The following is a 72,089-nucleotide window of genomic DNA, read 5'->3' on the forward strand; positions in this document are numbered from 1 at the left end:
TCCGCGCAGAGACCACGCGAAGTAGCTCTGATATCACCTGTGACAGCTCCACCTTCCCCTAAAGCGAACCAAAGAGGTTAGCGGACTGCCTGCCCAGCTCTCGCCGGGACTAACGGTGCAGTTAAACACGATCTAAAACGTTCTGGGAGAACAAAAGCGCGCTCAAACAAGTCAAAATCGCAAAAATAGCCAAACGAAAATCAAAACCGTCGATGAATAGTGGGTGCCATGTCATATAACTCGGAAGGACACATAAACAGGGTTAAACAGTGTTATACACATACGTTTGTAATTTACAAAACAAAAGGAAGATAATTGGATCAAAATACATTTAGGATTTTCTAACCATCAAGGAGCTATACAAACGTATAATAAACTAGCTCAACTCGGCTTCAAAATCACAGTTCCAAAAGGTGTTCACATCCCTGTAAGGAAAACAAAGGCAACAGAAACGGGTGAGTTTACGCTCAATGAGGTACCAAACATATAGGGGAAAATCATGGCCTTTCACGTTTAATCAACCAGATACATATACCAGATATAAAGGAAAGCAGTTAGACACAGTGATTCAAAGGGAAAGGATACTGGTGGCTCTCAGGAGCCAGATTTCCATTTGCAGTACTTGATCCGAACCCGTTGACTCTCCGTCAACGTACATAGAACCAACATATCCGTAGACCCCACTTTACACCAATTTTCGTCCACCAAACATACCCCTACCGGGCCCGAACGCCGAACAGAACAGAAGTGGCAATACTCGAGTATACCGGAATTAAGGATCTCAATACCCAAAGATTCCTGAAACAGACTACCGTGGTTCGTTATCTAATCGACCAGGCCCTTGCCGGTCCGACTTGAGTAACTAGCCACAGGTGTTGAGTTCAGAGGTCACAGGAAGGTCGTTGGATACCAGCCTCCAAACGACGTCCGAACAGATTCAGATACAGTTAACAGATTAACAGTAAATAGGCATATGGACAGACAAGAGAACGAGCGTGATAAAGTACACCCTCGTCTCAAACAGAATAAACAGATAGTGCAGTCATTTAAATCACAGATTGCAGGGCAGAAATCAAGTTAAGCAGCAAATGAGGGGAGTGGTACACTCACCGGTTCAAGTACAGATACTTCAAAAGTTTTCACTTCAGATTGGCTTTAATCGCCAAGAAACCCTAAAATCATCAAAGTAAACCAATTGAAGGTTTCACATCCAAAATCGAGTAAACGGAATGCACAAGTGAGACTCGACTACATGTCGTACGCCTTTCCATGTTAAGTACTAGTACATGTACAAGTACAAAAGAATAAAATATGACTTTTGAGCAAAAAGGATAACAGTTGGTCCTAGGGTTACAAACAACTCCTAAAACCCATCATTTTTACCAAGATCAACTCAACTTGAAAGAATCGCGTAGCGCTAAAATTTTGGGCAGCATGTCCTCTGTATTTACCTATTTTCCAGCCACTTATGGCTTCATTATTTTCCTCAATCAACCCCAAAGTCATACGCACGTGATAAAGTACACCCTCGTCTCAAACAGAATAAACAGATAGTGCAGTCATTTAAATCACAGATTGCAGGGCAGAAATCAAGTTAAGCAGCAAATGAGGGGAGTGGTACACTCACCGGTTCAAGTACAGATACTTCAAAAGTTTTCACTTCAGATTGGCTTTAATCGCCAAGAAACCCTAAAATAATCAAAGTAAACCAATTGAAGGTTTCACATCCAAAATCGAGTAAACGGAATGCACAAGCGAGGCTCGACTACATGTCGTACGCCTTTCCATGTTAAGTACTAGTACAAAAGAATAAAATATGACTTTTGAGCAAAAAAAATAACAGTTGGTCCTAGGGTTACAAACAACTCCTAAAACCCATCGTTTTTACAAGATCAACTCAACTTGAAAGAATTGCGTAGCGCTAAAATTTTGGGCAGCATGCCCTCTGTATTTATCTATTTTCCCAGCCACTTATGGCTTCATTATTTTCCTCAATCAACCCCAAAGACATACAAAATATAAATTCATCACAACAGCCGTTCAATAGGCTCAAAGTCATTCAAGTACAAAATTTAGCTAGGAAAATGACCGGAAATGAAAGTTAAGCCCTAAAACCAAAAAACAGTTTTGACGTCATTTAGCGTATTGGACACAACCGGCGTTACGATTATTGGATGGAGGTGAAATATACATCGTTTCGAACCTAACAGAAAGGGCTACAATATTTAAGAAGGCAACTCAGTCCAGTTTGTAGTACAACTAAGTCAAAATTGCAACGTACCAAACCAGAACCGCATAAACAGGTTAGCAAACCGCGTTCTGGTTAAACAACCATAATTCAGGCTACCAAAGTCCAATTCAAGTGATTCCAAAGCCATCCGAAAGCTAAGATACCAGGATATATTTCTTAAGAAGACATCGACAACCAAAGCAGTAGTATTCCTGGTCAAAATAACTAATTACAGAAGCTGATTAGCATGTTCGGGTAGAAACAGGGCAGCAGAGGTATTTCGGTCTTTTCACAGACTACGTTGCTCCGATTGGGTTGAAATTTTGCAGGAAACTATAAAACATCATTCTTTACAACTTTCATGTTTTAACCTAAAGCTAATTCGGTCTCTAACTAGGACCAACAGTGCCGGGCAGAATAGTGAGAAATTGGAACCCTAACCTGGAAATTTCGGTTCAAGGCAGAAATTTTCCGCAAATAGCTACAATTTACACACTAAGGCTTCATTCTAAACCATTCCCAACCTTCATCCATGGCCACACAATATTAATCATATGAAAATAGAAAAATCACAAATAAATATAAAACTTCACCAATTTCTACCAAAAATCATGAAACAACACCTACTATCATCACTTCATCTCACATAAGTCACTAATTAAGCATTATTGAGAAGAAAGAGAGGTCCCTTAGCTGCTCACCTTAACAACCCAAGAAAGGGAGCAATTTAGCACCTTAATCTTCCAACCAACTTCACAAATCACCTCACAACTACTAAGAGAAGGATTTTTATGGAGAACTTTCAAGATTAAACGGTTGGTTTGTTGGATTGAGCAAGTTTGGAGCAAGAAATTTGTGAGAGTTTTTCTTCTTTTCCTCTTGAAGAGAACCGGCCAAGAAGCTTGAAAATAAAGAGGATTTTTGGTCAATTTTTGATAAATTGATAAAGTAGTGAATAGTGGTCAAATGCAAGAATTAATCTCCAAATGACACTTGTCACTCCAATTAATGCAAGGCTATCCTTTTGTCCCTCTCACAGCAATTCACTTAGTATCCTCTAGTTATCTCTTAACACCTGCTAAAATAAACCCGATATCCAACACTTAATCTAATTGGCCGAATTTTACCGAACTTTCCGAACTAGCGGGTCCCACGTCCGGTATACACTCTTAATTTCTCCAAAACTAATCGATACTAGAAAAATCATCTAAAAACTATATTTACACATAAAAATTATTTTTAAAATTTTTTGAAAAAAGAAAATGTGGAAAAACGTGCAATTAAAAGAAAATAAAACCTAAAAATTAAGAAAATTACGGGTCCTCACAGTTAAAGTGTTTATAATCCAAATACAATCTACCCTAGTCGGATGCTAGCGCGAGTACCATTTCAAAATCCAAAAACTAGACTACGCTAATCTGTACAAGTCTCACGCCTCGCTCGTATCCCCTGTAAGGAAAACAAATGGTGTGGAATGAGCTAAAAATCCAGTGAGGTTCCAAATAGCAAGTTGATCATTAATCAAAAGTACAAGTATCAACGTGACAAAATAGCGAGCCTAACAAGTTCGTAAAAGTGAGCAATAACACTTCAAGTAGCAAATCTCAAAATGAGCGAGTGTAAAATTCTTTTTCTAAAAGAAACAATAACACTACGAATAACAATCAAAGTATAAGAATACAGATGGTTCTCAGGAGCCAAATTCCCGTTACTTCACCAGAGCTTGATCAAGTATTAGTTGACACTCCGTCAACTTTCAAGTAAAGTAATCAATCCAGTAGTACTTCGCTTAACACCAATCCGTCCACCATTCAACCCCCTTACCGGGCCCGAATACCAACTAAACATTAGTGGTAATACTCGAGTATACCGATTAGTCGAGGAGATAACACTCCACTCGATAACACTAGATACCCATGGTTCGTTATCTAATCGACCAAGCCCTTGCCGGCTCGACTCGATTAACTAGCCAGTGAGGTTTGGGTTCCCAAGTAGTCACTGTAGTCGATGACCAATCGACTTAGTCAAGAGAAAAGTACGGTGACGGGAATGAGAGGTACTTCCCACTCGCATCGAGTGTGGTACATACTGCCGCTCAGCACTTACAAGTCAAGCACAAGTACAAATACAAGTACAGGTCAATGCAAATCAAGTCACTTGTACAAGCATGAATGAGATACCAAATATTTAGTTGAGTTAGGTCAAGTGCGATAAAGCACACACTTGCCCGACCAAACCAAGCAAATGTTATCCGATCACGTTGGTAAATCAAATATCAAATTCAATCATGTATTTGGAAGCACTCATCAAAGATTCAGTGCTTGTCAAAATCACGCTCAAGTGTAACTCCTTCGTTGGAGTCCAAATCTGCGATAAAACATCATTTAAGAGTTTTGAAAATTAATTAAGGTTCGAAACTTAAATGTTTCGTTTAACGAGAATCAAGTAATTGAAACTCATTTAGAGAATATTCGTAAAACATTTGCTCGCTCTTCAAATTGTGAAACTTTGAAGCAATTATACTTTGAAATACCATTTGAGTCGAAGAAACGAGGAAAATGTATTTCTATTTGAATCGAAGCACGCCCTTTGGGTTTACCTATTTTCCAACCATTTATGGCTTCATTGTTTTTATCAATTCAGGCCCACAATCACACACAAGTAATGTTACTAACATAACCCTTCAATTAGGCTCCAAAATCATCCAATTACAACACAAGTGTAATAATACAATCGGAAATCAGTTTTGAAGACAAAAAGCTAAACAGCAGATTTGACACCTTATAGAATTTTGGTCACAACTGGAGCTATGTTTATCGGATTTGGGTGCACTTGATACCATTTCGAAGCTAAGACAAAGGGTTACAACTTTCATGTTTTAACCTAAGCTTAATTCGGCCTCTAACATAGACGAATGATACTGGTCAGAACAGGGCAGTTTCAATCCTTAAAACTGGAATTTGATGAAATCAAAGTAGAAAATACTGATTCATGTCTTACACCACTATCTCAAGTCCCTATCTCAAGTCCTCAAAATTCTAACCTTTACTCGCACAAAACTTGATGCTACAGGATTTTTTTCCAATTTTCAAGTGGCTTTTTCTCACTTATAGTTCTATCACAAACTTACCTCAAGTGCAAACAAGATACAGACCCTTATTCCAGTGCTCTTGACTATTTGGTACTCAAGTACAAGAATCCATAATAAGATAATTCACATCTCGAGCCGGCCGGTCCAAGAGTAAATCACCCCTACTAGAGATTTCTACCTGACGTACATATCTATCCATGATAAGGGAGTTCCACTTATAACAGGCACGATTCATAGCTTACGTCCAGGAAGAGCACTTTGTCCATTGCACTTATTCACATAATCGGGACCATATGCCACTTTGCCCAAGCTCACTCCGCGCAGAGACCACGCGAAACAGCTCTGATACCATCTGTGACGACCTCACTTCCCCCTAGGGCGTACCCCAGGGTTTAGCGGACCGCCCGCACAACTCTTTCCAGAACTCACTCACGCTTATCTCGAGAAAAGATATCACGACCATAGAAAAGAAATGAAACAACAATTTCAAACTTAACATATACATTGATGCTCAAATCCAGCTACAAGGCTTATGCACGCCGAAATACGTTAAAGTGTTTACAACCCAAATACAATCTACCCTAGTCGGATGCTAGCGCGAATACAATTTTAAAATCCAAAAACTAGACTACGCTAGCCTGTACAAGTCTCACGTCTCGCTCGTATACCTGTAAGGAAAACAAATGGTGTAGAATGAGCTAAAAATCCAGTGAGGTTCCAAATTGCAAGTTGATCATTAATCAAAAGTACAAGTATCAACGGGACAAAACAGCGAGCATAACAAGTTCATAAAAGTGAGCAATAACACTTCAAGTAGCAAATCTCAAAATGAGCGAGTGTAAAATTCTTTTTCTAAAAGAAACAATAACACTACGAATAACAATCAAAGTATAAGAATACAGATGGTTCTCAGGAGCCAAATTCTCGTTACTTCACCAGAGCTTGATCAAGTACTAGTTGACACTCCGTCAACTTTCAAGTAAAATAACCAATCCAGTAGTACTTCGCTTAACACCAATCCGTCCACCATTCAACCCCCTTACCGGGCCCGAATACCAACTAAACACTAGTGGTAATACTCGAGTATTCCGATTAGTCGAGGAGATAACACTCCATTCGACAACGCTAGATACCCATGGTTCGTTATCTAATCGACCAAGCCCCTGTCGGCTCGACTCGATTAACTAGCCAGTGAGGTTTGGGTTCCCAAATAGTCACTATAGTCGATGACCAATCGACTTAGTCAATAGAAAAGTACGGAGACGGGAATGAGAGGTTCCTCTCACTCGTATCGAGTGTGGTACATACTGCCGCTCCGCACTTACAAGTCAAGCACAAGTACAAATACAAGTACAGGTCAATGCAAATCAAGTCACTTGTACAAGCATGAATGAGATACCAAATATTTAGTTGAGTTAGGTCAAGTGCGATAAAACACACACTTGCCCGACCAAACCAAGCAAATGTTATCCGATCACATTAGTAAATCAAATATCAAGTTCAATCATGTATTTGGAAGCACTCATCAAAGATTCAGTGCTTGTCAAAATCACGCTCAAGTGTAACTCCTTCGTTGGAGTCCAAATCTGCGATAAAACATCGTTTAAGAGTTTTGAAAATTAATTAATGTTCGAAACTTAAACGTTTCGTTTGACGAGAATCAAGTAATTGAAACTCATTTAGAGAATATTCGTAAAACACTTGCTCGCTCTTCAAACTGTGAAACTTTGAAGCAATTATACTTTGAAATACCATTTGAGTCGAAGAAACGAGGGTAATGTATTTCTATTAGTCGTAAATTTCATTTTTCCAAGGGTACAAGTTTCGGCCGAATTCTAACTTATATACCTCCGCAAAAGAGGACTCGAATAATCTAGACAGTTCGAGTTAGATTCATCCTCAAATCCTTGCTCAAGTCGCGAGTATATCTACCTAGTTTTCAAGTGAAAATTTGGGCAGCACGCCCATTCGGTTTACCTATTTTTCAGCCATTTATGGCTTCATTATATTTTTCAATTCAGCCCCACAACCACACACAAGTAATGTTACCAACATAACCCTTCAATTAGGCTTCAACATCATCCAATTACAACACAAGTGTAATAATACAATCGGAAATCAGTTTTGAAGACAAAAAGCTAAACAGCAGATTTGACACCTTATAGAATTTTGGTCACAACTGGAGCTATGTTTATCGGATTGGGGTGCACTTAATACCATTTCGAAGCTAAGACAAAGGGTTACAACTTTCATGTTTTAACCTAAGCCTAATTCGGCTTCTAACATAGACGAATGATGCTGGTCAGAATAGGGCAGTTTCAATCCTTAAAACTGGAATTTGATGAAATCAAAGTAGAAAATACTCATTCATGTCTTACACCACTATCTCAACTCCCTATCCAAGATTATAGACATCATATGCTCTGTAAACAATAAGGAATACAGCTGAACAACTCAAACACTAACTCAAAATCTACCATATCCATCAAAACTACCAAAAGAACTATCATTTGCCACAAGTATGAGTTGTTATGCAAATGTAAGCAAGAGTAAGGAAGAGATGAAGAAAGACAGCCATAATACCTCTCTAAGATGCTTGCAAGAGAAATCCTTCACCTTTCCTTTCAAAAACTTTAGCACACCAAGCTTCCTAAACTCCCAATTTAGAGGCTAATCGGTTTAGATTTTCGGTTTTCACCCACCTAAGCTAGAAATCAAGATGGAATGAAATGGTTTTCACTCATTTCTTTTTCCTCTCATAAGTCACGACCAAGATGAAGGAAAATGAAGAAAAATGATCCAAGAAGAAAGATAAGAAGAATGGAAAATGTCTTAGTCAAAGGTCTTGGTCAAGACCTTGGTTGGATTCTTGACAAATGGCTTAATCACAAATATTTCCACCAAAATATCTCTCTTTTCCTTAATCAATATTGGTGGCTGAATTAAGGGTTAATTAAGAGCTAATTAGCTCAACTAAACAAGGAGATTAAGGTAATAAAGTGGTGGTCAAGTGGTGTATTCCATCGGTAGCGACCAGTACCCGTCGGTTCAAACCGATTTTCCTTAAATCGCGTGTACTAGGGTTTTATCTTATGATTCACTAACTTATTCTTCTCACTTCTAATCACACACTTTCTCTTATCTAAAACTCACTCTTAACTGTCAAATTTAGTACACACTCTGTACCGAGTAATCATACTGCCAAAAGACATAAAAAAATCCTAGTTTACCTTAACGATGAAAGAAAAGGGAAAACCCTTGGTTATATGATTAATTTTAATTATTGAGGAAGTGAATGAGTAGTAAAGTTATTGTAAAATAATGGATTCCAAATAAAAGGGAATTTTGAAGAAAATATGAGGGGTTTTACAAGTCCTCACAATCACACTTCCAAAATGCACACAAAAACACACGCCAAAACCCTAGTATGCACAAAAATCCTAACTTATGTCCTTCCTTTAGAAAAATCATAACTTGAGTTATAAATATCAAAAATTCACACAACTTAGCTTGTTAAAAACTAGACTTCAAATACTAATAATCTTTAGAAGACACCTCAAAGAGATTTAGTTCATAAGTTGGTCCAAATTGAGTCATAAACTACTACAACATTCCTATGTTTACTTGTGCAGGGCAGAAATTTCAGTCAAATTTGCCAATTTCCTAGAATTTATAGACATTGAATCAAACTCTGAATTTTACACCGTAGGAAGCCCTCTGAGTCTAGTTTCAAACGCAACAAACGGAACACAATTCCGACTTTTCTATACGAAGTTATAGCCAATTTCCCAAAACTGCGCAGAGCCTCCTGCGAAAATTTCTAGATTTTCTAACAACTTGAGATTATGAAACTTTTCTTAACAAAATTCACTCCCTTGGCTCAAATTCAACCATTAAAACAACCAAGAATCTAAGGCAAGTAAGTTCAAATAAGTGCTATAAAGATAAGTAAAATTTTGGGGTCTCACACTCTCTCCCCCTTAAAAGATTTCGTCCTCGAAATTCTAACCTTTACTCGCACAAAACTTGATGCTACAGGATTTTTCTCCAATTTTCAAGTGGCTTTTTCTCACTTATAGTGCTACCACAAACTTACCTCAAGTGCAATCAAGATACAGACCCTTATTCCAGTGCTCTTGACTATTTGGTACTCAAGTACAAGAATCCATAATAAGATAATTCACATCTCGAGCCGGCCGGTCCCAAGAGTAAATCACCCCTACTAGAGATTTCTACCTGACGTACATATCTATCCATGGTAAGGGAGTTCCACCTATAACAGGCACGATTCATAGCTTACGTCCAAGAAGAGCACTTAGTCCTTTACACTTATTCACATAATCGAGACCATATACTACTTTTGTGGCGACCCCACTTTCCCCTAAGGCGAACCAGAGGGTTGGCGGGCCGTCTGCCTAGCTCTCGCCAGGACTCACGCAAGAAATCTAGCCCAAATCCTTCCGAAGTATAGCCTAAGCTATTACAATATTGATCCACCAAAATAGACCAATAACCAAGACCACATTAACTTCAGAGATAACAGCACTTTAAGATAGCGACTCGTCGATTCTTAAATAGCTTACGCATTACAAACCACGGAATAAAGTCAAACAATACCATTTAACAAATTCATACAAGCCAATACATTCTTACAAGCCAAGAACAAAACCAGGGTTTGCACTTTTCCAGCTTCAAGTGGCAACCCAAAACAAAGCTACACTGTTTAATTCGAATTACATTCATAACAAGTAAAGTAGATTTCAGATTTTTCTCACATGCCAAGACCTGTCAAGGAAAACAAAATAACATGGGGTGAGCTAAAGCTCAGTGGTGCCCCAAAACATGCAATCACATAAAACAAATAGCGAGTATTAACTTCAATTAAGTAAACAATTAGGAAAGCGTTTAACAGCACAAGATAGGATACAGGGCTCTCAGGAGCCATTTCCCCACGAGCTTGATCAAAATTCTCCGTAGTCGACCCTCCGTCAACTTTCGCTACCTAAGGTCCGTGTAGATCTTTTTATTTTTCTTAACTCCGATCACCAATCTTACCCTTGTACCAGGCCCGCACGCCAAGCATGAAAGTGGTAATACTCGAGTATACCTCAGACTGGTCGAGGGATTCACCCAACGACTTTACGTCTAACACTTATAGTGTGTGGAATGAATCACCCAACGACTTTACGTCCAACACTTATAGCAAGCGCAAGCAACATATTCACGAAAAACACTTCAAACAAGTCACCACTCGAAAGGCTAGTGCGATAAAGTACACACTGCTCACTTCGATGGATCAGCAATCATTTTCCAATTATCGCATATCGAGTCACGAAAGCATTTTAACCAAATAAGAATAGAACAAGCAGGGACACTCACCAAGAGTGAAACTCAAAAGTCAAGCTGGGAATCGAAGTCCACGCCCCCGCTAAACCCTAGAAAACCAAGTTTTTTTAAAAAAAACTATAAGTTTTACTATACAAACTCTTGGCTTATATATAAAATATTATCTGGTATATAACTAGTTTATTTTCTCAGAATAAATCATTACATCTCTTAGAATTAAAGCTAATAAAGCGATAAAATATTTCGTATGATTTCTTTAAAGATACTTTTCTTTCTAGAGGGTAACTAAAATCAATTTAATTCAAACAAGTTTTCTTACCGAACAAGTTTTCTAAGCCTTTCTTTTTATAATAATTAAAATCTCATGTTTTTAACAATTTTCCTCAAAACAACTAGCCAGGAATAATTTTACGAAAAATTTAAAGTTTAGAAGTTAATACGATTATTTCCTAAAAGTAATAAAACTAGTTTAAGCAAAGAAAAGAATTAACTAGTTAGCAAGGTTTTAAAAGCCCTGTCATTTAAATTTTAATATTAACGTGCTATTCTCAATTTCTATAACTTGATAGTAAGATAAAATAATTCCACAAAGCTTGATTTAAAAGTACTCAAATTCAACAGACCAAAACGGATTTCACGATTTCAAATCATTTGCACATTGTATTCCCGGTTGCCAAAAATAGCCAAAACACAATTCAGACATCAATTTCACTAGGGCTTCATCAATCATTAGCCCTAGGTCTCAACAGATTCAATTCCAAATAACATTCAACAAAGGAAGTCCAAGGTATCAAAACAATTCCAAATCACAAACCATGGACCTTCCAAATACGTTTCAGCCAACCACTTGAACAAATTCACCAAAAATTAAACTCTTGCAAAAATTACTCAAATGGCCAAGAGCTTCAATAGTCAATAAAATTCCAGCAAATGTCAATTCAAGATGTCCATTAAATCTCCATCTTTTACTTGCTAGAAACACTAAACATAAAGCTTATAATCTGTCCAACATGAAATGAATCAAATAACAAGTAATTTCAGCAAATTCTTCCACCAAGACGTCCCCATAAATCTGACATCATCTAAGATATAATCTTCCAACAATTTGACAGTTTAAATGTGAAACTTTCTCCACAAATTCTTCATTTTTCCACTCCAGCTCAACATGCAGAGTGGAGTTATCATGCTACGGTGTATCTTGTGCAACAATATGAAATTTACAGCCAAAGATTCAAAAGGAAAGCTGGATAAAATTCTGTTTCCTTCTCTCAGCCATGCTGAAAATTTTCAGCAGCAATCCATCTTTAAAGCAAGGAATTCCTCCAATAAACTCTTCATTTATGTTAAAATCTTTCATGCATAATGAAGTTAAAGTTCTATACGATGTATTACAGATTATAACTTAATTTTAGGACCCAAAATTCGCAAAAGAAATCTGGAAAATTCTTTCCTTCTTCTCTCGGCTAAACTTGAAAAATTCCAGCAGCTAATTGGTCATAAATCCGAATTTTCTTCGGCTTAAACCTTGTATTAAGTACTCAAAACCAACATGCATGACTAATTAATGGAATTACTATCAGTTCTAGTTTAAATCAAGTTCGGACAGCAACTATTATCATCCACAATTCCAGAATTTTGTTCAACCATTCTCGGATGATCTTGCATGCAGCAAATTCTCTTGTTTCATCTTTATTTCTTGCTTAGCCGACTGATTATCCTCATGCAAGACTTAGTCATCTAATTTTTACTTAGCTAATTACATTTATGAGCTCAGATTGTCACAAATAAGCAGATTAAGGACTGCATTTCCTGAACAGGCTCTTGGCAAAACCATCTCCGTCAAAATCAGATTTCTTATCCTTTGATTTCATCGTCCAAGTGCTTAACCATCGCATGCAAGCTCTTAAATAATCTCATCTATCTCTAATTAGCTAGTATAGGACCAGAGTTTACCTCAATTTGAAGCTTAGCTCACGCAACAAGAAACTGCAATTTTTTTTTTCTTTCTCGGCTCACACTCGGTCAGCACAAGATTGCAGCCTGCCAACTCCCTCTCTTGCTCAAACTTGCAAGCGGAATGGAGGAAATGGTAACTCTCGGCCTTTTCACCAGCTCACGGATGGAATGAAGAAGGCTGCGAGTCATTCTCTCTTTTCTTTCTAGTCTACGGTCAGAAGGTGAAGGAAGCTCAACTCTCACTCTCTTGGTTTTGTGCAGAATGCAGCTCCCTCTCCCTCTCTGGTTTCCTCTCTTCGATGGTTCCAAGGCAGAGGGTATTGTTGTGGTTGAGGTGAGTTAGTGGAGAGGATTCGTGGTTTAAGGGTGGTGGAGTGTTTGACAGGAAATGGTGAGTGGAGAAAAAGAGGTGCACTTCGGCAGAGATGGAAATGTTGTGGCTTTAAGGTTGGCCGAGAGAGTTTTAATGGTTGCATGGAAATTTTTTTGAGATAGTGGAGGGATATTTTAGTCTTTTCACATTTCCTCCAAATTTCCACTTAAGTCCTCAATTCTCGTCAAATTCCAAAATCTATCCCAAATGTAATTTGTATGCCTAATAATGTGCTAATCTCGCAAAGATTCGATTATCAAGATTTTAACGTCCTAAGTATACTAAGTGTACTTATAACAATTTTTGCCTAAAATTTATTGATTCATCTTAATGCTAAGGTTCCCGTTAACACTCAACATTATTAATGCTTAAAACTAGCTATCGAAAATTCAAGGAATTAATCTTAAAACAATAAAATAGTTTACATCAAGAAATATTATTCTAACTTGGCGAGAATTAAATAACTCAATATTTTACACAATTAAATTATTTGTAACATAAAACTATTTTTACGTACTTATTTAAGAACAAGTAGAATTAAAGTTAGAATTTATTTAAGAATCAAAAGTACAAAATGAAATATGCATAAATGAATATATATATATAGGTATTTTTTGAGGTTCTCACATTCCTCCCCTCTTAAATGAATTTTGTTCTCAAAATTCTCACATTCTAATGAAATAACTCAGGGTATTTCTTCTGCATAGCTTCTTCCAGTTCCCAAGTTGCTTCCTCTATTTCATGATTTTTCCATAGAATCTTCACCAAAGGAATTTTCTTATTTCGCAATTCCTTCACTTCTCTTTCCAAAATCTTAACTGGTCCTTCCTCATAAGTTAATGACTCATCCACTTCAATACCTTCTAATTGCAACACGTGGCTTGGATCGGGGTGATATTTCTTGAGCATAGAAACATGAAATACATTGTGAATCTTGGCCATGCTCGAAGGCAATTGCAGTTGATACGCCACTTTTCCGATTCGTTTCAAAATTTCAAAAGGTCCGATATACCTCGATTTTAGCTTCTTACCCTTCTTGGATACTACTCCGCTCTTCAAGGGTTTAACTTTTAGGAAAACTTTGTCTCCTACTTCAAATTCCAGATCTTTCCCCCTTGTGTCGGCGTAGCTCTTTTGTCGACTCTGGGCAGTTTGAAGCCTTTCTCTAATTACTTTCACTTTCTCATGAGCTTCCTCCATCCAAGGTATAACCGTTGGATCCAAAATTCTCTTCTCTCCTACTTCATTCCAATGAATCGGAGATCGACACCTTCTTCCATACAATGCCTCATAAGGTGCCATTTGAATTGACGCATGATAGCTATTATTATAGGCAAATTCTACTAAGGCCATTTACTGGCTCCATTTACCTCCAAAATCCAATATACACGACCTCAGCATATCCTCCAAAGTCTGAATTGTTCTTTCCGACTGCCCGTCGGTTTGGGGATGGTACGCAATACTAAATTTCAACTTGGTCCCCAATGACTCTTGAAATTTCTGCCAGAAACGCGAGACAAACCTTGGATCTCGATCAGACTCAATACTTATAGGGATACCATGCAATCTCATGATCTCTTCTGTGTACAACTTGGCCAATTTCTCCAAAGGAAAGCTCATACTCACAGGTAGAAAATGTGCGGACTTGGTAAGTCTGTCAACTATTACCCAAATCGCATCAAATCCTTTTTGACTTCGAGGCAACCCCGTTACAAAATCCATGGTTATGTGGTCCCACTTCCATTCAGGGATTTCTAGTGGCTGCAATAAACCAGAAGGTTTCTGATGTTCAGCTTTTACTTGCTGGCATATCAGACATTTTTGTACAAACTTTGCCACGTCCTTTTTCAAACCGTCCCACCAGTATGATTCCTTCACGTCATGATACATTTTGTTCACTCCAGGGTGTATAGCATACCCTAGTCGGATGCTAGCGCTAGTACAATTTCAAAATCCAAAAACTAGACTATGCTAGTCTGTACAAGTCTCACGCCTCGCTCGTATCCCCTGTAAGGAAAACAAATGGTGTGGAATGAGCTAAAAATCCAGTGAGGTTCCAAATAGCAAGTTGATCATTAATCAAAAGTACAAGTATCAACGTGATAAAACAGCGAGCATAACAAGTTCATAAAAGTGAGCAATAACACTTCAAGTAGCAAATCTCAAAATGGGCGAGTGTAAAATTCTTTTTCTAAAAGAAACAACAATACTACGAATAACAATCAAAGTATAAGAATACAGATGGTTCTCAGGAGCCAAATTCCCGTTACTTCACCAGAGCTTGATCAAGTATTAGTTGACACTCCGTCAACTTTCAAGTAAAGTAACCAATCCAGTAGTACTTCGTTTAACACCAATCCGTCCACCATTCAACCCCCCTACCGGGCCCGAATACTAACTAAACATTAATGGTAATACTCGAGTATACTGATTAGTCGAGGAGATAACACTCCACTCGACAACACTAGATACCCATGGTTCGTTATCTAATCGACCAAGCCCTTGCCGACTCGACTCGATTAACTAGCCAGTGAGGTTTGGGTTCCCAAGTAGTCACTATTGTCGATGACCAATCGACTTAGTCAAGAGAAAAGTACGGAGACGGGAATGAGATGTACCTCTCACTCGTATCGAGTGTGGTACATACTGCCGCTCAGCACTTACAAGTCAAGCACAAGTACAAATACAAGTACAGGTCAATGCAAATCAAGTCACTTGTACAAGCATGAATGAGATATCAAGTATTTAGTTGAGTTTGCTCAAGTGCGATAAAGCACACACTTGCCCGACCAAACCAAGCAAATGTTATCCGATCACGTTGGTAAATCAAATATCAAGTTTAATCATGTATTTGGAAGCACTCACCAAAGATTCAGTGCTTGTCAAAATCACGCTCAAGTGTAACACCTTCGTTGGAGTCCAAATCTGCGATAAAACATCGTTTAAGAGTTTTGAAAATTAATTAAGGTTCGAAATTTAAACGTTTCGTTTAACGAGAATCAAGCAATTGAAACTCATTTAGAGAATATTCATAAAACACTTGCCCGCTCTTCAAACTGTGAAACTTTGAAGCAATTATACTTTGAAATACCATTTGACTCGAAGAAACGAGGAAAATGTATTTCTATTAGTCGTAAATTTCATTTTTCCAGGGGTACAAGTTTCGGACGAATTCTAACTTATATACCTCCGCAAAAGGGGACTCGAATAACCTAGACAGTTCGAGTTAGATTCGTCCTCAAATCCTTACTCAAGTCGCGAGTATATCTACCTAGTCTTCAAGTGAAAATTTGGGCAGCACGCCCTTTGGGTTTACCTATTTTCCAGCCATTTATGGCTTCTTTGTTTTCTCAATTCAGCCCCACAATCACACACAAGTAATGTTACTAACATAACCCTTCAATTAGGCTCCAAAATCATCCAATTACAACACAAGTGTAATAATACAATCGGAAATCAGTTTTGAAGACAAAAAGCTAAACAGCAGATTTGACACCTTATAGCATTTTGGTCACAACTGGAGCTATGTTTATTGGATTGGGGTGCACTTGATACCGTTTCGAATCTAAGACAAAGGGTTACAACTTTCATGTTTTAACCTAAGCCTAATTCGGCCTCTAACATAGACGAATGATACTGGTCAGAACAGGGCGGTTTCAATCCTTAAAACTGGAATTTGATGAAATCAAAGTAGAAAATACTCATTCATGTCTTACACCACTATTCCAACTCCCTATCCAAGATTATAGACATCATATGCTCTGTAAACAACAAGTAATACAACTGAACAACTCAAACACTAACTCAAAATCCACCATATCCATCAAAACTACCAAAAGAACTATCATTTGCCACAAGTATGAGTTGTTATGCAAACGTAAGCAAGCGTAAGGAAGAGATAAAGGAAGACAGCCATAATACCACTCTAAGATTCTTGCAAGAGAAATCCTTCACCTTTCCTTTCAAAAATTTTTGCACACCAAGCTTCCTAAACTCCCAATTTAGAGGCTAATCGGTTTAGATTTTCGGTTTTCACTCACCTAAGCTAGAAATCAAGACGGAATGAAATGGTTTTCACTCTTTTCTTTTTCCTCTCATAAGTCATGAACAAGATGAAGGAAAATGAAGAAAAATGATCCAAGAAGAAAGATAAGAAGAAAGGAAAATGTCTTAGTCAAAGGTCTTGGTCAAGACCTTGGTTGGATTCTTAACAAATGGCTTAATCACAAATATTTCCACCAAAATATCTCTCTTTTCCTTAGTCAATAATGGTGGCAGAATTAAGGGTTAATTAAGAGCTAATTAGCACAACTAAACAAGGAGATTAAGGTAATAAAATGGTGGTCAAGTGGTGTATTCCATCGGTAGCGAACGGTACCCGTCGGTTCAAACCGATTTTCCTTAAATCGCGTGTACTTGGGTTTTATCTTATGATTCACTAACTTATTATTCTCACTTCTAATCACACACTTTCTCTTATCTAACACTCACTCTTAACTGTCAAATTTAGTACACACTCTGTACCGAATAATCATACTACCAAAAGACGTAAAAAAAACCCTAGTTTACCATAACGATGAAAGAAAAGGGAAAACCCTTGGTTATATGATTAATTGTAACTATTGAGGAAGTGAATGAGTAGTAAAGTTATTGTAAAATAATGGATTCCAAATAAAAGGAAATTTTGAAGAAAATATGAGGGATTTTACAAGTCCTCACAATCACACTACCAAAATGCACGCAAAAACAAACACCAAAACCCTAGTATGCACAAAAATCCTAACTTATGCCCTTCCTTTAGAAAAATCATAACTTGAGTTATAAATATCAAAAATTCACACTACTCAGCTTGTTAAAAACTAGACTTCAAATACTAATAATCTTTAGAAGACACCTCAAAGAGATTTTGTTCATAAGTTGGTCCAAATTGAGTCATAAACTACTACAACATTCCTATGTTTACTTGTGCAGGGCAGAAATTTCAGTCAAATTTGCCAATTTCCTAGAATTTATAGACATTGAATCAAACTCTGAATTTTACAGTGTAGGTAGCCCTTTGAGTCTAGTTTCAAACGCAACAAACGGAACTCAATTCCGACTTTCCTATACGAAGTTATAGCCAATTTCCCAAAACTGCGCAGAGCCTCCTGTGAAAATTTCAAGATTTTCTAACAACTTGAGATTATGAAACTTTTCTTAACAAAATTCGCTCCCTTGGCTCAGATTCAACCATTGAAACAACCAAGAATCTAAGGCAAATAAGTTCAAATAAGTGCTATAAAGACAAGTAAAATTTGGGGTCTCACACTCTCTCCCCCTTAAAAGAATTTCGTCCTCGAAATTCTAACCTTTACTCGCACAAAACTTGATGCTACAGGATTTTTCTCCAATTTTCAAGTGGCTTTTTCTCACTTATAGTGCTACCACAAACTTACCTCAAGTACAATCAAGATATAGACCCTTATTCCTGTGCTCTTGACTATTTGGTACTCAAGTACAAGAATCCATAATAAGATAATTCACTTCTCGAGCCGGCCGGTCCCAAGAGTAAATCACCCCTACTAGAGATTTCTACCTGACGTACATATCTATCCATGGTAAAGGAGTTCCACCTATAACAGGCACGATTCATAGCTTACGTCCAAGAAGAGCACTTAGTCCTTTACACTTATTCACATAATCAGGACCATATACCACTTTGCCCAAGCTCACTCCGCGCAGAGACCACGCGATGCAGCTCTGATACCATCTGTGACGACCTCACTTCCCCCTAGGGCGTACCCCAGGGTTTAGCGGACCGCCCACCCAACTCTTGCCAAAACTAACTCACGCTTATCTCGAGAAAAGGTATCACGACCATAGAAAAGAAATGAAACAACAATTTCAAACTTAACATATACATTGATGCTCAAATCCAGCTACAAGGCTTATACACGACCAAAAACGTTAAAGTGTTTACAACCCAAATACAATCTATCCTAGTCGGATGCTAGCGTGAGTACAATTTCAAAATCCAAAAACTAGACTACGCTATCCTGTACAAGTCTCACGCCTCGCTCGTATCCCCTGTAAGGAAAACAAATGGTGTGGAATGAGCTAAAAATCCAGTGAGGTTCCAAATAGCAAGTTGATCATTAATCAAAAGTACAAGTATAAACGTGACAAAACAGCGAGCGTAACAAGTTTATAAAAGTGAGCAATAACACTTCAAGTAGCAAATCTCAAAATGAGCGAGCGTAAAATTCTTTTTCTGAAAGAAACAATAACACTACGAATAACAATCAAAGTATAAGAATACAGATGGTTCTCAGGAGCCAAATTCCCGTTACTTCACCAGAGCTTGATCAAGTATTAGTTGACACTCCGTCAACTTTCAAGTAAAGTAACCAATCCAGTAGTACTTCGTTTAACACCAATCCGTCCACCATTCAACCCCCTTACCGGGCCCGAATACCAACTAAACATTAATGGTAATACTCGAGTATACCGATTAGTCAAGGAGATAACACTCCACTCGACAACACTAGATACCCATGGTTCGTTATCTAATCGACCAAGCCCTTGCCGACTCAACTCGATTAATTAGCCAGTGAGGTTTGGGTTCCCAAGTAGTCACTATTGTTGATGACCAATCGACTTAGTCAAGAGAAAAGTACAGAGACGGGAATGAGAGGTACCTCTCACTCGTATCGAGTGTGGTACATACTGCCGCTCAGCACTTACAAGTCAAGCACAAGTACAAATACAAGTACAGGTCAATGCAAATCAAGTCACTTGTACAAGCATGAATGAGATATCAAGTATTTAGTTGAGTTTGCTCAAGTGCGATAAAGCACACACTTGCCCGACCAAACCAAGCAAATGTTATCCGATCACGTTGGTAAATCAAATATCAAGTTTAATCATGTATTTGGAAGCACTCACCAAAGATTCAGTGCTTGTCAAAATCACGCTCAAGTGTAACACCTTCGTTGGAGTCCAAATCTGCGATAAAACATCGTTTAAGAGTTTTGAAAATTAATTAAGGTTCGAAATTTAAACGTTTCGTTTAACGAGAATCAAGAAATGAAACTCATTTAGAGAATATTCATAAAACACTTGCTCGCTCTTCAAACTGTGAAACTTTGAAGCAATTATACTTTGAAATTCCATTTGACTCGAAGAAACGAGGAAAATGTATTTCTATTAGTCGTAAATTTCATTTTTCCAGAGGTACAAGTTTCGGTCGAATTCTAACTTATATACCTCCGCAAAAGGGGACTCGAATAACCTAGACAGTTCGAGTTAGATTTGTCCTCAAAACCTTACTCAAGTCGCGAGTATATCTACCTAGTCTTCAAGTGAAAATTTGGGCAGCACGCCCTTCGCGTGTACTAGGGTTTTATCTTATGATTCACTAACTTATTATTCTCACTTCTAATCACACACTTTCTCTAATCTAAAACTCACTCTTAACTGTCAAATTTAGTACACACTCTGTACCGAGTAATCATACTACCAAAAGATGTAAAAATACCCTAGTTAAAAACCCTTTAGAAAATCATAACTTGAGTTATAAATTTCAAAAATTCACACAACTTAGCTTGTTAAAAACTAGACTTCAAATACTAATAATCTTTAGAAGACACCTCAAAGAGATTTAGTTCATAAGTTGGTCAAAATTGAGCCATAAACTACTACAACATTCCTGTGTTTACTTGTGCAGGGCAGAAATTTTAGTCAAATTTGTCAATTTCCTATAATTTATAGACATTGAATCAAACTCTGAATTTTACACCGTAGGAAACTATCTGAGTCTAGTTTCAAACGCAACAAACGGAACTCAATTCCTACTTTCTTATACGAAGTTATAGCCAATTTCCCAAAGCTGCGCAGAGCCTCCTGCGAAAATTTCTAAATTTTCTAACAACTTGAGATTATGAAACTTTTCTTAACAAAATTCACTCCCTTGGCTCAAATTCAACCATTAAAACAACCAGGAATCTAAGGCAAGTAAGTTAAAATAAGAGCTATAAAAACAAGTAAAATTTCGGGGTCTCACACTTCTTGAATATAACTCAAGGATTCTCTCTATATCTTAAAATGTGCCATATTAGAAATAAAGAGAGAATGCGGATCTAAATTGTTTTAATTATATGTGTGCGTGTGTGTAATGTACAAGAAGATAGAGATAACCCCAATTTTACTATGGTAGACATACAAAGGCAAGCAAGCATGTAAATGTTTATTGTCCTTTAGTTTGACCATCTAGTTTCCTTTTTTATTCAAAGAAACTAGTCAGGATTAAACTTCATAGCCATCCATGTTTAGTTACAATATGTTTATTTATTTATATTGATGATTGATTTTGCATGCTATATATTATAAGTTTAGCTTATATTATTTGAAATCTCTCAAAGTAAATATGAAGTCAAGATAAAATTGCTTTCCATAATTATAGTTAAGAAGAAAATTCTTGTCCAATGTCAACTTATTAAGTACACTCAAGATTGCTCTATAAAGATATATTTCAACTATAAGATATAATCTCAGAAAAATAAGGTTTGACTTTGCTGAATTGTATAACTTGTTAGGTATATTCAAAGTTATACTATTTTAGAGGCGAAGGTTGAAAAAAACATCTGATATGTTTTATCAAAAGTTAATAACTCAACTATCTAAGAGTTCTAATAGCTTTCATTAAAATAAGTATTCATCTAATTTATATTCAAGATCAAAATAACTAAATAGAATCTTAGCCTACTAGGATTGTAAAACCGTAATTTTAAATTCCTAAATATATACGAGAGAATTCTAGATTTGTTAAAAAAGCAAGAGCAAAACCAAATCTTTTTTCTATCATTTTTCTTGGTTTTGTTTTACATGTATAGCAATTCTTATTTTAACTTTACTTCATATTGTATAATAACTAATTCATTGAATATTTATACCATACTTGCATGATGCAAGTTAGATAGCCCCAATTTTTTGGACTGGCAATACAACTTGAGAATTATTCTCAAATATGAAAAGTTTGCTTGTCTTAACTAACACACCTCCTTAAAACCCTCTAGCCAATAGAGCATCACAAGCTGAGGTTGATACTTACATTAAGCATCATGTAGACAATAACATTGCTATTTGTGTCATGCTTGCATCCATGACTCTTGAACTCCAAAAGCAACATGAGTTCATCAATACAAGTTATTGCACTTACAAGATAAAGAACTGACAGGTTTGAGACCACAAAGAGGTTTAACTGATGATAGGTAAGCTCTTGAGTGCATATGTCATAAAGACGATTGACTATATTAAAATATTAGGCCATTTAGGTTTTGTGATTGACCATGAGTTAAGTATTTGATCTCACGATCAATTCCTGTGAGATTTTTAGTTTTTGCAGTGAACTCCAATATGAATAAGTTGCAAACTATTTTATGCAAATTATTGAGTATGTTTAAAGATGTTGAGGCCAACCATAAGAAGGAAAAATACAAAATGTTAATAGTTGCTTCTAATATTTTCAAGTCTAAGAAAAGAAAGAAAATAAGGATTTAAACCATTAGAAGAGGAGGTTTTCAAGTTTAAATCCAAGACTAGGAGGAGAAAATAAGGATTTAAACCATTAGAAGGTGTGGACTAGAAAGAAAAAAGCAAGGCAAATGGCACTTGCTGCCATTGTGACAATCGAGGATATTGGAAGAGGAATTCTAGGATTCATCTTGATAGCTCAAAGGAGAAGAAGTTCAATAAAACTTCTACTTCAGGTGTTTATATGACTATCTAAATTTAATTCTAGGGTATTATATCCCAGAAATAGTTCTTATATTTGCTTAAATGATAGGTGGCTTTAAGAAAGGTAAAGGGGCCCTATGTATTGGCAATGAAGCAAAAGTTATAGCATTAACAGCGAGTACATATTATCTCTCTTTACCTTATAGACTTGTTTTAGAATTAAACAATTTTTATTGTCTTTCAACTTTAACTGCAAATATTATTTTAGTTTCATATTTAGGCATGGAAGATTTTTGTCATTAATGTTAAGAATAAATATCGTGACAAGTGAGAAACAAAAGATAGAAACTGTGAAACCATCATTTGTTTAGCATTGTAGACCAAATCATATGAATGAGAAATGCATCTCCAAATTATATAAGGTGGTTATTTGATCTTATTTGTCAATGAATCATATGAGCTTGTAAATCATGTTTACTTAGAAAAATAACCAAGTCACCATTCATTGGTAAAGATGAAAAAGTGAGTGAATTGTTAGAACTAATATATAGTAATGTATCTAATCTTATGACGATTCAAGCTAGAGAAAATTTTAATACTTTATAAACTTTTACTATTTACTCTTCAAGCTATGGATTTATATACTTAATGAAGTACAAATCTAAAACTTTTAAAAAGTTTAAGAAGATTTTTTTTTGAGCTAAGTATAAGAAGTTTAAGAATGAAATGGAACAATTTGGTAAAAGTATTAAAACAATTAGATCTAATCAGGCTATAATATTTAGACTAAGGGTTTCAAAACTATCTAAAAGAAACAGGAATTCTAGCTCAAAGAACTCCATCTAGAATACCACAAATGAATGGACTTTCTAAGAGAAGTTATCTGACCTTGTTAGGTTTGATATGTTCTATCATGAGCCATGTAAGCCTACCAAATGCATTTTGCGGATTTGCTCTTCAAATCGTTTCTTACATACTAAATCATAACCTATTTAAATTTGTTCAATCTATATCATATGACTTATATTATCAAAAAAAAAATGTCACATGACTTATGAAAAGGTAAAAAATCAAATCTATCTCACATGAAGATTTGGGGCTATCATACTTATGTGAAATAGGATGTATCATGCAAGTTGGAATATAAATATGATAAATGTCTTTTTGTGAGGTATCTAAAAGAGATAATTAGATACTATTTCTATGATTCTATTCAATTAAAAGTGTTGATTTCAAGACATACTACTTGTCTAGAAAAAAAAAATTATTCTAGATAAAAGCAGTGGGATAAAGATGCAATTAGAGCAACTTTCTTATGATGATGATATACTAGGAAGCTCCAAGTATGCAAGAATTTTATAGATCTATAAGAGTTAATCATCTACCTAAAAGATATGGTTTTCTCATTTTTTTGACAAGGATTTAGTAAATGGATTAGCAATATTGTCAACCGTAAGGACTCTCTCAGTATTTGCTTCACCTCAACCAATGATCTTTCTTATCAAGTAATAACACTTCGATACATGTTTAGACCATGGATAAGACCTTAATTCCTTTGCTTGCAGCATGCTTTATTATTGTCAAAATCCAGGAGACTTTCAATGGATAGGACTACTTCAAACTCAATTACGAATGTATTGATTCAAATGGATTTTTTTTTTGGTTCAAGAGCTATAATACATTCGGTTTCATCTAAAGAATTTATTATGATATCTTACTTAGGACTTTTTTAAGTCACAGTACCACCATTTACAATAAAAATAAAACCTGACTAAAATTTGGTATCAGTTTTGTCAGATTAAAAACTAGTATCAGGGTACCCTTGAACTTGTAGATAGTGTTCTCTATAAATAAAGAACATATATTTAGTCCTTCTTAATTACTTAAGAATATTCTTGATAGCCATTCAATTGTTCTCATTCGGATTAGCTTGATATCTATTTGTAACACTTAAAACATAAGAGACATTAGACTTTACACAACACTGAATACAATGTGGAACAAATAGTTGGAATACATGCTATCTAATCCATATATCTCCCTTTATAATCAAATTTAGGACATATGCCTTTTGAAGTGTAGATTTCATGAGACATTAATAAAAAACTTTCTTAGAGTTTTTTATGCTAAATTTTTTTAACATCTTATTTATGTATGTGACTATGATAGGTCTAACAATTTTCCTAATCATCTCTGCAGATTCATATTCTCATAACATAAACTACTTCTTCTATGTCTTTCATATAGGAATTCTTGGATAACCATACTTAAATGGATTAAAGCAAATGTATGCGTTTTTCATTATCAATATGTCATCAACGTAAACAATTCTCATAAATGCATGGCTTTGATTATTAGAGATTGCGTATATACAAAATATGGAAAAATAGAGAATAATTTGTAAAGATGCGCCGCCTCTAACAATAGAGTAGTTGTTTCATTATTGGTCACTTATAGAAGTGTAACTTAAGAAACCTTAGTATTAAATGAAAAAGTCTTGGCCCTATTTAATAACCCAATTCAGTATTTAAATTTAATGGACTTAGATCTTAACATGTTCAGATGCGTTTAATAATAAAAAATTGAATATCTGAATTAATTAAATGATACAGAATTTCCTAAATAAAACTTGCTCCTAGAAATAAGTGATAAACTATTCACTTATCACTTAATGTAATATACATTCAAATGTATCAAATTTAGTACTTAACAATTCAATAAATTAATAGATTTAGACTTTAGATTTCAAATTTTAGTTTTCAGATTTCACTTTTATCAAATGCACCTTAGCCTATTTGGTTGTATTAGGGTGCGTTTGATAAACTGAAGTCTGAAAACTAAAATCAGAAATCTGAAGTCTGAAGTCTGAATTCATTAAATTATTGAATTGTTAAGTATTAAATCAAATACATTTGAGTATATATTGTGGCAGTCCCACCTCCCCCTAGGGCGTACCAAAGGATTTGGCGGACCGTCTGCCCAACTCTCGCCAGGACTCACTCACAAATCTCAGAAAATAATACAATTCCCAAACTTCAATAGTATTAACCTCAAAACGAGCATCAAAAGCTCATGGTTAAACATTACAGACCATCCAATGTTCGAAATTATCTCTACTTATATACATACAATAAAATGGATAAAATCCAAGTCGTTTAATCAAATCACCAAGTACAACTGGGATGGCAAGTTACTTAAAACTAGACGTCAACTCTCGAACTGTCTATTTTCCCGCTTCCATGTTGTCAATGCCTGCTAAGGAAAACAAACTAAAAGAAATGAATTAGAAGCTAAGTGAGGTTCCAAAAAAAAGGCAAGTAAACTAGCAGGCATGATACCGTTAAGTCAAACTGAATAGAGCAAGACATAATGTATAGTAAAGCAGGTAACCAAATAGATCATGCAATAGTGTATAGTAAAGAACACGTTCATGGCAAAGGATATGGGCTACTCTCAGAAGTAGGTTCTACCGCAGCTTGTCCAGGGTCCGTTGACTCTCCTTCAACTATAGAATTATAATGTTCATAGATCACCACTAAACGTCGATCTCCGTCCACCAATCACCTGCTACCAGGCCCAAACGTCAAAGAAGTACCCAAGATTCGTTGATCTTCTTGACCAAGCCTTTGCCGGCTCGATTTGACCAACTAGCTCTCGGTTGGGATTATAGCTCCAAATATTCAGGTATTCAAGATCTGGTTTAAAGCCCTAAGTATTCAAGTATTCAAGAGTGGAGTCGTGGCTATCATTCAACGTTCAAGCAATTAACGTTAGTTATCACTTAACGCTCCGTATTCAGAAATGTCACAAGTTCAAGTCATGAATTCCAGTTAGGAGTAAATAGGTTGGGAACTTTGTCCTTTACCCAAGGTTGCTCAACTTCCTCAACCGCTCTGAGGCTGGTCTCAAGCAAGAGGTCCAACGAGGGTTCGGTTCAGCCGTTACCGACGTACATTCACGCATATGCATGAGTAATCCAAGTTTCTACTTACCCGACGTCTCGGATAAGGGTCCAAGGGCTTAGTTCAACGACTGCAAGAGGAATGCAGCTGGTCTACAGTTCAACCGCTGCAAGAGTAATGCAGCCGATCTACTATCATGCACATATACATGCAAGTCCGCACGCAGGATCAATTATTTCAAGTTCATGGAGGTTGAGTGCGAATAAGGACAGACTCGCCTAGTCATGGCCAAGTCACAAGTAATGCCCAACATGTGACATTTTCAAGCATTTCAAGTATTTCAAGTCAAGATACAGGTTACATGCAAATCAAGTTACTTATACATGCATGAATAAGATATCAAGTGTTTAGTCAAGTTAGGTCAAGTGCGATAAAGTACATACTCGCCTATGAAATATCAAGTCACGTGTCTAGCAAATTTCTAGCAACAATGAGCATGGAACATTTAGTTGGAACACTCACCAATAGTCAAGTAAGCAAGACAAGAGAAAGCTTTCACAATTCTCCTCGGGGTTTTCCTCGAATTCCTCTCGAATACCTAAGACATGCACAATCAACGATTACCTATAATCATTCAACCAAGGCCAAACAATTTCCCCTCAACCCTTCACTCAAGCATGGTCAATTTCTTGTCAAATTAAGAGAGAAACTATCTTCACTTAACTACTAAGATAACACTCAAGGGAAGATTCAAAAGTGATCTATTTGTAAATCAAAACGTGGCAAGAGTTTTCGATTCAAAAGTTAGTCAAACCGCTCAAGAGTTTAACAAAACACACGTGGGAGGGAAAATCACCTTCACTTCCTTAACTCCTAATCTTTTGCCCAAGTTTTGATATATATAAATGAGCGTTCAAGTTTACTAAAACTTATGAAGTCAAAACTTCACCAAACCACCATTTATTTCTTAGCAAAAACACCAACCAATCCTCCAAGTTTTGAATATCAAGCAAGAGAAATTTTCCTACAAAACTCTTGGCATGACGCTCCACTTTTCACTCCTTTTAATTCAAACTTGTTGCTCCTTTTAAAAGCACATTCGAGGGCAATTGATTCGCAAGCTATGTTGAGCAAAATTTCACTTTAAAGTTAGAGGAAATGAGACAAATTCCAATCCAAGATTTGGCCAAAACCTTCCAAATTTGTTTGTCATTTCATAAGAAAAATCCCAGTTTTTGTAATGCTCTTTGAAAAGTCATAACTTGAGTTTCGTAAGTACAAAAATCATAAATCTTATACCGTTAGAAAATAGACTCAAAAGTCTGCAACTCTCTAAAAGACATCTTCATAAAATTCAGCCCATAACATAGTCAAATCTCAGCCTCAATTCACTGCTCAACTGAGTGCAAAAATAGGACAGTCTTGGATTTTTAGCCCACTTGGAAATTTTGCTGGTATTTATAGAAAGTGAACCAAACCATGAATTTTACACGGTTAAAAGGCCTCTAAGTCTAATTTCAAAAGTAACAAACCGGACTCAAGTCGGATTTTTTTACACCAAGATATAACAGATTTTCCAAGACTACTCTGCGGGAAAAATTTTCAGCAACACTTCCCCTTATTTTCTTAACTTTTCCATCCAAACTCACACCAATATTCATAGCAATTCAACCTCAATCACAACCACAAGTTATAAGCTAGAAAGTACACTTGTTTAAGGCCACAAAGCCACCCAAATAGCCAATTATCTAGCTCAGGAACTACCATAATAAAACTGGAAAATGGAAACTCTTGGCAGAAATTTTCAATTACAAGCTGAAATTTTCCATAAGCAAGCCAAAATAACATATAAAAGTTAGCAAATTCACATGGCAAAACTACTAGATCATGGCCAAGTTCAAAGCATCATATCAAGGATGAAATTTCACCATCAAAGCTGAAATTTTCAATCACTACTTAAATCATGAAATTTTCCATGAAAACCACCGGAATCAAGCTCTAAATCCACTCATATGCAAGTATTAAAAGAAAAGAGGGTTTCTTGATATAGTTACCTTGAAACCCTAAGAAGAAATGGAAACCAAGTGTTTCTTTCTCCCAAATCTTTGCATCAAAGTTCTTAATCCTACCTAAAGGTCATTTTTTATGGTTTGGATTGCAAACTTATGGTGAAATCTTGAAGATTCAAGCAAGGATTGAAGTTGGAATTTGAGTTTTCTTTCTCTCTTTTCTCTCAAGGAGGTTCGGCCATGAAGGGGAGAAGATGAAGGATTTTTGGTCAATTTTTTGTCAATAAAAGATTAAGAAATGTCTTAGTCAAAGTCAAAGATCCAATGCTTTAATGACAAATGGCATGCAATGGTTAATCCTCATCCTATTGCCTTCCAATCACTAAAATATCTAACCAACCTCTAATTATCCCTTAACACCTTATAAAATAATATTTATTTGCACAAAACTCCTTCTAATCTTCAAAAATTTATCACACGCACCTCACCAGTGGGTCCTACTTCCATAATGCATTACGAACTTAACATATACTAACTTATACAAGGAAAATGATTTAAAAACTTGACTCACTTAAAAAAAATCTAGGAAATTAAGGCAATAATTTAAAGTAAAGAAAATGCATTTAAAGAAATAAAATAAAATATAAAATAATTTTTGGGGTCCTCACATATATGATATTTGGTGATAAATGAATAGCTTATCACTTATATTTTGGAGCAAGTTTTGTCTAGAAAATTCAGTGCTACTTAATTAATTCAGATGTTCAATTTTTTGTTATCAAACGCATCTGAATATATTAAGATATGAATCTATTAAGTTTAAATGCTAAATTATGTTATCAAACAGGGTCTTAGTCTAATAAGTTATATTACAATTGGTATAAATTCTAACTTTAAAACCAATACAAGAAAAGTATATGAAGAGGGATACTAATTATATGAAAAACATAAGTTGAAGGGTGAAAGTCATTTATTTGACTACTTTTCTCATCATTTAGGTGGGCATCATAATTCATCTTCTGAGAGGCTAATCGATGTGCAGATATCTTGGCAAAGATTTGAGAAAAGATGAACACTAGTTTTTGTATTTTGGATGAACATCCTAAGGAACTTCTTTTTGCTTTGAATGAAGACATAAGGGGAATCTATTTTCCTCATTTTGTTTCTATGAACTGTAATAGTCAGGAGCAAACTTCTATACTTTTTCTTTTCATTTATCCTTGTTTTTATCAAAAAGAAAAAGATAAGGGAGAATAATTATCTATTTTCCCAACTTTGGAATATGAAAATTAGAAACATAAAAGTGCTTGACTTGAACTCCAGTTCGAGTTTGAACCTTTTTTTTTTTTGGCTGCAAAACTCCATCCACAGTATAGGGACGTCACCCCCTATTTTATTAAATAAATAAGACAAGTACAATGAGTTTGAGAGGGGCCAAACTTGGCCTCAAAACAAAATAGAAAATACAAGTTAAACTTTGTCTACTATAGTCCTTAGTTCGAGTTTGAACTTGAGTGTACCTCAAGTTGAAGTCAAGTTTATAAATTACGAACTCGATGAGTTTCAAGCTTGAAGCGTATGAATAGGGGTGGCAATTCTCGACACGATCCGAAAATACGATTCGAACCTAATATGATATTAGTAGGTATGGATTTACTCTTCTTGAGTTCGGGTCAAATTTAGGTCAGATCCGAATGACCCGCTAAGCAAACAGGTCGAATTCGGGTCAACCCACGAGTTGACCCATTTGACCCATCTGACTCATTTAATAAATAATCCCATAATTTAATTAATAAATTAGAGGATAAAGTAAATAAAAAGAAAACTAACTAAGGTTATAAATTAGTATTACGAGAATGGAATCATGAATGTTATGCGAAAATAAGGTATTTTATTTGTGAAAGTGTCGTAGTTTTGTTTTTGTTCATGATTTTTTTGGTACAAAAAATAAAACCAAAAAATTACTGCGAGATTGGGCTGCAATTTTGTATATTATTAAACTCCGTTATAAAAAAATCCACCATATTACCAAAGTGAGAAGGTTAAACAAAAAATAAAAGAAAATTAAGCAAACAAGTTATTTAGCTCGGGTTTGGGTAACCCGCGAAATTAACGAATTAGGTTTGGATCAAGAAAGCTGACCCATTTAAATTTTCGGGACGGGTTCGGGTTGACGTGTTGGCTAAGATATCTTAGTTTCAACCCAACCCGCAAACTCGTGACCCGACCTGATTGCCACCCCTACTAGGAATACGCATGCTTAACTTAATTGAACCTCTACGTTAGGCAAAACCATCACACACTTGAAAAACTTCACCCAATTCGTTCCTTTGTGGCTTTTATTTGGATTGACATAATTTTCCATCTAACAATTTTAAGCATGTGAAAACTTTGAGAAAATTTATACAACTTAGAAGGCCCAAATAATCTTTAGCAACATCTACGATTGTCAATGGCATGAAAGAATTGTATAGAAAAGAAGAAATAAACGAAGAATAATTTGTATTCTTGAAATTGACAACAAGAAGTAAAATAGTCAAAATTAGCTCACAACATAGGATTAGTTAGAAATTCCGAAAATCCAATCAAGAAGCATGATAGCCAAATTTAGCTTACGGCCTTGTAATAATTAGGAATTGAGAAAAGCCAAGAGAAAGTAAAGTTGTACATAGTTATTTAGGTGAAAACCATGTGCTGATGGTGCCACTCCAATGATGATATAGCCATTCTATTCTTTCCCTCCTCTTCGACCTTGATTTTCTTTCTCTTTCTAGTTTGCTCTTTTTTTCTTTTTTTTTTTGCTTTAATTTTGATTGTTTATTTTATATATTTCTAGTTATCAATGGTCAACAAAATTGAAATCTCCATTTTAGCCTCCCTAATTTTGTTCATTGGAAATAAATTCTAAAATTGTGGTCGGTGCAGCCGTAGAGGAACTAAGTTGATCCAAAAATATAAATTAAAGATTAATAATACCCCATTTTAAAGTACAAGGACAGAAGTTAGATTACCAAAAAGTTGGAGGGCTCTTTGGTGCATTTGCTCACTTTGTTTCTTGGTTATGTGTTAGATTTGGCATTTCTGGTGAAGGCAAAGTTGGGTTTTCCCCCAAAGGCCAAAAAAAAAAAAAAAAAATCAAATCTGGGCTAATAGCTATCCAAAATTCCAGTCTCGCCATTTCCCAAGTTAAGAGTCGATTTGAAGATAGCATCACCAAGCTGAGATGGGAACTTGTCTCAACCAATTCTTTGTTTTTTTTCAAAGTCAATCAAACTTAGCTGGAATTACATATTGTTGGTGTATTTTAATAAAATCTTAATTTTTTTCTAGACCAAATCTTTACAAGGAGTTATAATAATTTATTTGGAAGTTATTTGAATCATAATTGTGGGAGTTTCATTACAAGGAGTTATAATAATTTATTTGGGAGTTATGGGAATTATAATTGTGGGAGTTACAATGCATTTTGAATGGAGTTATTATACTATCATTTGAATTAGAGTTACAAATGAATTATTTGTTCAAATGAGGAATTATTGAGTCATTATGAGCCATTCAAATGTGAATTCATTTTTAGGTTACAAATTCTACCAATTAACTATAATTTAATATGCAAAGAAAACTGTTATACATTGGACTTTCAATCTTTTTCTAAAGGTTTTTGTAACCTATAAATAGTGAAGTTCTTTAGAGAATTTTATACACACTTCTCTCAACAAAAGATCATTCTAAATACTATTTTCCTCACACTCATTTCTTTCTCCCTCATTCTATTTTCTTTGGGCAAAGTAAGATATTGGGAAGCTTCTGCTTCTCTTGGTTGTGCATATCAAAGGGAAGCAACAACTATAGAGTTGGGCTGTTGTATCCTGGAGGCGGCGCGCTAGACCTTCTGTATCGGTTTAAAAAATGCCGTAGGGGCGTGTATCGTTTTAAAGAGAGCATTCAACGCGCCTTAGCCCCACCGAACTTTTTAGTAGCTGTCAATTCAAGGTGGTCGGATTGAAGATCAGAAGCTGTTCATCCAATAATTTTAAGATCTAGTTCGCGCATCAACCCATGCCAAAATAACTTTTGATGGTACAAATTATTTGCATTTATTAATGCAATATTGAGGTATGAGATTTTGTTAATTTCTTTGTTAAATCTTACCAAAGAAATTACTATTACTTATATGATTAATTTGGTCTAAAACCAACAATTTTAAGACGACAAGCCTCTTCACATAAGATAAGGTTATCATTGCATGTTGTGCTTCTAAATAATCAAATCATAAAACTAACATAATCCCGACGATGAGAATCTTACATGGTGCATAACATAATCGGGACAAACTTTAATAAACAAGATATTTCATGTGAATGGTCATAATTATAGACTGAGACTTGAAAGGATAATATCCATTGATTTTATGTGCTTTGGAGTTTGGTATCAATATTGTGTATGCGCCTATAAATGATTCGCAATATATACCTTTGAATCCAAGTTGCCTATTATTAACAGAATATCATGTATTTGATTGTTCAAGGGAAACATGATACTTGCATGATGTCTTTGAATATCAGTAGACCAAATACAATAATTTTTTGCTATTTTTTGAGTTTTTAATATATGTTGTATGAAGCAACTATTTTCGCATGAGCTTGTCAGCTTGTCATGTCACATAGTGAATTTTCAATGTCTCTTATATTAACAGATTTATTCTGATTGAAAATTTTGGCACTGACATATAAATGATTAATTTGGTGATAAAGATATATACTCCATGAAATGCATGTATAACGTGGCCAGTTATTGTCTTAAGAATAGTGGTATCAAGATGTGTCAAAAAAAAACAGCAATTATGAGGGTTCAAGTTCTATTTAAATAGTGGGGGTTTAAAATTCTCTAGTTTTATCTTAAATTCATATGATCTTAATCCAGCTTGAGGTTTGCATTTTCACAAGCAATAAACGGTATTGATAATACATGAAGAAAAGATTACACTGTCACCAAGGAAAACTATATACATGGATAATAGATTTAGTGGCTTGAAGTTGTGAAATATAAAGTCATTACCCATATAATTCTCAACAATTCTATTCTCTTGACTTGTATTTTGTTAAAATTGTGAATATGAACTTTTTGATGTTGTACATTGAAAAATATGTATTCAAGTCAAAGGCCATCAATTTGCAGGCAACCAACAACTTTTTGGATTTGTATTAAATTATTTCATGTTGTTTGCTATGTGGTTATCTTTGTATTTAATGCAAACTGGAATACTTAATTTTCATGCCAAGCACGACTATAGTGAGACTATGCTTGGATGGAAACGCGGACAGTGGATGTTGACTAAGCTGGTAGCTATGAATTTTGAAATCCTTGAGATTTTTCATTATAAGGCTTGCATTACTTGCAGATTGAATTTTGAAATTAAAGCATAATAGTGCATTGACTATTATATTTTCTGAATTTTCTGAATTTCTAATTTGAGTTGTGCAGATTAAAAAGTGAGGCATGATTTGGATAGAGTTGAATTACTTATGAAGCAAAAGAAAATTCATTGAGGATTATGAGAGTGGCGGGTTACTAGATTACCAGCCAATGAGAAGATTACAGAAATGATGGAAATCAATGTGGCTTTGCTTGATGTGAGCAAATATATGCCCATTCTACTTGCTCCTATTTTAAAAAAAACTTTATATTCAAAGTTTTTGAACTGGTTGTGAAATTGCTAAGTAATTTTAGATGTGTCCTGTTTATCTATGCACATGAAATCTAGTGATGAGGTTTTAAGAATAAGTAATTGACTAAAGAATGCAATGCATTTTATTATTGCTTAATCGCATTCAAATTTAAAAGTTCATTACTTTAATGTGTACGATCTCATAGTTTTGAAGTATGCCTAAAAGACTTGTATATGAGTATTTTCTTGGTTTCGGTTTTCAACATGATTGCAAAAGAAAACATTGATGTACAAAAGTACAAGTCTTATGACATTATAGTTCAAACAATTGTAAACCAGTTGGCCATCAACTTGAATTCAACTGCAGTCGAGATACACTAAACACGATGCATGTATAACTTGGAGTCAAGTTCAATTTCCAAGTCTGCAGACAGCCTCATTTTTAAACAATGATGATCTCAAAATATATGAATGACTTTGCAACTATTTAGTTGTTGAATGTGTGTGATTTTTAAAAAAAGTCAAGTTTCTTGTTGATGTTAATGTGTGATTTGTACCCAATAAGATGGCTCTTATGCCTATGTACTACTTTGAGTGTATATCATTTTGAGTACCTAGAACACTATTTCTGCACTATCTTAACATATGAACTCCATGAGTACTCTTGAATGAATAATTGTTAGAAATAACGGGGGTATGTAATTACATGATAATATTGCATTCTTCAATTGAGTGCATTACTATGACACGTTGAAGAATAGTTCGTGTAATTTAAAATACTATGCAGATAAATATCTAAATAGTATCTGCAGAATTGAATGAATCATTTGTTAATGCTTTACCACTATGTGTTTATAAAAAAAAATGTCAAATGTATTCTTTATGCTAATATACGGTACTTTATTGGTTATCAATATAAATTTCATCTTTTATTAGATTGTTTTGTGGCATATACTCCCAATGATTTTGCACAAGGTAATGTTGCCTAAAATTGTAATTGTTACCTCTGTTTTCAGTCTTAAATTAGTGAGTACTATTTTACAATTCCTTCTAGTTTGTTGAAAAGGTTTAAACTTGGGAGGTTGTTAATTTTTATGATAGTTAAAAGCTACGGAACAGTACTCCAAGCACTTGATATGGATTGGTTATGATAAATAGTGGGGGTGTCTAAATCCAATGGCTAATATAGAACGTGACTTTTAAATGCTATATGCATTTACTTTACCATCGTGGTACATACTTTGAAATTTGATTGTGAGATTATCTTGAGAATTATATTATGAGTTTCTTATTCCTTGGTTTGAGTGTGCAGATTAGTGGTGACCAATAAATGATGCGTAATGCCAAGGTTTTAAAAACACGGTGGTAATAGAAGTGGTGGAAAAAAAATAAGGGTGATATCATTTTATTACTCAATTTATGAGTATAACTTTTGGAATTATTTTGACTCTTATTTTGAGTTGTGCAGACTAGCACTCACTAAAAAATATGATTTGATGTGAAGGTATTCGAAATATTTTCTTGGTATTTTTGCAAAAGCAAAATTAACCATGAAGATTTTGAGAATGGTTTCTAGTGCACTACTAGATTACTGCCCATTGAGATAAAATTGAAAAATTGAATATGAGCAAATATATGCCTATATTATTTGGCAAATATAAATGGATGAGAAATTTTCTCACCAAAGATTGGTTCAATATATTTGAACCACTAAGAGAGATTATTTTAAAATAAATTCGGGGACATCATATCTTTGCTATTTTATCGTGTAAAATCTCAAGCTTGAGTCAAAGATATGATACACATCAAGGGGAATGGGACTTGAAGCTAAAATTTTAAATTGGAACCATCTATGAGGATACAACTACCTAGGGACTGGAGATCCCAAGAACTAGGTCAGAGACAAACGAATCATAGAATGGTTTGGGTGAAAAGCATGCATATATTATAAAGTTGTTAAATCCCTTCCCATGGTGTAGAGCATGCTCGTGACTCTATGACGAAGGAAAGGTTAAGATTTGATATAAATCTTTTAATGAGTTCTATAGCCCTTTTATGGGTGGAATGCCTTAGTCATAGGGGTATTCTTGATAGACTTGCCTATATGAGTGTGGAAGTAAATGCCGCTTCCTATGAGAATTTGGCTAATTCTCTAAAGCACTCATGAATCTGGGATAAAGCACAAGGCCGTAATGTGCTGGCTTAAGAAGCTTGTTAATTAATATCTTGAATATCATGTGTGTGACATAATCTTACATATCTTAAAGTAGTCTTAGTTTCAAGGCTATAGTCCACTTTGACTCTAATATGGAGATTATGGAAACACTAAATGAAGGTTTCAAGGCAATGCCACTTTCATTATGTATGATGTTCTTACTTTGTCCAAATCTTTATTCTTCTCAAATTTTATTAAAATAAGTGGGGGAATGTTGGTGTATTTTAATAAAATCTTAATTTTTTCCTTGACCAAATCTTTACAAGGAGTTATAATAATTTATTTGGAAGTTATTTGAATTATAATTGTGGGAGTTTCATTACAAGGAGTTATAATAATTTATTTGGGAGTTATGGGAATTATAATTGTGGGAGTTACAATGCATTTTGAATGGAGTTATTATACAATTATTTGAATTAAAGTTACAAATGAATCATTTGTTCAAATGAGGAATTATTGAGTCATTATGAGCCATTCAAATGTGAATTCATTTTTAGGTTACAAATTCTACCAATTAACTATAATTTAATATGCAAAAAAAACCGTTATACATTGGACTTTCAATCTTTTTCTAAAGGTTTTTGTAACCTATAAATAGTGAAGTTCTTTGGAGAATTTTATACAAACTTCTCTCAACAAAAGATCATTCTAAATACTATTTTCCTCACACTCATTTCTTTCTCCCTCATTCTATTTTCTTTGGGCAAAGTAAGCTATTGGGAAGCTTCTGCTTCTCTTGGTTGTGCATATCAAAGAGAAGCAACAACTATAGAGTTGGGCTGTTGTATCCTGGAGGCGGCGCGCTAGACCTTCTGTATCGGTTTAAAAAATGCCGTAGGGGCGTGTATCGTTTTAAAGAGAGCATCCAACGCGCCTTAGCCCCACCGAACTTTTTAGTAGCTGTCAATTCAAGGTGGTCGGATTGAAGATCAGAAGCTGTTCATCCAATAATTTTAAGATCTAGTTCGCGCATCAACCCATGCCAAAATAACTTTTGATGGTACAAATTATTTGCATTTATTATTGCAATATTGAGGTATGAGATTTTGTTAATTTCTTTGTTAAATCTTACCAGAGAAATTACTATTACTTATATGATTAATTTGGTCTAGAACCAACACATATAGCACACAATAATTAATTGACTTGAAAAGAAAAAAAAAAGAAAAGCATCTTTTGCTAACCACAAGATCAAGCATCTCTTGTCAAACGTAATTCTAAAACCTTAGACCCATTCCCTATAATATAACTTTTATTTGGAAACTAAACAAATTTTTAAAAAATTAAACAAATTATTGAATTTATTTCCTCATTCACGAGAGATCTAAAACTTACGAGAGATAGAAAGGAAATGACTTGATAGTCGAATTAGAAATCTCAAAATTATTGATATTCAATATTTATACTTATGTATACATAATCCAACTTCAGTAAGTAATTCAATATAAATTTGAATCATATATCATTGATTGTTCAAGAATTGCTCATTGACAAGTATATAATATTCTTGATTATCTTTGTTTTCTTTTTTCTTTTTTTTTTGAAAAGAATAATCTTTGCTTTAATTGTAGAATACATGTAGACTATGTCACCAAAACTTAGCGGTAACTTATTCGAAGAAAATTACTAATGAAGAATATGCTAGATAGAAGTTAATTCCCATAGTTTCATTTTTCTTTACATAATAATGATGACACGAATACACCCTAGAATATATAATCGATGCTTTGATAAATTGTTTTTAATTTTTCTGCTTAAATTCCTTGGATGTTGAAATTGAAAAATCATCTTCCTCGTAAGAAACACATTTAGAGTAGTAACACTACATTTTTTCCCCAAATTTTGAATGCATCAAGTGAAATGCAATAATCTATATCCACACCAAACAAAGTATTAATATACTACCGTATGCCAAACAAGATACAGTAACTCCATATTTTTGAATTCAATGGTTGTGATACAGTTTTGTATACAATTCTACAAAATATACAATACTAGTTTACACTATCATTCGAAAAATGAATAATAGAGTGAGAACACTAAGGTGTAACTTAAAAAATAATAAAGTTGCTGCACTCCTTATTCTTGTAGTGTTTTTCTACACCTTTATCAATGCCCTAATCTGGTCAAGGAAGTTTTATAATTTTTCCTCTGGTTAAACATTTGTTGTGATTGTGAAAACATATTTACTATATCATTTTTAACAGACGTATATATTTATTGTTCACATGCATATTTTGACACTCCAGACAGGTACCTAAAAAAATTAGGCACATATTTTCTACTCCCTCTAACTACACCCGAATTCGAAGATGGAAATCCAATAATTTTCACTCACGTTACACATTTATTGTGATTGCATATATTTATTTATTTATTTTCTATTTGACAAACATGTGAATTCATTGTTCAACTACCTATTTTGAAACTCAAACACACTAGGCTAACATCTTCTCTTATTTTTTACTTTCCATTTTTTTTTAGCTTCCTTTTTAAAATTTATTTATTTTTGCACACTTTATTGTGTTGAAATCTATAATGATTATCTTATTAATTACTCCCCATTCATTGTCATATTTAGTGCACAAACTCTCTTAGCTTTGCCGTACTCCAACCACTGAACGTCCCCAGCCCCAATACCCCACTACCCAACCTTTATCCCAGCACTCGAATTATATCCTCCTCTTTTTGCCTTCTCTCTTGATCTCTATCCCCTCCCTGTCCCCATATCCACCAAATCCAAAGCTGCGTTTCTCCATCACCATCCAAACAGCCCCTGCCCCTCCAAAACCACCTTCCCCCAACCCCGAGAGTTACCTAAAATTCTCCTCTTTGGATCATCAAACCAGCCCAGATCTCCCATGTCTTCAGTCTCAGATCCATAATATTTCTGGTTTGTCCATCCTGCCCCCTCCCGCCACAGCTTCCTAGACGTGTACAGCAGGGTCAGTATCGTCCTTGAGAAATTAGTACTGAGATGGGATCCATAAGAGCAGATCTGAGCACTAAAATCTTCCCGGAACCGGTTGACCACTTCGACCAGTTGCCCGATTCTCTCCTCTTGCTGGTTTTTAACAGGATCGGCGATGTGAAAGCTTTAGGTCGATGCTGCCTGGTTTCGAGGCGCTTTCACACTCTTGTTCCCCAGGTTGAAAACGTCGTCGTTCGGGTGGACTGCGTCATTTCCGACGATGATCCCTCGTCGTCTTCCTCCTCCGGGAACAGCCCAACGAGCTCGTCGTCGTCCTCTGCCGCCGACAAGTCCCGCTCCTTCCTCCGCCTCTTCCTCTCGTCCCTCCTCAAACCGATTCAGTCGTTTACGCAGTTCATTAACCCTAATAAACGGCCGATGTCTTCCGTCAGCCACGATTACGCCGGCAACGGTGATGATGACTTTGACCACAGCAGCGTTACCCACCACTCTCCCACCCAAGTACTCAAGAACTTCAATGAAATCAGTTTCCTTCGCATCGAACTCCCCTCCGGTGAGCTCGGCATCGACGATGGTGTTTTGCTCAAGTGGCGAGCTGATTTTGGGTCCACCTTAGATAACTGCGTCATCCTCGGGGCATCATCGATCATCAAGAACTACAAGAGCAGCGCCTGCGATGATCAAATTAGCAATTGTAACAATATTGTTGAGCCCGTTAGAGCCCATGAAAATAATGGTAATGATAATAGTAATCACCCTGCTAATACTGATCATAGTAATAGTAACAATAGTAATTCGAATGAGAGCGATAATGGGAGCATACCAGAGTCTTTTTACACGAATGGGGGATTGAAATTGAGGGTGGTATGGACAATAAGTTCGTTAATCGCGGCATCAGCCCGGCATTATTTGTTGCAGCCAATAATTGCAGAGCACAAGACTTTGGATAGCTTGGTTTTGACTGATGCGGATGGGCAAGGGGTTCTGTGTATGAATAAGGAGCAGTTGGAGGAGCTCAGGGTGAAGCCTTTATCGGCTTCTTCTGCATCGAAGAGGACGTTGGTGCCTGCGTTGAATATGCGGCTCTGGTATGCGCCACACTTGGAATTGCCTGATGGGACGGTGCTCAAGGGAGCGACCTTGGTGGCTATTCGGCCGAGTGAGCAGCAGCAGTTGGCGCCTAAGAAGGATGTAGCTGCTGCAGCAGATGGGAGTTGGGTGGGTGCTGCATTTGAGGAGCCTTATGGGACTGCTGCCAGGATGTTGGTTAAAAGGAGGACCTATTGTCTCGAGATGAACTCATTCTGATCGATTTGGTGGTCTTTTGTTGAACAAAAGAAGTGAAGAATTTTGGGGTAATAGTTAATTTCTATTTGCTTTTGCTTTTGTACTGGATCTTTTTTTAGTTATCTGCATGTGTGATGAATTGCTTGACCGCTTACATCCTAAGGAGTTAGCCTAATCTGTTGAGTGTTGTTATATATGGCTGAATTCCTCATATTTAGATAGTTTTAGCTTGGAAGGTGATCTTTTGGGCACATGAGTTTACATTGTCTATCCGTTTTTGGTAGTTTGTGTTCAGTTTCCACATTTTTATGGCATTAGTGATTTAGATTCATAATTAGTTTCTCGGGTGGATTACATTTTCTTGAACTTGCATAAGTTTGTATTACATAGCAAGTTTCAAGCATGAGCAAGTTAGTCATTTTTTTTCCCTGGGATGTGTTTGTTATATGCTGTTAACGCTTGCTGAAACTTGTCTTATCATTGATTGTTAATGCGTTTGCCAATTATTAGATGCTGTACTCGTACAAGTGACAGTTTGTTATAGAATTGTGGTTTTATTGTGTTAATATATTACAAGTTTGAGCAGTTGCTGGGTATTGCTTTGAGGCAAGTTGATCAGATTACAAAGCATTGATTCCATGGTTATAAGGATTGTCTTTGAGTTTCTTATTACTAGTCACAGTTGTCTGATCTCTCTATCTCATTGTCATCTTTATTGTATAGTAGATGGATATGTATCGGGATGTCAGTTTGGTCCTGCTAAATTGATGTTTTCTTTTGGCTGATTGGACATTCAGGGGAAACTGCAGCCTTTTGAGTTTGGGATTTCCATATCCTGGAAGGAAGAAAAAACCCACCCACAATTTTACTGCTTGGTCACTATGAATCAATTGAGCATCCCCATGTTACTTCTTACACGAAGAAAAAGCCACTAGTTGGGACATTCTGTGGATTCTTTGTTGGTCTCCCTTTGTTTAAGCTGATCGATGAGACAAGCCACTTGTTGGGGTGACAACGAGACTGAATTTGTCTCCCTTTTTCTATAAACGAATGGATATAGGCATCTGCTGTTGTCTTAATTCTGCCAATATGTTTATGAAAGTGCACAAGATGCTTTTGTATTGCTGCTGCTGTTAGAGTTTTTGTCATTAACCCTGTAGTACAATAATTAGTTTTCTGCTATACCATCTGTGAATATTGTAGGCAATAACATTGTTTTCTGTTTGTGCAATGCCTTGGAGGTTCATCTGGCACTAGTGCTGCGCTGTATTGGACTATCTTTCTTCCATTAGTTGTGTGCCTAAAATGTTGGAGGCAGTGAAGGGTGAACATACATTGTATTCTAGATACGCAAGTACTGCAAATCCCAGCGCACCATTGCCATCCGAGTGATGGTAATCCTCGATGTAACCTGCCAAACAATTGTTGCAGCCTTGCAGGGCGCCTTGTGCTTCATGGACTTTGTTTTCTACCATGTTCTTGATCGCTTTTCCTTGTTGACGATGGTGTTAATTTTTTGGAATGCTGGTTGCTTTACCCTCCATCAGTAATCATTGCTCAAGAGAATGAAAGCCCGTTCATGGATTTTGTTTTCATCTATGTCCTCTATCGCTTTTCCTTGTTTAGGATGGTGTTCAATTACTTGTAATGCTGGTTGCGCACCCTACACTAGTGGTCATTGCTGAAAGAGAATGAGAGCCCATGGGTAAAGTGTGCTCAAGAGGTAGATAGTGGCTTTAGAGGTTGTGAAGGTATATTGGCTCTAGTGGTTGTGAGGGTAAAATGTGCTCAAGAGGCGGACAGTGGCTTTAGTGGTTGGGACTTGCAAGTGGGCTACTTAATTCCTTAGGAGAAACGACCAATTAAATCTGATATCTTGACTGTTGAAAGAATGGTATTGTTTAGAAAAGCAGAAAATGACATTCCACCAAACTTCAGTTTCCTATTTATATTCGTGATATAGGGTCAGATACTGGATGCTATCAGTTTCCACCAAATTTTTCTTTCCATTGACACGAACTGACAGCATATTGGATTTACATGTAGCACTGGTCATAAAATGATTGGGCGGTAGCTGGTCAATGATTACTATAGTTGCATTAGGTACTTTGGAAGATTAATTAGGTAAACCTATCCCAGTTTTGTATGTTTTGTTCCATATTAGTTATTCGAATCTTCTGTATTGTCGTAATGTAGCTTGAGATAATTCCAATATTGAAAATCGTTCTTTCAAATAATCTAAGCCATGGTTGATGGCCACCAATAGTTCTCAGCCCTTGGGAAGTGATATTTTGCTTTGATTGATCTCTGCGAGTGAAGGGCATGGTGCTCACAGCCTCTGCTTGTGGTGGCTGGCTAAGTGTTGCAGTGCAGGACACCAAATACTACAAATGTGGGTGTCATCACTCTTCATTATTATTACAGTTAGACAAATTAATTGGGTCTTCATCCTGGTTGGCACAAGATAATTTGCATAGACATTATTATTTTTCGCGTGTACATTGCGTTCTATGTAGGCATGTTAATGAGTCGAGTTTTACTCAGATTCAACCCAGATCTAATACATTTGGGTAGAGTTTGGATTTAATTTTTCAATTCAAACCCTACCTAGACCCAGACTCTGCGAGAGAGTTATGGATATAGGTAGGATTTGGTTTTCTAAAATTTATATCCAAATTCATATTTATGCCAAACCCTACCCAGATCCATATATATTTAATTAAATAATAAATATTAGTAAATTTATAAAATAATCTAATATTCTATTGCCATTTGATATAAGACTTCATGACTATTAGATTAAATGATACGTTCTTAACCTATTAAAACACTAATTAGTTCCACCTCTGCCTATCTATTGTGTGCCTCCATTGTCTTTCTCTACCTCTCTATTTCGTTCCTTTAGAAATCTTGCAAACAATTTCTTTTGCCTTACCATCTCTCAGTTTGTCTTTATTGTTTTACTCTATTAAGTTCAAAAAATATTTCATATGATGTAATTTGGTAGTAAAGAATCTACTGTAATGTTCTCAATTCGTCTATGTACACAATAAATAGTTTGTGCACGATATGTTAAAGTAATAATAAATTCATGATATTATAAAGTATTGGTTCGTTGATTGCTTTATGGAATAATAGTCACCTACTGATTACTTTATTCATAGTACTTGCAAATTAAGTGGAATACTACGGGATAAGTGGTGGAGGTGGAATACTACGGGATTCAAACGGTCGGGTGTTGGTAGCATTCTCCGTCTTCCTGGGGGTCAATACAAGCTTGCGTGCTGAAGCATTAGCGCTTTTAACGGGGCTTCGCCTATGTTTCCAGCAAGGCTTTGTGCAGGTTCGAGTGCAGACAGATTCACTGGTACTTGTGGGTATATTACAACGGAGGTTCCAGTGTCCATGGCACATTCGAAGGGAGGTACATCAAATATGGCGGCTAGTCGCGGATTCTACCTAGTTTTCACATTGTTTTAGGGAAGCCAACAAAGTGGCTGACATCTTAGCTAATGTAGGTATCTTGCATCTGCAGGATCATGTAAGGGTCTATCACCAGCTTTGTTCTCTTCCGCAATTAGCAAGGGGGGAAGTTAGGTTGGATATGCTAGGCTTTCCCTCTATTAGAACTGTCAAAGGATCGTCTTGATGACCGGTCTTGTTCTCAGCTTGTAAGTTTTTGATGGGGCAATAAAAGCAATATTCTACAAAAAAAAGAAGAAGATATATTACTTTTATAGATGCTAAACCTTACAGATTTGATCAAGAAACTAGTAGAAGAGACATGGCCACGATGATAATTAAGCATAATTATCCATTTAATATGTGTGACCATGAATTTTTTGAGATATTTTGCAATGGCTTAAACCCAAGGTTGTTAGTCGAAATACTTTAAGGGTAGATGTGATTAATTTGCATAAAGAAGAAAAGAAAAGGTTGTACAACCACTTGGATTATATCTCTTCTAAGGTTGTACTATTGATATTTGGACATTAGACCACTCAAATATTGGGTATTTATTGCTTGATTGCATATTATATAACTGAGAATTGGGAATTGAAGAAGAAAATGCTTGCATATAAATCCATTGCATATCCCCATGATGGTGAAACATTGTTTAAATTCATCTATGATTTGATAATGGGGTGGAATTTGGACAAGAAATTTTTTTCAGTAGTAGTTGACAATGCAACTTCAAATGACTCTATGGTCAAATACTTGAAATCTTGGCTTGTTGACAAGTCTCTGGTACCTTTGGGAGGGGAACTACTGTATGTTTGATGTAGTACACATATATTAAATTTGATTGTCCACCAGGATGGATTTGCTGAAATTGGAGGACTACTTAGCAAGATTCGAGGAACAGTAAAATATTTGAAAAAGTTTGCTAATGCAAATCAAAAATTTGAAAATGCAATTAACCAATGTAATTTGGAAGGTAAAAGGAAAGTGGGTTAAATGTTCAAAATAGGTGGAATTCTACCTTCACAATGCTTGATACTGCATTACCACTAAGGGAAGCTTTTGATCGTTTAGACCAAATGGACAAGAACTACAAGTATAATCCATCTCAAAAGGACTGGGAAGTTGATGTTATTGATCGTGGTTGTCTAAAACACTTTTATGATGCAACTCTCCATTTTAGTGGTATCAAATTTCCAACAGCAAATGTGTTTTTTCCTGATATTTGTAGCATTCAACTTCAATTGATGAAATGGGAACAAAGTGAATATGACTTTCTTAGACATATGGCTGGTCCAATAAAAGAGAAGTTTGAAAAATATTGGGAAGAGTGTAGTTTGGTGTTGGCAATAGCTGTAGTGCTTGATCCAAGGTTTAAGATGGATTTGGTGGAGTATTATTATAGACAAATTCATGGACATAATGCTGAAAAACATATTCAACGGGTTCGTATTACTTTTGTTGATTTCTATATGGATTACGGAGGTAAACTTTTACCATCATTAGATCTTTGGAATAGTGAAAGTGTTTCGAAAAGTAATTCAAGTAATGATACATTGAGTGACTTTGATAAATGGTACTTTGAGTCTCGCTCGTCTAGCCTTCATGCAAATAAAAATTTAGAATTCGATCAATAGTTGGAAGAGCCAAAGTTTCCAAGAAAGGACAATTTTGATATTTAGAATGGTGGAAAGCTAATTGTCCAAAATTCCCTATTTTGGTAAAAATGGCATGTGATATATTGGTTGTTCTGACTACTACAGTTGCATCAGAATTTGTATTTAGTGTTGGTGGTAAAGTGATTGATGAGACTCGTGCCAAATTACTTCCAGAAGTGGTTGAAGCATTAATGATTACAGATGATTGGATTGAATCAAAGAAAAAAAAGAGTAAGTATTTATAAATATTCTTATTCTATTGTTTATTTGCTATCGGTCCTTAGTCAAATGACTTTTATCTCATTCACTATTTTAGGGTTGGATTGCGAGATATCTACAAATATCGAGACTTAAATAAGAAAAAGAGGTACAAAATTGCATTTTTTTTTAATAATGTTGAATACTTATATAAGTTATGATAAAACTAATCCTAGTTGTCATTGTAATTGGTGCAAACTTTTTCAGGAAAAGGAGAAAAGGTAAAGGCAAACAACTGAAAGATTGGATGTGGATGCAATTAAATCTTTGAAAATATACAGAAGTAGTCAATAATAGTTTTTTCTTTGAGTTCATAATATTGCATTCAACTTGTTGAACGTTATTTCTATTATTTGAAAACAAAAATTGGATGGTATTTATATTATTTATAATATGAACTCTATACATTTTTACTTTAGTATGTTCAGAAAATACCCATGGATACCCAGATCCATGAGAGGTTTGGGTATGAATTTAATTTTTCAGACCCAAAAGGGTCTGGATCTGAGTTTGGGTCTAACTAAATTAAATGGGTTTGGATTTGGATCAAAGGGATCCAACCTAGACACTACTTATTGACATGCCTAGTTCTATGGCAGTTTTAGGGAAGGGAAATCCTGCATCTTTAGACAACCAATTGGCTTTTATTCTTGCTGACAAAGACATGATTAATATGGTTGCTTTTTTTTTTAAGGTTACTGGTTTGTTTCTTCTTCTTTTCTTTGTTTTTTCTTTCCCTCTCTCTTTTTTTTTTTAAACTAAGCAGGATTACCATGTTATGTGATATGAATCTGGGTGCCACTCAAGCTATTCATAAATGCATTGAAGGAATTGTGTTTGAGAGCGTGTCAAGCAAAACCCTAATTCGGGTCTAAGATGTTGGTGATGATCCGCTTGGAGAACCCTAGCTCGATTGGCCAAGCTACAGGTCCATACTTGGCAGATCACATTTTATCCCTTTTTGTTATAAGTTGTTTGATAATTAGTTGTGTTGTTTAGTTGTATGTCTTTTGAATAAAGTTGGACTATACTTGTGTCTTGCTAGATCTGATTAGTTTGAAAAGTTTTAGTCATTTAGCCACTTGAATAAATTGGCCAGTTTTGAATGTTTTTGGGCCGTTAGTTTGTTAGTTGATTTAAGTCCAATTAAGTCCAATACACTGGATAGGATAAGTGATGTAATCCTAATTCTATTTGGATTCATTTAGTACTAGTAGTATTGGTTGTAAATAGCCATTTCTTTGCCTTGTAATGAAGGTTAGATGAAATTTCTAGCAATAAACACTTGAGTGTTTTCTCTTTGGCTTCTTCGTGAGTTTTTTTTGAGCACCTTAGAATTGTCCTAAGTGTTCAACTGACTTATCAATCTAGAAACGCGCTAGATTGTGGCATTGTTCTACCACTTTATTCGTACTCGAGCTATCCTTGTGCAAATTGAGTTTCCGCTGCCAAACTTTGATACTCTATTCTAGATCCTGTAGCTTGTTGTGTGTGGGTTGCGTCTACAATATGGTGCAGGTCATATAAGCTAGTATTAGAGTTAGTTGAAAGGTATCAAAGTTATATCGTCTTTTGTTTCTTGTTTGTGTCTATGTCATTCTTGTTCTAAAGTTTCTAGAGTTTTGTGTCATGTTTTATCTTGTTTTGTGTCTTGAGCAAAAAAAAAAAAAAATCGTTACTACTCATCGTCACCATTCCTAGTTTTTTTTTCCAACAAACGTCAACATTTTATAACTATTAACACTTGATAATACAAGAGCTAATTACAAAAAGGGGTAACTACCCCCATATCCTTCCTTACTAGGTCTATTAACCACATTGGGAAGGTATTTTCCCATTCCACATTCTTAACTAACTTGGTAGCAAACTGTGCCAGAGCATGGCTGCAGCCATTTCCTTTCCTAGGAACAAAAGAGAATTTGCAGCAATCGAATTCCTGTCTGAGGTCATCAATGTCCTCCAGGACTGTTTCAATATTACTGTCCTGAACATTGCCTGTGTTGATTTGGTCCACTACTCCTTTGCTGTCTGTTTGAACTTCTATATTAGTCCAACATGCATCTTTTGCCATTACTAGAGCACTTCTTATAGCTAGTGATTCCTCTCTGCTTGCATCTCCTTGCTTGCATTCAGAGATTCCTTTGGCTTTTATGATCTTTCCAAGCCAGTTCCTAGCTATTATCCCCTGACTTGTTCTTACCATTCTGGCTGATATTGCTGCATCCGTATTTATTTCGATCACTCCTTCTTTTGGTGGTTCCCAGCAATGTTGCTGTTGCCGGTCCATTTCTGGAGTAACTTGTTTTCCTGCATTTGCATCAGTTTCATTTTCATACTCTATCCACTCCAGTTGTGCTTTGTCAACAACCTGCTTTGTATCTGTGCTCTCAAGGTGGAATACCATCCTGTTGCGTGCCTTCCAGATTTGCCATAATATATTGGCCGTGAGCTTTATCCTGTCAAGTCCTTGCTCCTTGTTAGCAGATTGCATCACTGCATCCCACAATCGCCATATGTTGATTTGAAGCTCAGTTAGCCCCTCCCACCTAACAGGAGCTATCTTCCATATCATTTTGGCAGAAGAAAAACATGTGCTCGGTGGTTTCAGTTTCCTCTCCACAGCAACTACACAGACTATTACCTTTCCCAATTCTTTTATGTATGGCTTCATTGACTGGCAAGCTGTTCTGCAAGCTCCTTCACAGGAAGTATTTCAGCTTCATCTTCAGATTAAGGCTCCATAATTTCTTCCATACAGTGTGTTTCCTAATTTCCCAGCTTGTTTCTGATCCATATTCCATCCTTCTGTTCTGGTAAGCTCCCTTCAATTTTGCTGCAACGTATCCTGACTTAACTATATACACACCAGATTTGGTATGCGTCCAGAAAAATCTATCTCTTCCGCTGTATAGGCTAAGTGGTATACTAACAATATGTTCAACCTCCTGTTCGCTGAACCATTACTGCAAACAAGTTCTATTCCATTTTCCACCCTCTATCAGTTCATTCACAGTCCTCAGTTGACATTCAGCAGGTTTCATTCCTGAGGCTCTTCCATTGTTCTTTCCAATGATCCACTTATCCTGCCAGATTTTCACTGTCCTCCCATCTCCAACTCTTTTCCATAGTCCTTGCTGCAGTAGTCCATCTCCCTTATGGATGTTTTTCCAACACCAAGAGGCAGAATTGGAGGGTTTCTTCTCCAGCCACCCTTCCTGTCTCATGTATTTAGCTTTCAGCACCCTGCTTACTAACAAATTTGGAGTTGTAATTAATCTCCATATTTGTTTTGCAAGCAAAGCCAGATTGAAAGCTTCTAAATCTCTAAAACCCAATCTCCCTTTTCCTTTCACTTTTGAGAGCCTTCCCCAACTTATCCAGTGAATCTTGTTGTCCTTGTTCCCATTTCCCCACCAGAACCTGGCTATTCTAGCACTTATCTCCTTGCACAGTTCTTTGGGTAATTTAAAGCAAGACATAATGTAAGTTGGCATTGCCATGAGCATTGATTTGATCAGGACCTCTTTCCCCCTTTGACTTAAAGTTTTCTGTTTCCACCCTTGCATCTTGCTAGATATTTTGCTTTTGAGATACCCAAACACCTGGTTCTTCGATCTCTCTATAGCCATTGGTAAGCCTAAGTATTTCCCACTGTGTGCCTCCCTTATACCATGCAATGCTTCACTGATCTCCAATCTTACTTGGTTTTGGGTATTCCTGCTGAAATACATTGTTGATTTGTCAAAGTTAACAACTTGTTCAGAAGCTTGTCCATATTGCTGCATGATCTCCTTCACCTTCATTGCTTCCTGCTTATCGCTTTACAACATAAAAGGGAATCATCTGCAAAGAACAAGTGGGATACCATAGAGCTATCTTTACATATTTTTATTCCATTTATATATTTTTCTTCCACAGCTTTCTTGATTAAATTAGATAGCCCTTCAGCACAGATAATAAACAAATAAGGGGATAGAGGGTCTCCTTGCCATAGCCCTCTAGTAGGCATTATATGACCTACTTTTTGTCCATTCAGATTGAAAGAATAAGAAATAGTGGAAATACAAGCCATGATCTATTTAACAAATGTAGGGCAGAATCCCATTTGCATCATCAATCTCCCAAGAAATTTCCATTCTACCTTATCGTAGGCTTTAGACATGTCAAGCTTTAGGGTCATGAAGCCTACTTTGCCATTTCTCTTGTTTTTCAGGAAATGTAAAATTTCATGAGCAATGATAACATCATCTAGAATCTGTCTTACCGGAACAAATGCAGATTGAGATGGATTGATACAGTGTTTTAAAACTCTTTTCATTCTATTAGCCAATATTTTTGAAATGATTTTGTATAACACCGTACATAGGCTAATAGGTCTAAAGTTAGTTAAAACCACTGGATTGTCAACTTTTGGAATCAAAGATATGATAGTCTCATTGATAGTTCTAAGCAGATTACCACTATGAAAGAAACTACCGACAGCTTTAACAATATCCTTGTTCATAATGTGCCAGTAGTTTTGAAAAAAAAGTGGGGACATACCATCTACACCCGGGGTTTTGTTTGGAACACGGAGAACAAAGCTTGCTGAATTTCAGTCTCTTCTACGTGTTTGATCAACTGCTCATTCATTAAACTGGAATTAGTGCGAGGTATCCCTTGCATGATCTTGTCAAATTCTTTAGGATTTGAGGTAGTGAAGAGGTCCCTATAATGATTACACAGTTCTTCAATTTCTTGCTCACTTCTGCACCAATCCCCATTCAATTTTTGTAACAAGCTGATTATGTTCCTTTTCCTTTTTGTCATGACACTTATATGGAAAAATGCTGTATTCTTGTCCCCTTCTTTGAGCCATCTACTTCTTGACTTTTGACTCCAAAACAATTCCTCATCTTTGTAGGCTTTGCTAAGCTGCCATTTCAAATTTGCTAGATCCCCTCTACTGATTGAATCACTTCCTTCTCTCACAGCTTTCAGTTTCTCTTTTATCTCTTGAATCTTTACTCTTGTATTACCTTTCACCCTCTTATTCCATTCAATCAGGGCTAATCTACATTCCTTTATGCGCCCCACAACTCTGAACATTCTTGAACCAGATTGTTCCAAACCCCAGGCTTTTTTTATCACTGCATCTGTTTATTTATCCTTAGCCCATCTTTGATCAAAATAGAACCTTCTCTTCACTCTTTTGTGTTGTGGATTTGTGTCCAGCATCAGAAGATAGTGATCAAAAGCATCATTTTCAATATGTTCACATGTTGTTTTTTCAAACTTCTGAACCCAACTCACATTTCCCAAACATCTATCCAACCTCTCCCTTATTTCTCCCTGCCCCTCCCAGGTATTACTCCATGTCCATGGCGCTCCTATAGACCCTATGTCCACAACATCATTCCCTTTGATAAATGTGTTGAAATGCCTAAAGCTTCCCTCTGACCTCTCTCTCCCTCCCCATTTTTCCTTATTAGAGCATATATCATTAAAATCCCCCACTAGTACCCAAGATTCATCCCAATCCCTCTTCTTCTCCTCAATAAACTGCCACTGTTGTTTCCTAACACCTTCGTTAGTGCTTGCATAAACTCCAATTAGCCACCAATGACTGTTATCTACCTGGTCTATCACTCTAGCTTCTATGTACCAATCTGTTCCATTAACTTCCTGCAAAGTCACTTCATCTTTCCAGAATAGGGCCAGCCCCCCTGCTCTTCCCTTTGAGCTTATCACAAAACTGCTATCAAACCTCATTCTTTTTTGTATATGTTTCAAAAATCTAATTCTTTATCACAAAACTACGTTTCACGGATTGGATTTAGGTGTCTTGTTGATTACCTTACTAAATCAAGCCAAAATCAAGATGAACTTGGGAGTAGTTTCTCTCTTTTTTTCCTCTATAGGTTCGGCCAAAGGAAGGAGAAAACTAGAGGATTTTTGATGAAAATTGCAAGATAAAAACTAGAAAAAGTCTTGGTCAAAGGAAGCTTCAAGCGTTGACACTTGTCGTCTCATAGTTCCATTCCTATCTCTTTGTCTCTCTTAGCCTCTAATTGCTAGTTTATGTTCCTCTACTATACTCTTAACACTTCTAATCATATAATCCCTCTAACACTATACCGTTCTTATCCACCAAATTTATTGCATACCTCCATAATTGATCACACTACCATAATGCACTATGAAACTTAACATGCACCAAATTATAAAAGAAAAGATAAAACTCTCGACTCAATCATAATAGTATTTATGAAATGAAGGCAAGTAAATTAGTCTAAAAGAAAATATAGGTTAGTTTTTTTTATAACGAAATAAGGAAAATTATAAGAAGAATATAAAATAGTTTTCAAGTTCTCACACTCTCTCCCCCTTAAAAGAATTTCGACATCAAAATTCATACCTTTACTCGCAAATAACTTAGGGTATTTTTCTTGCATGTCCGCCTCTAACTCCTAGGTTGCCTCTTCCACCTCATAATGTTTCCACAGAATCTTAACTAGCAGAATTTGCTTATTTTTCAAGTCATTCACCTTCTGATCTAGAAGCCGAATAGGTCGCTCCTCATAGGTTTGAGACTCTTCAAGTTCAATATCCTCTGGCTGAAGTATATGAGTCGGATGTGGGTGATATTTCTTACGTAAGGACACATGAAAGACATCGTGAATTCGAGATAAACTTGTTGGTAACTCTAATCGATATGCCACATTTCCTACCCGTTGGAGTACATTGAAGGGACCTATGTATCTTGGTTATAGTTTCTTTCCTTTCCCCGCCTTGATTCTTCTTTTCAATTGAGTGACCTTAAGAAATACTTTGTCTCCAATTTCAAATTTCAAATCTTTTCTTCGATAGCTGGCATAACTCTTTTGTTGACTTTGGGCTATTTGAAACCTCTGACGAATTACCTTTTTCTTTTTGTATGCTTCGTCAATCCATGGTATTGTTGTTAAATCTATAATTTTTCTCTCCCCGACTTCATCCTAGTGAATAGGTGAATGGCACCTTCATCCATAGAACGCCTTATATGGTGCCATTTGGATAGAAGCGTGATAACTGTTGTTATAAGCAAACTCAACTAATGTTATATACTGGCCCTAACTTCCTCCAAAATCCATGATACATGAGATGATAGGCTGTACTAAAATTCAACTTAGTGTCTAAAGTCTCTTGTAACTTTTGCTAGAATCAGGATACAAATTGAGGATCTCTATCGAACACTATGCTCATTGGTACCCCGTGCAATCTCACAATCTCATCCATATAGAGTTTGGCAAGTTTCTTCAAAGAATACTTCATATTAACTGACAAGAAATGTGCTGATTTAGTCAATCGGCCCACTATCACCCAAACCACGTCATTACCTCGTTGACTTCATGGCAAACCTGACATAAAATCCATAGTAATATGTTCCCACTTTCACTCAGGTGTTTCCAGAGGCTGTAGCAATCCTGACGGTTTTTGATGCTCGGCCTTTATTTGCTAGCAAGTAAGATATTATTGAGCAAATTGGGCAATTTCTGATTTCATGTTATCCTACCAATATAGTCTTTTGAGATCTTGGTACATCTTATCACTATCAAGATGCACAGTATACCTAGATCGATGAGTCTCCTCTAAGATTTCCCTTTTTAGTTCTTCATCCCTTGGCACCACAATTCATTTTTGAAACCGTAAAATTCTATCAGGACCTAGATTGAAGTCGGGTAACTCTCATTTTTGTAGCCTTTCTAACCACTTTTGCACCATTGGTTTTTTATTTTGTCCCTCTTTAATACGATCCAACAATGTCGATTGCACTTTAATATTCCCAAAGATAACTGTCTGTGGCTCGAGGCGAGGGTTCCATTTACTAACATCCTTTAACAGGTTCCATTTTCTTATCATTAAACCCACTAGTTGAGCTTTCCGACTTAGGGCATCTGCCACTACATTAACTTTTCCTGGATGGTAATTAATGGTACAGTCATAATCTTCCAAAACTCCATCCACTGACGCTGGCTCAGGTTTAATTCCTTTTGGGAGAACAGATATTTAAGACTTTTATGGTCCATATATACCTCAAAAGTCACCCCATACAAGTAATGCCACCATGTCTTCAAAACAAAAGCAACAACTGCGAGTTCTAAATCATGGGTCGGATAATTTTATTCATGAGGTTTCAACTTCCGAGAGGCATAGGCAATTACGTTCCTATTTTGTATTAAAGCACACTCCAAACCTTCTATCGAAGCATTTGTATATACTGTATAATTATTCTTCCCATTTGGCAGAGCTAACACTGGCACCATGGTTAATCGCTTCTTAAGCTCTTGAAAACTAGCTTCACATTTAGTGCCCCAAATAAATTTACCCTGCTTCTTTGTCAAATCCATTAGAGGCCCTGCAATTCTTGAGAAATCTTTTATAAATCGATGATAACACTCTGTTAGATCCAGAAAATTACGAATCCCAGTAGGATTTTCCGGCTGTTTCCTTTTGGCAACAGCTTCAACTTTAGCCGGATCCACAGTGAGTCCGTCTTTTGAGATTATGTGGCCTAGAAATGATATTTTCTCTAGTCAGAACTCACACTTACTAAATTTGACGAACAGTTGATGCTCTCTTAGGGTTTGCAATACCATTCTCAAATGTCGCTCATGCTCCTCCTTAGTCTTTGAATACACCAAAATATCGTCAATGAATACCACTACAAGTTGGTCCAAATAGGGTTTAAACACCCGATGCATTAAATCCATGAAAGTTGTTGGGGCATTAGTTAATCCAAAAGGCATCACCGCAAACTCGTAATACCCATATCGAGTGTTAAAAGCAGTTTTTGGCACATCCTCCTTCTTAATTCTTAACTGATACTATCCTTGTGTAGGATCTAATTTAAAGAATGCCACAACCCCTTGCAATTGGTCAAATAACTTGTCAATGTGGGGTAAAGGATAATTATTCTTAATAGTCACCGCATTTAAGCCCCGATAATCGATGCACAATCGTAAATTCCCGTCCTTCTTCTTAACAAAGAGCACTGGAGTGCCCCAAGGTGATTCACTTTCTTGTATAAATCTCCGCTCTAACACATCCTGCAATTGCAGTTTCAATTCTTTAAATTCAGCGGGCGCCATCCGATAAGGGGTTTTTGCGATAGGTGTAGTTCCAGATACTAAATCAATCTTAAATTCTATCTCTCTCTCGGGAGGCAATGACATTAATTCATCAGGAAAAACATCGAGATACTCATTTATCACGGCACATCCTCCAATTTAATCTTATCTCCCGGGGTGTTAATTAAAAATGCTAGATATCCCTGTACCCCTTTATTCAACAATTTTCTAACTCAAATTCCTGAAATAAGGGCAGATGAGGTTAAAGTACCCCTCACATCTAGTTTTAAGGTTGCTTCACTTGGTATGCAAAACTCAACTGCCTTCGTTCTGCAATCTAACCGAGAATGATAGCGGGCGAACCAATCCATTCCTATAATAATGTCATACCCCTTAATGGCTAGATTTATAAGGTATACTATTAATTTTCACTCACCAACACAAATTTCACAGTTTCTATACACCTCGTTAGCAAGCAAATATTGATCACTTATAGGTGTTCTCACTTCTAAATCATATGGTAATCTCTCAGCTTTCACATCAATGGCACAAATAAAATTAGGGTTCACAAAAGAGTAGGTGGCACCAGACTCTATCAAAATCATAGCCAAACGATGGAAGACAGGGATCGTACCTTCTATCACCTCAGATGGATTAGGCACTTGGTGTTGGTTTAGGGCATATACTCTGGCTGGCACCCTAAGCTTGTTCCCTCCTACATTGGTTTGCCTAGGGTTTGACCTGTCTGTCTGCTAGGTCTCACTAGTGAGTGGACAGGTTGCAAACTGGTGTTCAGCACTCCCGCATCGTAAACACTTCCATGCCTTTCGCCAACAATTGTCCTCAGTATGATTTGATTTTTCACAATATCCACAAGATAAACGAGGAGTTGATGTTTGGCCTCCTTGCGAGGCATCTTTTGGTTGTCTTCTTCCACCTTGGGTTCCTCTCGGAGACATTCCTCTGGATGTCCCTGGAAGTCTCACACCATCAGCCCTTCTTCCCATCTTAAAAGGTGGCATACTCCGATCACCTTGCCCGTGTCCATGGTTACTACTAGGTGCATCTCTTCTCTTTGCATGGAAAGCCTTTACCTATACTTTCGCATTCTCGATCCTTTGGATCTTCTCAAGAATTTCTGTAAATGTATTAATTTGAGCTGCCGCCAAAGCCTAGTGAATTTTCACATTCAACCCCTGTACAAAACGTCTCATTCTCCTCTACTTCGTAGTTACCAATTTAGGAGCAAATTTGGACAACTTGGTGAATGACTTTCATACTCGGACACACTTAAGACTCCCTGACGCAACCTAATAAAATTATCCTCCCTCTTCTCTTGGACTAAAGGTGGGAGATATTTCTCATTAAACTCCCATACAAAATTTAACCAAGTCCACGCCGTCTGTTCCTCTCCCACTTAGCCTGTGAGAACCCTCACTTAGGAATAAAATTCTCCCACAAATTACTTGCATTATCCTAGAACTAGATCACTCATAACACTTCCCTTGCATTGCAATTTATTGTTCTTACTTGAATTGTAACATTTCCTAGACTTGGCAAATTTTTATTTATTTATTTAGTTCATTAGATATATTTGGCCAAGTATTCATTTATTTGTGGTAGGGACTTTATATGATAGTTTAGAGATGTTAAATAGGTTTTGATACATTTGGAGGGTAGAAATATCATTAGTCAAAGATTAAGTGAAGAAAGGGCCAAGTGGCAAAGCCTTAACCACACATCTTGTTTGACCAAAGGATTAGAGGAAATTTAAACCAAACTTAGCTCCATTTTTCTTCATGTTGGCTGGCCATCTTAAAGCTTCTCAAGGAAGGAAGAAAACTCCATCTTCTTGCTATTACAACCTTAGTTTGATCTTGAACAAAAATCATAAGAGAAAGAGCTTGAGTTGGTGAGTGATTTACCTTCAACCCTAGGGTGTGTTTCAAGCCTAGAACTTTGGTGATTGGTGGTTTGTTTTGGTGCTTCAAGCTTCATATAATAGAGGTACATAAACCTTAAATCCTAGTTTTCTTGTGTTATATGAAATGTTTTAAGTTTTAATGGCAAACTAGAAGTTGTTTGAGTGATGTTTGTGGTGAATCTCCTTGAACTAAACAAGTGGTAGTAGGGTTGATTAGGTTGTCTACCATGTGTTTGATGTTTTGTCTAATCCTTGTTCATGATTTTTCTTGAAGTATTAACATGTTTTAGACCCCTTTTAAGTTAAAGATAACACTTGACATGTTGTTTAAGTGAAAAACAAGGTTAGGATGAAGGTTGGTGTTACATGAAGAACTAGTGGACTGTTTTGTTTCTCTTGGGCTGACCGGTTTTGTAGGAGAGGTTTCTCCTTGATATTGTGGTTCATTTGCACCTTATTTAAGCCCAAGAATCTTGGATAAGCATTGGTTTAAGGTTTGGTGTGAGTTAAAATGAAAATTAAGCAAGAAAAGTGGTTGTTATGAGCTAATAGTGGACTGATTTGGCTCATTTGGTTGGCTAGACTGTTTTGATCCTCTTAATTATGTTGTGTATTGCATTTTGAGCTCCAATGGTATTAGATAACTTGCTCCCCTGTATATGAACCCTAGGGGATTGATTTGGATGAATTTGAACCAAAATAAGTAAAGATAGCATCAAGAACTAGTGCAACTTTGCTAAAGTTTTAGGACTGATCAGAACTGGAAAATCAGCCAAATTGTTCGAGCTACTGGTACTGATAGGAGACAAACTAGAGTGTGTATTTGCCACCGTTGGAAAGCATTGTGTGTCTAGTTTCCAACGCCACTGATAGCACCTGATTCAGACCTTTCTACAGTGAGATATAGTCATTTTCCCAAGACTGCACGGGCGCGACTGTTTTACCCGCGAAGAACATTTTGAGCTTGAATGAAACTTTTCTTTTTCCCAACTTTCTTGCACTTGTCAAACTTGTTTTCTCATGAAATTTTACTGCATTTTGGGTTTAACTTGCATGGTGAATTGAGTAGATTTAACCACTCACTTGGTCACCTAATGAGTTCACATTTGGGTTGGAATTGAACCTAGTTTGTTAACAATTTCACTCGTTGCCCTATGATTGGGAAACAGTGATGAACGTAACCAAGGGACTTGACGTTTGAACACTACATTGCTTGACAGGTGAGTGTTCCACTACCTGTTAACTGTCTATGTGAAATATCTGAATACTGGATTTGCGACTGTTTGATCCAAACATTGTTTTGAGAAAAAATTGAGACGAGCGTGTACTTTATCGCACTCGACCTCCCTTGTTTCCACTGAGGCTCTGTATACTGTTATTATGAGATGTGATTTCTCTATATGTGACTGTGTTTGAGTTGTTTGGGCGATATCCCATCAAATACTGCTACTGTTTGGGTACCCAACCTCATAGGTGAATTGGTCGTATCGAGCTGACAAGGGCTTGGTCGAGAAGGCCGATAAACCTTGGGGACTATTTACTGAAAACTGGAAACTGGTATACTCGAGTATTACCTAGTTACTGTTTGAGGAGTTCGGGCCCGGTAAGGGGGTTGACTGGTGGACGGGAATTGGAGAAATTGGAGTTCTACGGACATTGTATTCTTTAAATGCAAACGTTGACGGAGAGTCAACGGACTCTCGTATGATCAAGCTCAAGTGGCTTTGGCTTTTGGAAGCCACCCGTATCCTTGAATTGAACTGTGATTAAATTGTTGTAGTACAATACTGTATTTACTTGTTTACCTTACATCTTTATTTGGCTATGTGCGTATCTGTTTATTTGGAACCTCACTGGATTTTAGCTCACCCCACTCCCTTTATTTTCCTTAACAGATCTGGGATGGACTTTTGACCAAGGACTTTCATAACTTTATATTTTATTTTTAACTTGTACTTCGGATTGTAATCTTTTGTTTAGAAGACCTTACTTTTGACTCTTGTAAGTTTGAATTTATGAGTTCGACATATATTATGTAAATTAAGTGTGGAGCGGTAAGTTTGATATTTAGCCCTATATTCTAAGTTTGGAAAGTTGGCGTGGCGATCATATTTTCATTAGGGTTTGCATTCTTTACTTTGAAGATATTTCATTAGTTTTCTTGAGTTGCTAGTTCTTTGATCGACCGAGCTCCGGCGAGAGCTGAGCAGGCAGTCCACTGATACCCTAGGGTTCGCCCTAGGGAGAGGTGGGGCTGTCACTGGTGGTATCAGAGCCGAGGTTTGAATTGGCCTGGGCGTGTTAGAAATTTTTGACTTGAGGATTATATTTGATTATTTCCCCTTAAGAGTACTTAAGTTTTATCTACACTTTGTGTAGGATGGACGGACATAGTGGCCTTAGTGATAGTCCTGTTGGCGAGCCACCCCGTGGAGTACTCCTGATGATTAAGTACCAGATTAGGCCCGGAGGGGCTACCATACGCTGGAGTCCAGGCAATCATTTTCGGCGTTGCGAGTGCCGCCATATTTATGCCTATCCCAATACAGTAGTCTTGGCGGTGGTGGAGGAAAGGAAGGAGCTGGCGAAAGAAAATGCTAGGTTTGAAACTGAAGTGAATCAGTTGAAGGAAACTAATAAAATGCAAGCGATTGGATCAAAGAGCTCGAGTATGATATGGTCGAAGGCCAAGAAAGGATTGATGACCTTTGCGCGCAGCTGGGGAAAGCTCAGGAGTGCATGGTTACTAGAGCTATGAAAGTGAGGACTAGAGCCGAGTCGATCCTGAACATTTGTGATGGCCTACTTGGAGATGTGAACGATGAGGCTTCCTACATCGGAGGTGAGGCAGGAGCTGAACCTGCCCAAGACGGGGGGTCAGCTAGTCCCGTAGCGGATTAGGTCTTCACTTCTAAGTTACGATTGTGGATGATTTTGACCGTTGTACATAGAAAGGATAGGGGATGTGGTGACTTGGTGGTTGTACAGTTTTCTTTTGACTGCATACACTGGCTTTTGCATGATATGGCTTGATGAACTGTGCTTGTACTTTTAAGGCTCGTACTTGATACTTTTGGCCTTGTTAGCTTGTAAATGACTGCTATGAGCCTTTGAATGTATAATACTTTGACTTTTGACTTTGACTTGTGTTTATTTCGGATTGGCATTTAACTGCTTTGTGTTTCTCCTTGCTTATCGTGATTCCGACTTCATATTTCTTTGATTCTTGATTATGAATAAGTATCTATTATATACCAGTACTTGCTTACCCATTAGTTATAATACTTGGACCCTAGAACAGTGAGTGATAATGAAAGGTAGACGACAACGTGGTCGGGACTGTGGGCGTGGACCCAGGTAAACCCAGGACCAAGAGGAGGAACAAGGATCAGTAGCAAACCAGAACCAGGGATCCAGAGGTGAAGAAGGGGACTAGGTTGCTACATCTATCAATCGTATGACTAACCTATTGACTCGATTGGTAGACCAACAAGGTCAAGTACCTGGTAACCAGCAAAGGGACCCTGAGGAGGGTGAAGACAGGGCCCTGGAACGGTTTCAAAAGTTCGCTCCCCCAAAATTTCTTGGGGGACCCAATCCCGAAGTTGCCGAGAACTGGTTTGAGCGAATGGAGGATATATTCGCTGCGTTACATTACACTGAAAAGAGGCAAGTGACATTCGCAGTTTTTCAGTTGGAAGGCGCGGCCCGTTCCTGGTGGAACGTAGTTAGGGCAAAGTGGGACAGGGAGCAAAGCCCACGTACTTAGTTAAAATTTACTAGGGAATTTAACGAGAAGTTCCTTCTGCCCTTAATCCAGGAGAAAAGAGAAGATGAATTTATTAAACTGCGCCAAGGCACTTCGAGTGTAGTGGAATATGAGATCCAATTCACCTGACTCTCTAAATTTACTCCGAAACTGGTGGTTAATGAGCAAAAACGCATAAGGCGGTTTGTACAGGGTTTGAATGTGGAGATTCAAAAGGACTTAGCTGCAGCTCAAATCTGTGACGACCCCACCTCCCCCTAAGGCGAACCAAAGAGTTCGGCGGACCGCCTGCCCAACTCTCGCCGGGACTCAGTTGTTCACTACAGTCCTCAAATGAATTACAATATAAATCTCAAATATACATCCAAGTCTCCAATAATTACATATCAAAATCGAAGAGTCCACGCTTCCGCTGCGCCACTCTGATCCTTGATACCAACTATGATACAGGAGGAATTTCAACATTTAAAGTACACATAAGATAATCCATCCGATCACAGGAATAAGTACTACAAGCCCTTCCTTCGCCACGAGCCCTGTGGAGGGGAATAAAATAGTTTTGGCGTGAGCTAGAAGCTCAGTGAGTAACCAGTAAAATCAGTAAGCAGATATATTTCACAATAACGTATTTCGATGATGTCATGATTCAGAGATCAAATGTACGTTTATTGCTCTCGTGAGCCAGTGAAATCGTTACACTTAAACACCCAACGCTCAAATAGATCCAGTAACAGTGAAACAGTCAGAGGGAGCCATTTGCTCCAGATGAACAGCAGTAAACAGAGGTGGAGACGTTGGTGTTCAGCACAAGACTTCCCAAGAACTCAGTGAAGCCAAATCATGTCATGAACTCACATGCGCGCACGCATGATATGCAGTCGAGTAAATAATGCAAGAAACGGTTCAAAAGTAACTTTAGAAACAGTTTAAGGTCACTCACCTCCACGGCTCAGGAACCATCCATCATATATCATTACCTTGTCCGAATCCAAGCCCTAAATCACAAACTCAAAGTCATATACAGAATCATTTCATTTCAATAGCCATTCCATAGGCTCCAAGTCATATGATTACCAAACCAAGCTAGGACATATGCGGAAATGACGTTTAACAAAAGACAGATTTGACGGGTTTTTGCGGAAAGGACACATCCGAGGCTACACTTATCGGATTGAGGTGCAACTTATACCGTTTCGAAGCTAAGTCAAAGGCCTACAACTTTGATGAAGACCACTCAGTCAAGTTCATAGTGTAGCTAGGTCAAAATTGAAATATACGAAACCAGAATCTCACAAACAGGTTGGCTAACCGCACAATTGTTAAACAGCAATAACTCAGGCTACCGAAGTCCGATTGAAGTGTATCTTATGGTGTTTCGAAACCAAAACACAACCCTACATTTCTTATAATACCTCCAAGGCCAAATCATGCATTTTCATGATAAAAAATGGAAAACTACACGAAAACAGAATTTTGGGCGCGAAACAGGTTTCGTGGACAGTCAAGGGTATTTCGGTCATTTCACATGCTACAGTTGTGGGATCAAGCTGAAATTTTGCAGGAAAATATTTTATACCATTGGATACAACTTTCATGTTTTGGCCAAAATCTAATTCGGTAAGGATCAGGGTGAAAAGTCACGGTCAGATTGGGTGAAAAGACAACCCTGTTCATTGAACTCCTACCTAGACCAGTCTGGGTATTTCCGACTTTTCACAAGCTACCGAGCTCAGTTTGGGCTCAAATTTTACAGAAAACTATAAAACATCATTCTATACAACTTTTATGTTTTAACCTAAGGCTAATTCGGCCTCTAGTATGCTAAAAAAAAATCTGACAGAACATGGTCATTCAAAACCCTAACTTGGAATTCATGCATTCAAGTGCTAATCTTCCACAAAACAACATCTAAAACCACTAAAAACCACTAATAAGCAGTTAATTGAAGTAAGGAGGATGTTCTAGGCAAAATACCTTAAAACCACAAGAAAAGTAGTAGCTTAGTGGTTTTTCTTCCAAAACAACTCCACCAAGACCTTTAAACTCCCTTAGCAAGTCACTTTTGTGGACTAATTCAAGGTTTAATCGGTTGGATTTCAAGATTTGTGCAAGAATGGAAGATGAAAGGTTGAAGCTTTCTTTTCTTTTCTCTCAAGAGAGAGTCAGCCAAGAGAGGTGAAATGAAGGTGATTTTTGGGTCAAATTGAGGTTTTAGTAAAGGTAAGAAATAATGGTCAAAGTCCAAGCTCAAATGAAAAATCGACACGTGGCACCTTGTAAGTTTAACACTTATCCTTTTGTCTCTCCACTACTAATCCATATAGGTAACTTCTAATTATCTCTTAGCACCTTGTATAATAATATCACTTAATACAAAACTCCAACAAGGTGTCAAAAATATATCGCATTTACCGCACTAGCGGGTCCCACCTCCAGTATACACTCCTTATTTCTCAAAAACTACCCGATACTAGAAAAATCATCTTAAAACTATATTTGCTCATAAACTTTATCTGGGGAATTTTTCTAATAAAGAAAACGTAGAAAAGGCGGGCGATTAAATAAAATAAATCCTAGAAAATTAGAAAATTTCCGGATTCTCACACTCATTCTTTCGGGGCGTCACAAACTCCCCCCCTTAAAAGAATGTCGTCCTCGACATTCCAACTTGTACTAATCAGATCAACATATCCCTCAAAAGTCAAACAAGAATATCCAAGCAAGCACGAAGAGTTACTCTAATCCCACTTGTCAGATTTTTCATTCCTACAAGAAATCACTGATATGTCAAACCAGACCCACAGTCCGGCATCCTAAACTTTAAGCCTAGGGTACACTATAGAGATCTGAAGCCTAAGCTCTGATACCAACTGTGACGACCCCACCTCCCCCTAAGGCGAACCAAAGGGTTCGGCGGACCGCCTGCCCAACTCTCGCCGGGACTCAGTTGTTCACTACAGTTCTCAAATGAATTACAATATAAATCTCAAATATACATCCAAGTCTCCAATAATTACATATCAAAAGCGAAGAGTCCACGCTTCCGCTGCGCCACTCTGATCCTTGATACCAACTATGATACAGGAGGAATTTCAACATTTAAAGTACACATAAGATAATCCATCCGATCACAGGAATAAGTACTACAAGCCCTTCCTTCGCCACGAGCCCTGTGGAGGGGAATAAAATAGTTTTGGGGTGAGCTAGAAACTCAGTGAGTAACCAGTAAAATCAGTAAGCAAATATATTTCACAATAATGTATTTCGATGATGTCATGATTCAGAGATCAAATGTACGTTTATTGCTCTCGTGAGCCAGTGAAATCGTTGCACTTAAACACCCAATGCTCAAATAGATCCAGTAACAGTGAAACAGTAAGAGGGAGCCATTTGCTCCAGATGAACAGTAAACAGAGGTGGAGACGTTGGTGTTCAGCACAAGACTTCCCAAGAACTCAGTGAAGCCAAATCATGTCATGAACTCACATGCGCGCACGCATGATATGCAGTCGAGTAAATAATGCAAGAAACGGTTCAAAAGTAACATTAGAAACAGTTTAAGGTCACTCACCTCCACGGCTCAGGAACCATCCATCATATATCATTACCTTGTCCGAATCCAAGCCCTAAATCACAAACTCAAAGTCATATACAGAATCATCTCATTTCAATAGCCATTCCATAGGCTCCAAGTCATATGATTACCAAACCAAGCTAGGACATATGCGGAAATGACGTTTAACAAAAGACAGATTTGACGGGTTTTTACGGAAAGGACACATCCGAGGCTACACTTTTCGGATTGAGGTGAAACTTATACCGTTTCGAAGCTAAGTCAAAGGCCTACAACTTTGATGAAGACCACTCAGTCCAGTTCATAGTGTAGCTAGGTCAAAATTGAAATATACGAAACCAGAATCTCACAAACAGGTTGGCTAACCGCACAATTGTTAAACAGCAATAACTCAGGCTACCGAAGTCCGATTGAAGTGTATCTTATGGTGTTTCGAAGCCAAAATACAACCCTACATTTCTTATAAAGACCTCCAAGGCCAAATCATGCATTTTCATGATCAAAAATGGAAAACTACATGAAAACAGAATTCTGGTCGCGAAACAGGTTTCGTGGACAGTCAAGGGTATTTCGGTCATTTCACATGTTACAGTTGTGGGATCAAGCTGAAATTTTGTAGGAAACTATTTTATACCATTGGATACAACTTTCATGTTTTGGCCAAAATCTAATTCGGTAAGGATCAGGGTGAAAAGTCACGGTCAGATTGGGTGAAAAGACAACCTTGTTCATTGAACTCCTACCTAGACCAGTCTGGGTATTTCCGATTTTTCACAAGCTACCGAGCGCAGTTTGGGCTGAAATTTTACAGGAAACTATAAAACATCATTCTATACAACTTTTATGTTTTAACCTAAGGCTAATTCGGCCTCTAGTATGCTCAAAAAAAAATCGGACAGAACAGGGTCATTCAAAACCCTAACTTGGAATTCATGCATTCAAGTGCTAATCTTCCACAAAACAACATCTAAAACCACTAAAAATCACTAATAAGCAATTAATTGAAGTAAGGAGGATGTTCTAGGCAAAATACCTTAAAACCACAAGAAAAGTAGTAGCTTAGTGGTTTTTCTTCCAAAACAACTCCACCAAGACCTTCAAACTCCCTTAGCAAGTCACTTTTGTGGACTAATTCAAGGTTTAATCGGTTGGATTTCAAGATTTGTGCAAGAATGGAAGATGAAAGGTTGAAGCTTTCTTTTCTTTTCTCTCAAGAGAGAGTCAGCCAAGAGAGGTGAAATGAAGGTGATTTTTGGGTCAAATTGAGGTTTTAGTAAAGGTAAGAAATAATGGTCAAAGTCCAAGCTCGAATGAAAAAGCGACACGTGGCACCTTGTAAGTTTAACACTTATCCTTTTGTCTCTCCACTACTAATCCATATAGGTAACTTCTAATTATCTCTTAGCACCTTGTATAATAATATCACTTAATACAAAACTCCAACAAGGTGTCAAAAATATATCGCATTTACCGCACTAGCGGGTCCCACCTCCAGTATACACTCCTTATTTCTCAAAAACTACCTGATACTAGAAAAATCATCTTAAAACTATATTTGCTCATAAACTTTATCTGGGGAATTTTTCTAATAAAGAAAATGTAGAAAAGGCGGGCGATTAAATAAAATAAACCCTAGAAAATTAGAAAATTTCCGGGTTCTCACACTCATTCTTTCGGGGCGTCACATAATCGATACATTTAAAGATGCCCTTGAGAAAGCTCAACGAGTGGAGCCAGCCCGATTCCAAGTTCGGACCTTTCAAGCCAAGAGGCGTGGCATATCTAGTAGTACCATCGGGCAAGACGATCAAAATGTACCACCTTCTAAGTTTGGGTGGGGTACAGGTAGAGTTCGAATCTCAGGGACACCAAGAGGAGCTCCATCCAAAGGGGCTCAAAGTGGAAGAGGACAATAGAAGCCTGTCTCCCAAGGAGGTCCTACACCCGCTCCTCGAACAAGCTGTGGATATTGTGGTGAGACAAACCACACTGAGGATGTTTGTTTCCACAAAATGAGGAAATGTTTTCGTTGCGGAAGTTCTGAGTATTAGATCGCTACTTGCCCTATTAAAAATCATGAAGGAAATGAGGATGTGCAGCCAGAGAAGTCAAACCTTAAGCAACCAACTGCTAGTGGGAGTAGGTCGAAAGTCTCTGCTAAGGTTTTTGCTTTGGACCATCAGCGAGCCCCTGAGTCATCTGATGTAATGGAAGGTATGATCCTTGTATTTCACCGTTTAGCTAAGCTTCTAATTGACCATGGAGCAACCCATTCTTTTGTGAATTCTACCTTTATGTGTGGTATTGATGTGAATCCTGTTAAATTACCTTATGTTTTGGAAGTTAGAATACCTACTGGGGATTAAAGCCTAATTACTGATATGGTTTATAAAAATTGTGAGATTTGGGTAGGAGAACAGAAGTTGGTGGTAGACTTGATAAGTTTAGACCTCAAGGGGTATGACGTGATATTAGGCATGGATTGGTAGGCTCACTATAATGCTTAGTTGAATTGCAAGACTAAGTGGTGGAATTCTCTATACCAGGAGAGGTGACTCTAAAATTAGATGTGTGAAGTAGATTAGCCTCGTCTGCACTTGTTTCGGGAATTCGAGCCAGAAAATTATTGAGTAAAGGGGCGTAGGGTTACTTAGCTTTCTTAATTAATACTCCTGGAGATAAGGTGAAACTAGATGATGTGTTAGTAGTAAATGTGTGACGCCCCCACTTCAACCTAAGGCGAACCAAAGGGTATCCGCGGAACGCTTGCCCAACTCTCGCCAGGACTCGGTACAACTCCCGTTCAAGCTTATTACAATACTAGCTATCACGACAAGACAAAGTAAGAAAGATAAGTCGCTTCCATAAACAACATTAAAACTTACACCACTAGTTCCAAAAATATATCAATCATCCAATTCTTACATTGGTTCCCAAAAGATACATCAATTCCCAAAATATACAACAGCCACAATGTCTAGTCAATTACATTTGGAACCTTAACACAAAAGTACAACAAAAAGGTTTCTTCGAGTCTCACTCCACGTCCATTCCTGTTAAGGAAAACAAATCTATGGGATGAGCAATCGCTCGTGAGGCCAAGAAACACACATGCAAGCACGTTATCCAAATAACAATCCCAATTCACAAGAAAAATGATAATAATCGAGTAACTAACAATTCAAGTGAAATATAAACAGAAACAATTCAAGGATATGGTAGCTCTCAAGAGCTAAGTTCCACTTGCTTTGTCGGATCTCAATCGTATACCTTCCCGTGGTGACTCTCCGTCAGCCGAGTCGGTATTTTCAATTCGTAGACTCCACTTTACTTCACATGTCCTTCCACCTTACAACCCCTCACCGGGCCCAAACGACGATAAAGGCGCTACTGGATCCAAGCAAGATCTCACCAATAGATCAAGTTTATCATGTTATTCTCATGGTTCACCGAGGTTCTCGACCAAATCCATGCCGACTTGAGTCCCAAGGTCGGCTTATGAGTTTGGGCGTCCCCCATGTAACATTTGTGAGTCGAGGAGATTCACTCCACGACGTATACAGTCATAGCATACTATTTCATGTCATTTAAGCATTCAATACATTCAATCATTCATTTCATTTCAAACAAGTCATTCATGAGTTATTCATTTCAAATGAGAACGAGTGCGGTAAAGTACACACTCGACTCCATTTTCAAAATTCCCAATCGACAATAACAATTGAACATGTATCACGTTCCCATAATTTCAACTATTCATGCACTTGACACTCACCAAGTAACTCAAGAAGTAAAGCACAGTAGAGGGTTCAGGCGTCCACCGTGGGATCCTCTCGAAGGACCTCTTGAGTGCTTGAGTAATTAATAATAAACTATTACACATTATCGCTTAAGACCCCTAATTATCAAAGAAGATTGTACTAGTGTACAATCTAAGAAGATATCACGAAAATGAGCCTTAATTACTCGTAAATCGAGACTCAAAAGTGGAATTTTAAAACACAAGAGAAATCTGATTTTTATCTTTGAAATCGAGTGTAAAACGGTCAAGTGGTATCGAAGGAAAAATGGAGAGTTCAAAAAACTCAATTTCCTTTAAGTTTGAAAATTTCAGATTCGACATGCAATTTTTGAAAAATCGTAACTCACACTTGGTAAGTCCAAAATTGGAAAACTTGTTACCGTTGGAAACTACTTCCAAAGTACTAAAAGTTTTTAGAAGGCACTTTTCTAGGATTCCAAATGGAAGACATTCAAATTTTGGGTCCAAGATGCTGTTTTGGAATACCAAGACAGATTTGGATTGATTTTCGGCAAAGTTTGGAAATTCGGAAAAATTCACACAATGCGAACTAGCCTCTGAAATTTGGAACTCAATTATAGTTACGATCAAAGTTGAAAACACAACAAGCAGAACAAGAATTGGAGTTTCGAGCACCATGATATAGTGGTTCAAAGTTATTGAAATTTCCTCACCAAACAAGGGTTTTCCAGATTTAAAATGGGAACTTTAAGACTTTGGTTGAGCATCAAAATGGACCTGGAAGGGCATCAATAGTATTACCCTAGCATATGAGGGCTATACCTCTGTCAATTTTCATGTAAAAATTCACATGGAAAGTTGGGTAACAAAGTCGCCAAAGTTCCACGATTTCCTAAAGCAAATCTGCCTTGCACTTTCGTTTTTCTTTTCTCAATCATTTGGCCAACGAAATCTTTTCAAACATGGTCCATTTATGAAGACAATGTCTAAGAGACATCAAAAAAATGTGTTTGATAGGTGATTAATACCAAGAGTTTCGAAATAACAACTCCCAATCAAGATTAGCCATTGACCAACCCAAATTTAGGGTTTTCAAGCAACGAGGCAGGTTTGAAATTCGGCCATAACTCACTCAATTCAACTTGGAATTGAGTGTGGTAGGCGGAGTTGAAAACTACATTCATAAGGCTAAAATTTCACAGAAGGAATCATTTTAAAATTCTGTCCACAACTAGTTCATACTCGAGCATCAATTTGCAGCTCATAACATGCACTCCAGTAAATCCGTGAAACAGGACAGGCATCTTCAAACGATTGGTACGGTTAACTCAGGTGGAATCAGGGGATGCATTTTATACTGATGGAAAACTGAAAATGTATAGTTTCTAATGCCTAAAATGGCACTTGATTTTAACGTCGGAGCAAAACATTATGGTCGATACAAAATCATTGCCAGAGAGACTTTGGTCACGTTTTCCAGTTTTGGTGAAATTTCGAAATCTCAACTTTTGCCCAACCAAATCAAGTAATTTTTTGAGGAAACTTTCTACACAACCAATATTACACATTTGCATCAAAATTAAGTCAATTGGACCACAAAATTGCACTAAAGGGGCATGGCAAAATAGGGGCAGAACTGTCCCTTTTTCTCATTTCACTCCCTTTGAGTTTTCTTCCACAATACAACTTATATCCACTAGATTAAGAACTAATCCAACATAAATAATACCCAATATCATCAAACCAGCTCATCAAGTCCATTGTGGGATTTCATAAAACCCACTGATGAGAATATAAAGACCAATGCCCATTCAAGCACATGGGGAATTGGAAGATTCAAGTGAAGACTAGTTGATTGCACGAATACTTGAGTTTAGTAGGATTATTTGATTTTCCTCATTGATTTTGGTTATTTCTCGCTTTAGAAAGCCTAGGTAATTAAGCTAGTTTAATTGCGGCCCATTTGTTAGTAAGTGAGGCCCAAAATCTTCCTTAAAGTATGTAGGTTAGTTTGGTCAATTTTTGGATTAGGATTAATGCTTGTAAGGGCTATAAATAGCCCCACTTCCTCTTTGTTTTGAGGATCAGTTTTTGACTATTAAATACAATTAGTGAGTTTTCACTTTCTCTTTGGCAAGAGAGTTGCCTTTGAATACTTGAGAATCTTCTCAAGTTATTCACCCAAACTTATCAATCGAGTATCTCCTTGATTGTGGCGTTCTACTACCTCCAATTTGGTTCGTTAATTCGAGTAGTGACGGGTTGAGATAATATCAAAATTGTTCGTGACTTCTAGGGATTAGTTGGGTCAAATTTCCGCTGCCTAAGCCATGGTGTTTTGGTTGTCTAGATCGGGGTTTCACATTAGTTGGTACCAGAGCTAGTCGACAACCACCAGGTTATATCTTTTTTTTTTTTCGTTTATTTCGAGTCATATATGTTTATCCCAATCTGTTCGTTTGTTTAGAACAAAAAAAAAAAAAGAGTCACTGTTCACCGGTACTGTTTACCGTTACTGTTCACACCAACACTATTCATCGTACTGTTCACCGACACTGTTCATAGTTACTGTTCATCCGAATACAAATCTGTCCAGCCTTGTTGTTTGTGTTATCCAACTTGTTTACTTGGTTTTCAAATCTGGATTTTGGCAAAACTTGTTGGAATTTTGTGAATCTTGAAGAGAACTTACAATAATCTTGAGCTTCTTGCATTCTTGATCACAATCTTGAAATTTCTGAAGTTCCTGACAACTTCCTTGAAAGTTCTTGAAAGATCTTGGAGTTCTTGGTAGTTATTATTTGTGGACTTCCTTGTTTTGTGTCGTGGTCGATAGTTGTAGTCAAGAAAAAAAAAACAGAAAACAAAAACGAAAAGAAAAAGAAAGAAAAGAGGAATCGGTTGGCAAGAAAAAAAAAAGGAAAGGAAAGAAAGTGGCAACCGAATTGTTTTGAATAGGAAACCAAATCTGATTTGTGCAATCGTTCTTGGAGTAGAATTTGGAAGTTACCAAAAGTTGTTTCAAGAAAATTACCAAAGGTTGTTTCAAGAAGGTTACCAAAAGTTGTTTCAAGAAGATTACCAAAAGTTGTTTCAAGAAGGTTACCAAAAGTTGTTTCAAGAAGATTACCGAAAGTTGTTTCAAGAAGGTTACCAAAAGTTGTTCAAGAGGAAAAGGATTTTCAAAGGGTTTCCAAAAACTAACTTGTTTCCAAAATCAATTAGGAAACTAAGCAAAGCACTTGGATAACTCTTTGTACTCACTTGGACACTCTCTCTGCTACCTTTTTAGGAAACTTTCCTAAACTCTCTCATCCATTTTTTTTTTTTGGAAACTTTCCTAAATTCTCTCATCCATTTTTTTAGGAAACTTTCCTAAACTCTCTCATCCATTTCTTTTGGAAACTTTCCTAAAGTCTCCTATCTATTTTTAGGAAACTTTCCTAAATTCTCTCATACATTTTTAGGACCTTTCCTATATTCTCTCATCCACTTTAGTAGACTCTCCTATATTCTCTCATCCACTTTAGGAAACTCTCCTATATTCTCTTCCTAGATTTTAGGAACACTCTCCTACACTTTCTCCTATATTTTTCTCCTATATTTTCTGCTAGCTTTTAGGAACACTTCCCTACACTTTCTCCTACATCTCCGTGATTACTCTTGAGGAAGAAGTTGGTGACAATTATTTGGGCTTGAGCAGCATTTCTCAAACTACCTAACCCAACAGGTAAAGGTGTTTGGTAAGTCCATTGGAGCGCTTTGAGTGACATACACGAGGGTGAGTGATACACTAAGGGAGTGAGTGAGGCAGTTTCTAATAACTGTTTGTTGAGCCTTGCAGGTGCCCTATAAACATGTCTCAAACT

The 72,089-nt window shown here is 36.8% G+C and overlaps 3 protein-coding genes across 3 annotated transcripts; 1 reads left to right on the plus strand and 2 right to left on the minus strand.

Moving 5' to 3' along the window:
- Positions 1–39,152: 39,152 nt before the first annotated feature.
- Positions 39,153–42,197, plus strand: LOC113782843 (F-box protein At4g18380-like). The gene is made up of 2 exons (XM_027328776.1): positions 39,153–40,791; positions 41,521–42,197. The coding sequence occupies exon 1, from the start codon at positions 39,482–39,484 to the stop codon at positions 40,742–40,744; it is 1,263 nt and encodes a 420-aa protein (XP_027184577.1). The 5' UTR covers positions 39,153–39,481; the 3' UTR covers positions 40,745–40,791; positions 41,521–42,197.
- A 5,663-nt stretch (positions 42,198–47,860) lies between these two features.
- Positions 47,861–48,772, minus strand: LOC113782367. Its single transcript, XM_027328260.1, has one exon. It carries the CDS (start codon positions 48,770–48,772, stop codon positions 47,861–47,863), a length of 912 nt encoding a protein of 303 aa, XP_027184061.1.
- A 289-nt stretch (positions 48,773–49,061) lies between these two features.
- Positions 49,062–49,904, minus strand: LOC113782368 (uncharacterized mitochondrial protein AtMg00310-like). The gene has a single exon (XM_027328261.1). The coding sequence runs from the start codon at positions 49,902–49,904 to the stop codon at positions 49,062–49,064; it is 843 nt and encodes a 280-aa protein (XP_027184062.1).
- Between the last annotated feature and the right edge of the window lie 22,185 nt (positions 49,905–72,089).

Source organism: Coffea eugenioides, chromosome 9, assembly GCF_003713205.1.
Source record: "Coffea eugenioides isolate CCC68of chromosome 9, Ceug_1.0, whole genome shotgun sequence".
NCBI classification, from domain to species: Eukaryota; Viridiplantae; Streptophyta; class Magnoliopsida; order Gentianales; family Rubiaceae; genus Coffea; species Coffea eugenioides.

What these genes read in the sequence shown, in the direction of transcription:
- LOC113782843 (XM_027328776.1), top strand. Translation starts at nt 39,482, where the DNA reads ATGGGATCCATAAGAGCAGATCTGAGCACTAAAATCTTCCCGGAACCG.
- LOC113782367 (XM_027328260.1), bottom strand. Translation starts at nt 48,772, where the DNA reads ATGAAGCCATACATAAAAGAATTGGGAAAGGTAATAGTCTGTGTAGTT.
- LOC113782368 (XM_027328261.1), bottom strand. Translation starts at nt 49,904, where the DNA reads ATGAAGGTGAAGGAGATCATGCAGCAATATGGACAAGCTTCTGAACAA.